General features: G+C 47.1%; 3 protein-coding genes across 9 annotated transcripts in view; 1 reads left to right on the forward strand and 2 right to left on the reverse strand.

The window, feature by feature from the left end:
• The window catches only part of LOC146355130 (uncharacterized), a 17,591-nt gene extending 16,658 nt beyond the window's left edge, over window positions 1–933 (forward strand). For all 5 annotated transcript variants that reach the window (XM_084840688.1, XM_084840686.1, XM_084840687.1 and 2 more), the window contains one exon: window positions 1–933. This exon is cut by the window's left edge. The gene's annotated coding sequence lies outside the window, so the exon portion shown is untranslated.
• A 12,192-nt stretch (window positions 934–13,125) lies between these two features.
• On the reverse strand, window positions 13,126–26,418 carry LOC146355131 (uncharacterized). Of its 3 annotated transcripts, none has more exons than XM_084840693.1 (2): window positions 26,283–26,418; window positions 13,126–17,742 (listed from the first exon to the last, which is right to left on the reverse strand). In XM_084840693.1, exon 2 carries the CDS (start codon window positions 17,729–17,731, stop codon window positions 16,145–16,147), a length of 1,587 nt encoding a protein of 528 aa, XP_084696819.1. In that variant the 5' UTR covers window positions 17,732–17,742; window positions 26,283–26,418; the 3' UTR covers window positions 13,126–16,144. The 3 variants fall into 3 exon arrangements, with proteins under 3 accessions (XP_084696819.1, XP_084696817.1, XP_084696818.1); XM_084840691.1 differs by having other exon boundaries at window positions 13,127–17,745; XM_084840692.1 differs by having other exon boundaries at window positions 15,382–17,745; window positions 26,107–26,418.
• Window positions 26,419–29,495: 3,077 nt separating this feature from the next.
• On the reverse strand, window positions 29,496–43,285 carry LOC146355132 (uncharacterized). The gene is made up of 5 exons (XM_084829845.1): window positions 43,262–43,285; window positions 41,313–41,439; window positions 38,553–38,666; window positions 30,589–31,825; window positions 29,496–29,676 (listed from the first exon to the last, which is right to left on the reverse strand). The coding sequence occupies exons 1-5, from the start codon at window positions 43,283–43,285 to the stop codon at window positions 29,496–29,498; spliced, it is 1,683 nt and encodes a 560-aa protein (XP_084685971.1).
• Window positions 43,286–71,437: the final 28,152 nt, after the last annotated feature.

The following is a 71,437-nucleotide window of genomic DNA, read 5'->3' on the forward strand; positions in this document are numbered from 1 at the left end:
TCCCAGCAATTGGCATACTGCACAAGTGGGGAACTGCAACAAAGTGTTCCAGTGCGTAGCACTCGTGTTCAGGATTCCAGCCATTCCACTCCACTTCCCCCACAACATTCCATCAGCATTCCATGGCTACTGAGCATGCTCAGTCCTCACTGGGCTGTTTTTGGGATTCTCTCCCACCCCATATTGGGGGCATTTTTTCTAAAGATTTTTTAATGCTTCTGGAAACCTTGGGGTTGCCCCCAAGCCTACAGATACCTCCCTCTTTTGCATGGCTGGTGCCATTTCACCTACATAAGCAATGGTACTCACAACCAGAACATCAAAAATAGAGGGAATTATTATGCATTAAGCTTTTCTCCATGCAATGCATTCATATCTCCCCTTTAGTTGTTTCGCCCCCGCCCATGGATGGGATTCCATCTGGAAGCCTCTTCAGTTCCTCTGTCACACTTCAGCTCTTGCCTATAATGACCAAATTAATGCTCTGTGGAAAAAGCCTTCCCCATATTGGCTCTTAACTATGCAAGGAGGGGTCCATCGGTAAATGTCTCTGTTTTTGCCTGTCTGGCCTGATGGATTTTCAGCTGATGGTGATTGCCATGTTGGCGCCAAATGAAAAAAGACAGTGAAGAAAAAGTCTACCATTTATTGGCCCAATAAGTAAATTCATGACTGGCACTTAAGCATGTGGGCTTTGGGGTTTCAAAGCCTTTTTTATTAGGCACAAATCTGATGGAATGAATCATTTCCTTAAAAGTTATACCTACCTACATAAGTTTGGTTCTGGCAGTATTAGATCCTGGAGCCTGAGTTTTGCAGGCAGCCAGAAGGCTTTACTGGACATTCTGTGGCCTCAAGTGACTCATTCTTCCTATAATGACAGCTGCTACCCAAACATTCCTTCTTATCTGGAAATGTGTGAATAAACAGATGTTTACAAAAGTTTTGTTAGTCTGTAGTGTTTCTTTCTCCAAAGTTAATGGATTCTGTCCAGAAAAGACTGAGCAGAGCCTCTCACCTCAAGGAAGGAAGGGGTAGAAAATACCCATCTTCCCTGAATGGTGACATGTGGAGCTAAATACGGTATTTCCTGAGAATCTATGCAGTACTTTTCAAAAGGGGTAGCTCCACAGAATCACTGCTCATGGCAATACCAGGCCCTCAAAGTAATTTAGTACTGGAGGCATATTGCCCCCCCCCCCAAAAAAAAAAAAAAAATGTTCAGGGTAATCTTGAGATGGAGAATGAAATTAGGCATCCAGAAGAGATCAGTTACCTCCATGTGGACTGGTTAAATGCACCCTGAAGTGAGATGTAAGTGCTGATGAACTAATTCATCTGAGTTGTTTGCACACAGTATATTGTGTTAGTGATAACTGGTACTTCACCTTTTGGGGATTTAGGTAGAGAAGGAAGGGCCATGTGATGCAAGAGGTAGCCGAGGTGGGGGTGGGAAGCAGGTTGAGAGAAAGGATGCAGGGGTCTTGAGGCCAAGAGTGAAGTGTGCACAGGATAAGAAGCAGTGCCTTGACTGGACCTTGGGAACAGGACTTGCTCACACCACATGCACAAGATCTCTCTCATGTGATATATATTCATTTAGCCAGAGCCACCATCACCCCCTGGACAACTGCCTATCCAATATACAATTGCTGGAGTAGGAAGCTCAACCGCAGCCAACAATTTATTTTTTGATAGGTTTTTATCCTGCCTTTCCTCCAACCCCATCATTTTATCCTCGCAATAGCCTGCAAGTTGTTAGGCTGTGAGACTGTGACAAGGTCACCATGTCAGCTTCACAAGCACAGATTTGAACCTGGGTCTTCCTGATCCAAGACCAACATTTTTAGCTATTCTAGCACACCTATTTAAATTATACAGTGAAAGATTGGAGAAAATATACACGTATATCACCTTGAAGGCAGGTATGACACAGTAGTTTGAGGGCAACTGAAATACGCCATTTCCAGAGAGGTATTTGTTGCAGCAAAGTCAACAGAGTCTTGTGGCACCTTAAAGACAAAATTATTACGGCATACGGTTTTGTGGACTGCAGCCCTGAGTTGTTGGGGGTTGTAAACAGTGAGGTCAGAGAGGAGTGGTATCTAGAAAGTACAGACAGTGATAATTATGTTATTACCAGTGGCCATTCACAAAAACAGTTGTTAGTGATAATACTGACATCTTGGCATCAATAAGCTTATCAACACATGTAGTGTGATAATGTTCTTTTTCTGGAATTTTCTGACAAAAGGGGGAAACAGAATGTAGGCATTGTTATTTGACTTGGGATCAGAAATAATATATCAACTTGAGCAATGGGCAAGCAGTTTTAGAAAAGGAAACATTTCATTTCAAGCAGTCTTTCATTTCAAAGGTCTTTCCTTGACATCCAGAGGACGCTAGTGTTGCTGCCGCATGAACCTGCCTGGAGAGAGTGGAATTGTGAAAGATTTTTCCCACAGTCTGGGCACTGATGTAGTTTCTCTATTTGTGTGGGTTATCTGATGTTTAATAAGGTTTGAGGGCCAGATGAACATTTTCCCACAATCAAGGCAGTTATAAGGTCTTTCTCCAGTGTGAATACTCTGACGGGCAATTAAATATTTACTCCAGCTGAAGCCTTTTCCACAGACAGGGAACTTGAAGGGTTTTTCGCCAGTGTGGACTCTTTGATGCCTAGTCAGGGTTGAGCCATCCCTGAACTTTTTTCCGCAGATGAGACAGTGATAAGGTTTTTCTCCTGTGTGGATCTTCTGACGCTTAGCGAGGGCCGAGCTCTACCTGCAACACTTCCCACAGTGGGTGCGCTTGTAGGGTTTCTCTCCTGTGGGAATTCTGTGGTGCAGGACACAGTCCAAGTGCTGGCCGAAGCTTTTCATGCATGTAGTGGGGTTTCTTGCAAAGTGCAAGTGCATACCAAAGATTTTCCTGCAGACAAGACATGTTGGGCTGCTCTCCTGCATACACCCCCTGACGTCTAGTAAGACCTGTGTCGTGATGGCTGACACTTCTGTCACTGCCAGAGCACAAATGAAGCTGGTCTCCCATGCAGTGCCCACAGGGGGGCTTCAGTTTCACCCACAGGGTAAGCGCCCAGTTCTTGTTGCTTCTTGATCTTCCTTACACTGACTCTCCATGCTCTTCCCTGGTCTGTTCCAGGGCAAATGTCCTGTGCAGCTTAGAAATAATAACAAGAATATAATATCAAGGTGGCTTAGAAATAATATCAGAAGACATTAATAAAATCACAGTAGACACTATTGAAATATAGCAGGTGATGAAGATGCTTCCCACAGGGCAACTGGGGGGTGGGGGGAGCAGGGAAGAGCCATACTGGAGCAGGCACTGATGTGTTTTTCATCTGCTTCCCTTCTTCTCCCTGAATCCTTCCCATAGGGCTGCTGGTGGGACAGCCCTGCCAGTGGAGGCGGGTGGCTCTGATGTCAGTGGGATGGTAAATCCGCTCCAGGTTTCAGTCAGAACCAGTCAGAACTCTAAAGGAGCAATCCAAGGTGCTTCTGCACCTCAGACAGCTCCTTTAGAGTTCTGACTGAATCCCGGAGCGGATCCACTGCCCCACTGACATTGGAGCCACCCGCCTCTCACTGGTCACAGGCACCATGTTCATAGATGCCTGTGAAAAGACTGCAGCAGTTATTCTCCAGCAGGGGAAGGGGCGGGATGCAGTAATCCTACAGACAGGGAGAATGGCTGTTTCTGAGCCACTGTAACTTACCAGGAATGGTGGACATGTCCACACTACAGACTTCAACTGGTTTCATACTCAGCCCCTCCTTCTTTGGGATTTGGGAATTTCAGGTCTGGAGGAGGGCCGCGAGGTACATAGAAGAGAATTAGCAGCACCGTTGTCACCAAACCACAATTCCTAGGATTCCCTGTGGGAAGCCATGACAATCAACCTGGTACAAAACCTTTGTGAGTTTGCAGTGCAGATATGCACAGCAATTCAAGGAAGGAACAGGAGTGCTTGTTGGGAGGATGTTGCATGGGTGAACCGGCGACGCCTTGCAGCACACCCAGCAGAAATCAAATACTTGGAAAGGACCACTCTAACTCTGGTTTCGGCTGCTCTCCACCAGACCACAATAATTCCTTGTGCTTTGACATAAACAGAACCTGGCAGTCATCCACACTCCAGACATCAGGGCCAGCCCTACCATTAGGCAAAGTGAAGCAGTTGCATAGCCCTGATAGTGCGGTCACTGAACTTGAGCCGGACATCCTAGAGAGTGAAGTCAAGTGGGCCTTAGGAAGCATTACTAACAACAAAGCTAGCGGAGATGACAGTCTTCCAGCTGAGCTATTTAAAATCCTAAAAGATGATGCTGTTAAAGTGCTGCATTCAATATGCCAACAAATTTGGAACACTCAGCAGTGGCCACAAGACTGGAAAAGGTCAGTTTACATTCCAATTCCAAAGAAGGGCAATGCCAAAGAGTGTTCAAACTACCATACAATTGTGCTCATTTCACATGCCAGCAAGGTTATGCTCCAAATCCTACAAGCTAGGCTTCAGCAGTATGCGAACCGAGAACTACCGGAAGTACAAGCTGGGTTTCAAAGAGGCAGAGGAACTAGAGATCAAATCGCCAACATTCGCTGCATCATGGAAAAAGCAAGAGAATTCCAGAAAAACGCCTATTTCTGCTTCATTGACTACGCTAAAGCCTTTGATTGTGTGGATCACAACAAACTGTGGCAAATTCTGAAAGAGATGGGGGTACCAGACCACCTTACCTGTCTCCTGAGAAACCTGTACGAGGGTCAAGAAGCAACAGTAAGAACCAGACAAGGAACAACTGATTGGTTAAAAATTGGGAAAGGAGTACGACAAGGCTGTATATTGTCGCCCTGCTTTTTTAACTTATATGCAGAGTACATCATGAGAAATGCCGGGTTGGATGAATCAGAGGTCGGAATTAAGATTGCCGGGAGAATGATCAACAACCTCAGATACGCAGATGATACCACCCTAATGGCAGAAAGCGAAGACGATCTCAAGAGCCTCTTGTTGAGGGTGAAAGAGGAGAGTGCAGAAGCTGGTTTGAAACTCAACATTAAAAAAACTAAGATCATGGCATCTGGCCCCATCACTTCCTGGCATGTAGAAGGGGAAGAAATGGAAGCAGTGACAGATTTTATTTTCTTGGGCTCCAAGATCACCACAGACAGTGACTGTAGCGATGAAATTAAAAGACGCTTGCTCCTTTGGAGGAAAGCTATGGCAAACCTAGACAGCATAGTAAGAAGCAGAGACATCACCTTGCCGACAAAGGTCCATCTAATCAAAGGTACGGTTTTCCCAGTAGCAACATATGGCTGTGAGAGCTGGACTATAAGGAAGGCTGAGCACCGAAGAATTGATGCTTTCGAACTGTGGTGCTGGAGAAGACTCTTATGAGTCCCCTGGACTGCAAGGAGTTCCAATCAGTCCATCCTAAAGGAAATCAACCCTGAGTGCTCATTGGAAGGACAGATACTGAAGGTGAAGCTCCAATATTTTGGCCACCTAATGCGAAGAGAAAACTCTCTGGAAAAGACCCTGATGCTGGGAAAGACTGAAGGCAAAAGGCAGAGGATGAGATGGCTAGATAGCATCACCGATGCAATGAATATGGACTTGAGCACGCTCCGGGAGAGAGTGCAGGACAGGAAGGCCTGGCGTGCTATGGTCCATGGGGTCACGAAGAGTCGGACACGACTGAACGACTGAACAACAACAACAAAGCTTCCAAATCATGTGAAGTATTAGATCCCCTCCACTCAGCACTGGTTCGGCCTCATCTGGAGTACTGTGTCCAGTTCTGGGCACCACACTTTAAGAAGGCTGTAGACAAACTGGAAAAGGTTCAGAGGAGGGCAACAAAGATGATCAGGGGACTGGAAACAAAGCCCTACGAGGAGAGACTGAAAGAACTGGGCATGTTTCGCCTAGGGAAGACTGAGGGGAGATATGATAGCACTGTTCAAGTACTGGAAAGGTTGCCACAGAGGGGAAGGCCAGGATCTCTTCTCAATCATCCCAGAGTGCAGGACATGGAATAATGGGCTCAAGTTACAGGAAGCCAGATTCTGGCTGAACATCAGGAAAAACTTCCTGACTTCTTAGAGCAATACGACAATGGAACCAATTACCTAGGGAGGTGGTGGGCTCTCCCACACTGGAGGCATTCAAGATGAAGCTGGACAGCCACTTGTCAGGGATGCTTTGACTTGGATTCCTGCACTGAGCAAGGGGTTGGACTTGATGGTTTTATATGCCCCTTCCAAACAGACTCTTCTATGATTCTGTTAACTGGCCCCAGCCAAACAACTGAATGAGCAATTCTCTCAAAGGGCTTTATCTGACCCTGGCCTTCAGCAGCAGGAGCTGGGTAGGACAATCTGGCATGTTGGATCCTCCTGGGAACAGGAAAGGGAACAAGGGTGACCTATAGGGCTATACTGGAAACTAACAGCCCTTACCACACAGTTGGTTCTTAGCCCAATATTTATTCATTTCTTTATCTTTTTTAATGCACAGTTCTCACATCTTCTCCTGAGGCTGTTGTACTTCTGTTGCAAAAACTTGTACAATTTGGAACCCTTGAGCTGCAACCGTAAAACACAGTTACAAGGGAATAAGCCCCATTGGACACAGTGGGGCTTCAGGCACATCCAAATGTGGTTTTTATCACACCATCACCTTGTTTCATTCATGAAATATGATGGCGGTGTCCAGATGCCATTGTCTTCCAGTTGTAACCCTCCGGTATTTTCCCACCACTTCCTCCATCTTTTTCCTTACTGCAGAAAACCCATTAAGGAAAAAGAGAGACAGAATTGCTGCACAATACCTTCCAAGCACTTGGAACCCTCTGTCTGGAAGCACCCCTACTTTCAGCTAAACATGCAAAGCGTTGCACTACTTCCTACTGCAAAAACATGAGACTTCTGTCACTCCGGGCATCAGTCGCTACTGTGGTTGCTGTGGGGAAAGCACGTGCGTGAGGAGCATCGGGGCAACTATCTATCTAAAAATATTTACAGGCTGCCGTTAAGGGTGGAACCCAATAGAGGCTGGTGGCTCTGATGTCCGTGGGGCAGTGAATCTACTCAGGTTTTCAGTCCTCCAAAGGAGTTATGCAAGGTGTGGAAGCACCTTGGATAGTTCCTTTAGAGTTCTGACTGGTTCTGACTGAAACCTGGAATGGATTTACTGCCCCACAGACATCGGAGCCACCAGCCTCCACTGGTGGACCCCTTACCAGGTATTGTCTGTGGTGCTAATGAAGATCCTTCCTCCCATCCACCCACCCACTAATGTGCAAAGGGGATCCTGATAAGATACTCCGCTGAGTCCTCTCCCTCCCTTTGCTCAGGGGTGCTCCCCCTGTGCTGGGTGCGCTGCAAGACCCCTGGCTATTTCTGATAATATGTGGCCCTCTGCCCTTCACATGCATGCACCAGAGGCCTCCGGCTCCTCTCCAAGTACATGATATTCCCCACACACACTTGGCCTACCCCCAAGCCACACATGTTGCCTCTGTGGGTGTAAGTGGATCAGAAGGGAAAGACTGCAAAATCCCAGAACAAGGAACAACCCAGATTCAATCAGGCCTCCTCTTGGGTGGAATCAGAAGGATCTGGGATTCAGAGCTTTCCCTGGACCACCTATTTGGTTTACCTAGAGGAGAGGCAGAAGCGGCTGATGGAAGGGAAAGGAAGTGAAGTCAGGTAGCAGCTGGCATGAGCAGAGGCAGGGAGAAGGAGCAATCTCCTTCTCCAGGGAGAGCCCTCTGGCGGTTGTGGAGAAATGGCATGGAATGCGACAGAGAATGTGCAGCGTTATTCTCTGTTTGCAGCAAAAAGGGCGCGCCTGTCTTGTTACAAACCTGCCCAGCTGTTAAGACCTGCAGGAGAGGCCCTCTTGAGGAAACCATTACCTGCAGAGGCCTGTTTGTTGGGTACGGGAGAAAGAGCTTTCTCCTGTGCCACTCCCAAGCTCTGGAATGCGCTTCCTCAAGAAGGATGAGTGGGCCCCACTCTCTTGGCTGCGACAAAGGGTGTGAAGACGCCTCTTTAATTTAATTTTGCCTTTTAAATTATGTTGTCATTTTAACGTTTTATGGTTTTTAATGTTGTTTTTATTCTGGGTTTTATTGTGTTAAATAGCCATTTGCTGCCTTATTGTGTTAAATAGCCGTTTGCTGCAAATAAGGTAGTATATAACAGTTAATAATAAAATAATAATAAAAATAAACACACACACAAAAGGAAAGGAGTTTGTTGGAACCTTTGAAAATGAACAGATTTATAGTGGCTTCAGCTTTTCTGAGCCAAAGGCTACTTCAGCAGATGCATGAAGTGTCATCCTGATTTGGACGTTTATATTTCACACATCCACACCCGAGTATGGGGTTGGGGGAGGGGGCATGGAGAGAACGTAAACCATGGGGCCAAAAGGCCATTAAATGCCAGAGATGCAAGCCCTCTTCAACCTACAACTGAACTGAATTTGCCTCAGCTTTCAGCCATCAACTTGTAACCTGTAAACAATGCAAAATCAGGACCTACCTAGCGATATTTGGGGTCAGGATGTAATTTTTTGCCTGGTCAGCTTGGCTTGTGATCCAAGAACAGAGACCGAAGGAGGGTATGGTTGCCTAGTCCTGATGTATTTTAGCTTATTTTGGTTGCACAAATCATCTGGTACTCAACTCCTATAAGCATCTCATATCAGGCACTTCCTTCTCTGCAGACAGCACATTTTGTTCCAGCTTATGCGGATTGATCTGGGAAGAGCTGGTGGATAGACAGTGCTTCTTCCTTGGGACAGAGGGTGGCCCATTGATCACTTCCAACTCTATGGTACATGAGGCTTCAAAGGACCTTTTCTATATGATCCTATTGATAAACTATATGTGTGTTTATCAATGGGACCTTCTCAAACTGGGGAGAGGTAACGAGTGGAGAACCGCAGGGCTCAGTCCTGGGCCCAGTGCTCTTCAACATTTTTATTAATGACTTGGAGGAGGTGGTGCAGGGAATGCTGATCAAATTTGCAGATGACACAAAATTGGGCGGGATAGCTAATACTTTGGAAGACAGAAACAAAATTCAAAGTGATCTGGATAGTCTGGAGCGCTGGGCAGAAAACAACAGAATGACATTTAATAGGGACAAATGCCAAGTTCTGCACCTAGGAAAAAGAAACCAAATGCACATTTACAAGATGAGGGATACTTGGCTCACCAATACTACAAGCAAGAAGGATCTTGGAATTGTTGTAGATCACAAGCTGAATATGAGCCAACAATGTGATGTGGCTGCAAAAAAGGCAAATGCTAGTTTGGGCTGCATTCATAGAAGCATTGCTTCCAAATCCCGGGAAGTACTAGTTCCCCTCTACTCAGCACTGGTTAGGCCTCATCTGGAGTACTGTGTCCAGTTCTGGGCACCACACTTGAAGAAGGATGCAGACACACTGGAGAGGGTTCAGAGGAGGGCAACAAAGATGATCAGGGGACTGGAAACAAAGCCCTATGAAGAGAGACTGAAAGCACTGGGCATGTTTAGCCTTGAGAAGAGAAGACTGAGGGGAGAGATGATAGCACTCTTCAAGTACTTGAAAGGTTGTCACAGAGAAGAAGGCCAGGATCTCTTCTTGATCATCCCAGAGTGCAGGACATGGAATAATGGGCTCAAGTGACAGGAAGCCAGATTCCGGCTGAACATCAGGAAAAACTTCCTGACTGTAAGAGCAATACGACAATGAAACCAATTACCTGGGGAGGTGGTGGGCTCTCCCACACTGGAGGCATTCAAGACGAGGCTGGACAGCCATCTATCAGGGATGCTCTGACTTGGATTCCTGCATTGAGCAGGGGGTTGGACTCGATGGCCTTGTAGGCCCCTTCCAACCCTACTATTCTATGATTCTATGATCCCAGCCTTCTTTGTAGCTCTCCTTCTCACCCAGCAGCTGGGCCTGGCCACATTCACTGCATTTGCACATAACACTAAGCTGCAGTTTCCCCTATTTATGGTTTGTTTCTCTTCCACCCACTTTGCCAACTTTCAGAGTGGTTTCATTTTCAGGCTGTTCTTACTGAGTGCCTCTATTTCAGGGTGGACAGCGGCTCAAACAAGCCAGGGATATGCTATGGTTCTGGGCTCAGTCATCACAACAAAACATGGCTTGTGTGTGGTTTGCAACTGGTTAACAAACCACGGTTTGTTTGCAGTGATGGGTTCGAGCATGACAAGCCAGATTTCAACAAATCACACCATGGCTTAGTGTTGTGAGATCCAATCCATTGTCTTTTCACTGTCAACAGCCCTACGAGATATGTCCAGTACAGACTTATTTGCCTTCTATTCTGAATAGGAGTTATCTGTGGACATCCCCAAACACACACCCTGACAGCACCCCCCCCCCCCACAAACAATGTATCATACTGAGCAGGATTGTGGAACTGATGGAATGCAAGATGTGGCCTGGGGAAAACCAGCTTCAAATTCTTGCTCAGTCACAAAACTTTTGTGATGAGAATGTCCCACGCAGCAGAAGGTTGAGAAACTTTATTTGCCTGGTGTGTGTGTGTGTGTGTGTAGGGGCAGGAGCGGAAGAGGGTGAAAAGAAAAAAAAGGCTGTGGCCCCGTTGTAAACCCCTCCTATTTTCTCATCTCCATTCTGCTATTAGCTGCCAGGCAACTGCTCCTTTTGGTGAAATTGCCCCCTGGCTTTTCTGCAAGTGTGGTATGTCAGCCTGGGGCAGGTCTAGATGACAGAGTTGCATCCGTTTCAAAATAAATTCACTGCAGTGTCTCCAGCATGCCACCCAAGGCACGCCCCACATGAGCAAAGGAAGGGCCATGGCTCAGTGTGCTAGAGCACCTGCTTTGCATGCAGAAGGTCCCTGGTTCGATCCCCAGCAGCTCCAGGTAAGGTTGAGAAAGACCCCTCCCTGGAGAGCCACTGCCAGTCAGTGTCAACAATACTGAGCACAGTGGATCCATGGCCTGACTTGGAGTAAGGCAGCTTCCTAGATGGTTGGGAAGCATCATTCTGTGAAGGGGCTGTGGAACTTCGCCATGAATTCACTGAACAGGTTTTTGGCAAAGTCTTAGCTCCCCCTCCTGCACAGAAAAGAACAAGGGTGATGGCATATCTCACAGGATGGCTACAAAGAGCAAGCAGGTGAAGGATCATGTGGTACTTTGTACAATGTTGTACCAGTTGCACATATGTGCTGGCCTCTTTCCTCCCTGTGCCAAAGCGGATGGAAAACCTCCTTGGAGAGGTGTTTTCACTCCAGTATGTATCCAAAGCATACAGATTTTGGGGGTTTTATGCAGTGGTGTTGTGGTACATTTAGAAGCACGGGTGCTCATTGGAACAGCCCCCATTGCCACGCCCTCAAGGAGAGTCCCAAAATTCAGGCAGCTGTGTCCCTATCAACAAACCATTCTAGCAGTTTTCACCTCCACCAGGGGCAGGTCTTTTGTGAAGTGAATGGACTTCAATTGCCCATTCTAGACCAAGCCACCCGAAAATACTCTGCATTGCAACGGAGAACAATACATCATGGCAGGGAAAATTAATATCCCTCCAACTACTGAGGATTGCAGCTGAAACAGGGAATTCTGGGGCGGGGGGCACGCGTAGCAGATGATGTCAGCATCCTTGCTAACCATAAAGTGCTGGTGCTGTGTTTTGGGGAGCTCTGGCTATACTGCACCACTGGTTTTATGGTGAAAAGCCCAGGTTCTTCTCAAGCAATAACAATCCTTACTTCAGTAAAGGATTGTTTACTTCAAGGATTGTGAAAGCACAAGGTGCAGTAACCTTGTTGAAGCTGGGCAGGTCAGGGTCTGATCAGTGCTGGTATGAGACCACCTGCGAACCTGTACACCACACTGAACTCCAGCAAAGAAAAAGCCAGGGTATAAATATTAGTTCAAGGGGCTCAGTAGTGCCCCTTTAGTTAAGGTGACTCACCAAGAAAGGAAGGAAGGAAGGAAGGAAGGAAGGAAGGAAGGTCAGTCTGCCATTACAAGCCTCAAAATACTATTGCTTATAAAAATGACAGCTGCTTAGCTTGAAACTTGGCATCCATGATCTACTTGAATAGGTCTACAAATTGCAATATTTCAAGCCGATCCAATAAAAATTGCCAGTTTAAAAGGTGCTGAAAACTGACACATTTGCTCTCCTTACTCCAATTTTCAGACAGATAGATAGATTTCAAAGTTTGGTGAAAACTATTTATGCACTTTATTCAGGCTTCTTGAGGGAGGCGATCCTTCATTGGTTTGGTGAGGTTCTGAGCAGTGGTTCTGAAGTTATTCAGGTTTTCCAGCCACTATTGCAGCAGCTGCTGGCAAAGTGATGTCATGCATGCTCAGTTTCATACTCCACTGTTTGCAGAGGGAACTGAGTGGAATCTATGTGCAATGCCATTTCTTTAGCTACGGAATGAGTCTTCTCAGGGGTAAACTACACGTTACTATACAGATTGGAACTCTAGCATGGGTGGATCGGAAGGCTTTAATCCTTTGCCCGCTGCAGGATGCCTGGAGCACAACCCTTTTTGGCCCTGAGGAGTTGCCACAGAAGATTCTAATGAGGAGTTTTTGTGAGGCAATTCTGGAGAGAGGAAAGAGACTAAGGGGATCACACAGAGAGAGAGTGTGTTCAATCAGCAGGGGAAACAACGCAGTGTTGGTTGTTTCCCATGCCCCTGCATGTGCCAGTCGCATGACTGGGATTACCCTAATTACCTGCGCGTTGTCCGAACCGAGCATGCCATGCGCTCATGGTGACTTTTCACCCACCCTACAACCCCTACTGCAAGCCATGGGTTTTAGGGTGGGCAAAAAGTAACCAGGGCCATGTGGTGACTTAACCAGCAGTTTTTTGTTTTTTTAAAAAATTGAATATAAAGATAACAGTGCTCAGTTAGAATTTATGCCACTAGGTCTTTTAAAACTTCATCTCCCACAATACTGATGGAATTCAGCAGTAATTTCAGCTTGGATGCAGTACTGTAAAAAGGAAATGTTCTACATTCCAAAACTGATTATGCATACAAAATATTAAAGACAGCCTTTCCTTCTAACCATAATCTTTTTATTTATTTATTACGTTCTCACCATTCAGAAACTCTGCCCTTCCATCAGCATTCTAAAAAAGAAAAAGAACACAGCACCTATCTACTGAAGAGATGTTAATGAGGGCATTTAACCCAGTCTTGTAATTTAACCACTCACTGGAGACCAGGAATTCCATGCAGGCGAGTGTGTGGAATTCCCTCCAGGCGAATGAGCAGGCTGGCAAAGAAGGGATAGAGCGATTTATATGGGTTTTGCTTCCTCTGCAGCCAATATAGAAAAAAAGTGGGCTGGCAAAGGAGAAACAGGGTGTTCTGTTTCTCCTTTGCCAGTCTACCATGTTCCCATGATGGCCATGGAGGAAGCAACGCTCCTTTCTCCGCAGCCAGCAGGGAAATGTAGCGGACTGGTAACAGAGTAACAGAGTGGTTGGCCTCTCCTTCACTGGCCCAGCATGCGTCTAGCCTGCAAATCTTTCCATGGGTCACTTTAAATTTTAATTCTATTTTCCCCCTCCCCACAACATGGAAATTTAAGCTCTGTGGCGAATGGTGCATGTACAAAGGGCAAAGCAAGCATCTTTGGGCCAATCTAAACATTAGGATAGGTGCTTCTCTTTTTCTAAAGGGTGCTCAAACTGCCCATTCTTATTTTGAAGAAGAGGCAGCAATAGGATCTGCCTCCTTGTCAGGATCGGGGGTGGAGTGGGGGGACATCTGGATGTTCTGCCTTTTCTTACTCTTACTCACTGCCACAAGTTATGACAGTGGTCACTGGCTCAGATAGGTTTAAAGAGGATTAGACAAAAACCACAGAAGTGAAGTCTTATCAACCACTCCTGGGCCATGTAAGCTGAATGGAATGTTCAGAGGCAGTTTCATCCTGTCCCTATATACCAGGGGTGTTGAACCATTTTCACCCCCAGGGCCAAATTCCATTTTGGAGAAGCTCTTGGGGGCCACATTCCAGTGGTGGGTGATGCCAAAGGCAAAGGGGATGGAGCTCAAACACAAAAAATACCAGTGTATTTTGGCTTACAGCTCTGTCGGTAGTTAAACCTTCAGAGAGGCATTGCAACCTTTTAGAATGGGGGGAAAATGTGCAAACGCCAGGAAACCACCAACTGACAGTTGGGGGGAAAGGGAGGGGCCAATGGAAGGGGGTGGGGCCTTCTGAGGAACTCTGGAGGGCCGAATTTGGCTGCAGTCCTGAGGTGCTGTACCCCTGGGGTATACAAAGAGCAAACACATTATCCAAGCATGGATCCTTATGTAGCTAAACAGCACTCTCCATGTACAAAGGGAGGTATAAGCAGGGCTTGGGGGAATCTCAACGTTTGCAGAAGCATGAACAATATTTAGGAAAAAACCCAAGAACAACCCAATGAGGACTGAATTTACTCTGTGGCCCATGGAATGCTGGCTGACGGGGGAGGGGGGAGGAGAACCAGAGAAATACGGGAGGTGGATGTTAGGAAGGAATGCAGTATACTGGAAGAGGGAATATCTGGCTGGCTGGTATCCTGAACTGTAATTCCAAATACTAGTTGCTGGGCATCACCAGTAAGGGGGGTGGAGTTAGTGGAGGCTGGTGGCTCCAAAGTCAGTGGGGCGGTGAATCTGCTCCAGGTTTGTCAGAACCTGTCAGAACTCTAAAGGACTACTGCTCTCATGTTTTGTTGATGGGCTTCCTAAAGCAATCTGATTGGCCACTGTTAGAAACAGGGCGCTGTTACAGAAAGGCCCTTGGCCTGATCCAGCAAGGCTCTCTCCTTACAGGAGGGATTGTAGCTCAGCGGTGGAGGATGTGCTTTGCATGCAGAAGGTTCAAGGTTATCTCCAGTTAAAGGGATTGGTAGAAAGACCCTCCTGCCTCAAACCCTGGAGAGCCAGTGCCAGTCACATTAGATAGTACCAGGCTAGATGGATGAATCATTTGACCTGGAAAAAGTCAGCTTCCTTCCCATGTTCTAAACCACCATCCTTTCCCCCAGTGAAGGCTGGTGGCTCTGATGTCAGTGAGGCGGTGAATCTACTCTGGGTTTCAGTCAGAACTCGAAGGATGCTGCCCAAGGTGCTGGACAGCTCCTTTAGAGTTCTGACTGGTTCTGTCTGAAACCTGGATTCACAACCCCACCAACATTGGAGCCACCAGCCTCCACTGCTTTCCCCACCACTGAAAGGCTCTCCCTCCCCCGATTTTATTTTCTCATTGAACATCTGGTTTGCACATCACATAAAACTTCCCAAAAGGCTCTGGATTAGTTTCCCTCCATTTCCATATTTTACTAGTTTTCCCAAGAGTTCAGCCATCCCTAAAAACATAAAGTGATAAAACAAGGCAGAATTTTGCTTCAAAGGAGGGAAAACATCCCCCTTACTACCTAAAAAAAAAAGAAAAAAAGAATTCAGATGAACGCCCAAGCTCACGTACATCTCCCTACACTAGACGTTTCGCTACAGACCAGGTTATTCTCCCTTTCCCCCGCAAAGGAGATTTTCGTCAGCACAGAAGACTCGCTCGCCCCATTTGTGAATGGCACTTGGCTTCAGTCCCGTGAAGCAGCTTGAGAAGTGGTTCGCGGGAACCCGCTCATTCAGGAGTCAAGTTGGTCCCTCTGCTGCAGAACTCTGCTGACCACTGGGGTCAGCCTGCTTTCACACACAGGCATTAGCCCTCAGATGCTGACGGCCCCTACGGTGGCCTGTGAGGCGGAGCAGGCATAAGCCCAACAGTGGGCCATCCTGTGCAGCTGGCCTTTGGGCTGAAGTCATCACTGCCGTCCAAGTAGCAAGGCCAGAAAGGATTCTTGGCACTAAGACTGCCTGCAACCAAATCAGCTTCGGGGGGGTTGTGTTTTCTTCTTCTTCTTTTGCTGTAAGAATCCATTTTGGGGGCTCAGTCTCTGAGATCAGATACAATCCTAGGGCTCGGAGACCTAAGAAAGACGGAACACAAGTGGTCGGGGACCAAGGTGTTTCTCTCCGGGAGGCCACCCGTAGCTCCAGGCTAGAGTTAGCCCCCTTCAGCAGTCTGCTCCCGAGTAGATCAACTGGGTCGGAACAGGCTCGGATGTAACGTCCGTCTCCTCGTCACCCCAGAAATAGGTGACTAAGTTGTCGGAATCCAGGATGGTGGCGGGCATACTGTTCGCTTTAACGGGGTTAAAGGGCACCCCGGGGTGTGCTTTGTGGTGATGCCTGGCCAGGTGGCTCCTCTGAACATAGCCCTTTTCACAGTGGGCACACATGTAGGGTCTCTCCGCCTGGTGGAGCATCTGGTGCCTGGTCAGCGTCGACTTGACGGCAAAGCTTTTCCCGCAGATCTCGCAGTGGTAGGGCTTGTCCACCATGTGGATCCGCTCGTGCCGGTAAAGCTTTGACATGGAGCAGAAGCCCTCCCCGCACACCACACACTTGTAAGGCCTTTCCCCCCGGTGCATCCTCAGGTGTCGATTGAGGCTCCCGCTGTGCGTAAAGGTCTCCCCGCAATCGGGGCACATGTAGGACCTCTCCTCCACCGGAGGCATCGGATAGGGGAAGGGGACCGGGCAGGCATATGGGAAGCTTTCCTCCCATAGGTCATTTCTATACGGGCTCTCCTCCTTGTGGCTTCGCTGGTGCCTGGTGACGCTGGTGCTACGGGTGAAGCTTTGCCCGCAGTCGGGGCACTTGTAGGGTTTCTCCCCCGTGTGGGTCATCTGGTGAGTGAGGAGATTCAGGTTGAGGCTGAAGCTCCGCCCGCAGTCGAGGCACGAGTAGGGCTTCTCCCCCGTGTGGGTCCGCCAGTGTCGCGTCAGGGTTGACTTCCGGTTGAAGATGCGCCCGCACTCAGTACAGGGGTACACCCTCCCTCCCGAGTAGAACTGCTGCTGGAAAGATGCCTCGAAGACGTCTCCCAGGCTGTCAATGGACGCGTCCCAGTCCTCTTTGGGATAGTCTGCCTGATACATCGCTGGCTTGAACGGGCTTTCCCAGATGGGATAGTCCTCCGGCCCCTGGGAAAGGCTTACTTCTTCAGGATCGTCAAAGATGGTGAAGTGAAGCTCCACCTGCTGATCAGAACTTTCCTGCTGGAGGGTCTCCCCTTTCCTCTCTCCGTCCAGCTTGTCCTCAGCTGGGGGAGAAACCTTGTCCGCGTCCAACGGCTGGCCGGGTTTCTCGCTCCAATGAACGGGCTCATTCCACAGGCGTTCTGGGTAGGCTACCTCCGGAGGGTCATCCAGTTTAATCTCACTCGCACAGAGCTTTCCTTCAGAAATGCCCCCTTCCGACTCCTCCAGGATAGTAAAATGCAGCTCGACCCGCTGCTCAGGACCTTGCTGAGGACACGCTTCCACCCGTCTCTTCCCGGCTCTGGCCTTGGGCTCTGGCAGTACCTCTCGTAGCTCCGGGGAGGGAGACCGTGATACGTCGGAGTAATCAGATTCATCGTCCAGTTCTGGCCGACAGGAGCTATCAGGCTGCAGCTCTGCATCAATTTCACAGTGCCAAAGTTTCCCCTGAGAGATGCCCCCTTCCGATTCTTCCAATATGGTGAAGTGCAATTCGACTTGGGGCTCGAAGTCCTCCCCCTCTTCCTCCTGTAGAGTCTTCCCTTTTGGGTCCTTCATTGTTCCATCACCTGCTGAGATAAGCAAGAGTGTCCAGAAGTCACTCAGGAACAAAACCACGTGCGCTGCCACCTAGCTGTCCTGCAAAGCGACCCCTTACTCCCATCACGTGCCATCTTGGTGCGCCCACCTTCTCACCGCCATCGTCACCAGCTGCCCTGGCTCCTCCTCCTCTCTCTCAGCACAGCTGCCACGTGCTTGCTTGACAGGCAGGGAGCCAGGGAGCAAGTAGGCAGCAGCATCTCCTCCTTCTCACCACCACCCTTGTCTGGGCCAGAGGGAGAGGCGGGGGAACAAGCAGGTTGCCATGGTGAAAAGGAGGAGCAGTTCCAGTCAGTGGGCCCCTGCTGGGGTGTGGGCCCTCAGCATGTGCCTGACTATGCCTACTCTTGACGCCAGCCCTGGGAGAGGAAAACAAGGGGAAGGATACTGGCAGGGCCATTTGGACTCCGTATGTCTCCAATCTCACCCAATATGTACATGCATACATTATAAACCCATCCTTGCTTATTGTCAGGGAGTGTTAATCTTCGCTGCTTTGACATACGGAGTCAGGCAGAACCTGGCACAGGATTCTAAGACTACTGCAAAACTCACAAAGCCTTATGGTTGTGCATAGAAGGTTTCCCAGGTAGCAAATCTGTATTTCAGTAAATGCCGGAGAAGGACCAGAGCATTCACAAGAACGATTCCCACAAAGAAGTGTTAAATCCTTGGAGGAGTTTCGCAATAAAGCCATTGTGTGAATTGGTCGCTGTTAAGAGGGTCGTGGCCTGGCCGCTGACACTGTATACGGTGGCTATCCAGAAGCAATCATATGTTTGCTCTGGCATACATAGGAACTGGATTCCAGTTCCTATAACAATCTGATCATCATCTTCATGTAGTTTGAACAATGGAGTCCTAAATCAGGGGAGGACAACTACAGAGGGTTCGGGGGCTGCACTGGACCCCCACAACTCTCCCGGGGCTGCACACATCTCCCAACACAGTGACTGCCGGAAGTGGCTGCGTGGCTGCATTCCTAGCGATTCTGCTGGGAAACAAGGAAACACGTGGGGAGCACTCACCTTGTAGCCCAGCAGGACTGTGCTCCCTCCAGCACACCAAAGAGCTATTTGGTGGACTGGGAAGACGGCAATTTGCAGAGAAACAGGGAGCGCAATCCTCGTGTGCCCCATTTCTTTGCAGAACCAGCAATTCTGCTGGGAAACAAGGTGCGCTGACTCCGCGTGTCTCGTTTCTCAGCAGAATTGCTGGGAATCTGCTGGCGCAGCCACAGCAGGGGGACCAGTCCATGGAGGCAGAAGAGTGTGGGCTGTAAAAATTGCCTTGATGCTGGAGGTATTTAAGGGGGCCAGTAGGGGGCGGCATGTAGCTTACCCCTGTCCTAAACTCAAGCCGATTTATGTAGATGCTGATTTGGTAATGCAAGAAAACCTAGCAGGAACTCAAGAGGCCTCGGGGTTTTTGTAGGGTCAGCTCTCGGATGAACTTGCACAAATTAGTAGTGTAAAAAAGACTAATTCTATATCAGGAATGATTAGGAAAGGGACCGAAAATAAAGCCACCAGCGTATCACCTTACGTAACTCAAGAGTGCTGCTGCGTTTAGAGTACGGCACACAGCTCTGACCACCCTATCTCAAAAAAGGAGAGCACAGAGCTGGAAAAGATGCAGGAAAGAGACTAAGGCTGCAATCCTACACATGATTTTTATTTACTTATTTCCTTACTTATTAAATTTATATCCCATCTTTCTGCCATTGGCTACCTGTGGTTCCCAGGTGGTCTCCCCTCCAAGCACTGATCAGACCCAGACCTGCTTAGCTTCAGCAAGATGGACGCCTCATGTGACTTCACACCATATCTTCCATCTTCCCACAGACCACTAGGGGAGGGGAACCTTTTTCAGGGTTCCCCATGTGTAACCTTCCTGGAACAGCATACCAGCAGTGGGTGTGGCCAAAGCAACATTCTGTCTTCCCTTCTCTTTCTTCACTTACTTCTGAGTACGCATGCATGGGGTCACACTGTACAATGATGAAGGGGTTGGAGCACCTCCCTTCCTTATCAGAAGAGCCATGCTAGGTCAAGCCAAGCGTCTACCTAGTCCAGCATTCTCTTCCCACAGTGGCCAACCTGATGCCCCACTGGAAGCCCACAAGTACGCTATAAGCACAACAGCGCCCTCCCAGGAAAGGACATCCAGAGGAATACTGCTTCTGATACAGGACTGATGCTTGCGCTCTACCACTGAGCCACTTTTCTTCCTTTATACTTCAGCAGTTTCACTGATGTCCGTGGTGCTACTTAAAAAGTCAACACATGTAGGCTGAGAGCCTAGGTCTCCCACACCGAGATATCATATGAAAACAGCTTAAATGACACATGTAAACTCCTCTTCAGACAAACAACAAACAAATCTGAAATGTAGATCCTCAGTTTGCAGTCCTAAGCTATGAATACAATTGGTTCAGAAAAAGATCGCGATTGATTCTTTTTTTCATTTTTCTTTATCGTACCCATTTTTCCTTTCAAAGCAAGACATCTGGTACTGGGATTGTTCTACATCTCATGCCAATCTCAGGTTATACTCCCATACAAAAGCACAAAGGGCCAATTGCACACTGAAACGTAACTTTTGATTAAGCAGGTATTTATCAGACAGCCCAACTTTTACAGAACTACAGTGGCGTTTTATGCAACTCACAGGCTGTCAAGAGGAAGCATGCAAGTTCAAAGCATGCCACAGTATGCCTGTTCAAAGTATCCGCAGTACTCTTTGCACACCTTTCTACTCTCCCCACCCACTCCCAAGGCATGCAGGTCTTCTGGGGTTCTTCCTACAAACAACAAACAGAATCAAGTATCAGGATCAAGATTTTGCATTTCTTAAAAAACTCAGCTTTTATTTCTAGAAGAGTCTCCAGGCACCATATTGTGGATACAGGGCTTTTCTACATGAGCCATTTATCATGCACTTGTCATTCCCTACTCATGGTTGCTTACGGGTTCTTTAAAAGATGTCATGACCCTCCTGTTTCACGTCTGTATTTAATGAGCATTTCTGGTGAGTTTTTTTAGAGCAGGGAAAATACGGCACTTAATTGTGAAAGTGAAAGAAAATGCAGTTTTCACTCGTGTATTTGTGCTACTCCTCTATCCCACGGCCCCTTCATGGATCACTGCCTTGTTGTGGCGAAGGGGCTTGTGTAACTCAGTGAAGCCATAAGCTATGCCGTGCAGGGCCACCCAAGACGGACAGGTCATGGCGGAGAGTTCTGACAAAATGTGGTCCACTGGAGAAGGAAATGGCAACCCACTCCAGCATCCTTGCCAAGAAAACCCCATGGAACGTATCACAAAGCTAAAAGATATGATGCTGGAAGATGAGCCCCTCAGGTCGGAAGGTGTCCAATATACTACTGGGGAAGAGCAGAGGGAATTTCCAAGTAGCGCCAGAAAGAGTGAAGCGGCTGGGCCAAAGCCGAAAGGACACTCAGCTGTGGATGTGTCTGGTGGTGAAAAGAAAGTCCAATGCTGTAAAGAACAATATCGTTTAGGAACCTGGAATGTAAGATCAATGAATCAAGGTAAGCTGGAGGTGGTCAAACATGAGATGGCAAGATTGAACATCGACATCTTGGGAATCAGCGAACTAAAATGGACAAACATGGGTGAATTTAATTCAGGTGACCATTATATCTACTACTGTGGGCAAGAATCTCTTAGAAGAAATGGAGTAGCACTCATAGTCAACAAAAGGGTGGGAAAAGCAGTACTGGGGTACAATCTCAAAAACAACAGAATGATCCCAGTACGAATCCAAGGCAAACCATTCAACATCACAGTAATTCAAGTCTATGCCCCAAACACTGAGGCTGAAGAAGCTGAGGTTGATCGGTTCTATGAAGACCTACAACACCTTCTAGAACTAATACCAAACAAAGATGTCCTCTTCATCATAGGGGATTGGAATGCTAAAGTAGGAAGTCAAGAAATCACTGGGATAACAGGCAAGCATGGCCTTGGTGTACAAAATGCAGCAGGACAAAGGCTAATAGAATTTTGCCAAGAGAACACGCTGATCATAGCAAACACTCTTTTCCAACAGCACAAGAGATGACTCTACACATGGACATCACCAGATGGTCAATATCGAAATCAGATTGATTATGTCCTTTGCAGCCAAAGATGGAGAAGCTCTATACAGTCAGTAAAAACAAGACCAGGAGCTGACTGTGGCTCAGATCATGAGCTTCTTATTGCAAAATTTTGGCTGAAATTGAAGAACGTAGGGAAAACCACTAAACCATTCAAGTATGACCTAAATCATATCCCTTCTGAATATACAGTGGAGGTGAGGAATAGATTTCAGGGATTAGCCCTGATAGACAGAGTGCCTGAGGAACTATGGACGGAGGTCCGTAACATTGTTCAGGAGGCAGCAACTCAATCCATCCCAAAGAAAAAGAAATGCAAGAAAGCAGAGTGGCTGTCTGATGAGGCTTTACAAGTAGCTGAGGAAGGAATGGAAGCGAAAAGCAAGGGAGAAAGGGGAAGATATATCCAACTGAATGCGGATATCCAGAGGATAGCAAGGAGAGACAAGAAGGCCTTCTTAAATGAACAATGCAAAGAAATCGAGGAAAACAACAGAATGGGAAAGACTAGAGATCTCTTCAAGAAAATCGGAGCTCTCAAGGGAATGTTTTGTGCAAAGACGGGCATGATAAAGGACAAAGAAGGCAGGGACCTAACAGAAGCAGATGAGATTAAGAAGAGGTGGAAAGAATACACAGAAGAACTATACAGGAAAGATCTGAATGTCCCTGATAGCCATGATAGTGCGGTCACTGAACTTGAGCCGGACATCCTCGAGAGTGAAGTCAAGTGGGCCTTAGGAAGCATTACTAACAACAAAGCTAGTGGAGACGACAGTATTCCAGCTGAGCTATTTAAGATCCTAAAAGATGATGCTTTTAAAGTGCTGCACTCAATATGCCAACAAATTTGGAACACTCAACAGTGGCCACAAGACTGGAAAAGGTCAGTTTACATTCCAATTCCAAAGAAGGGCAATGCCAAAGAGTGTTCAAACTACCGTACAATTGCGCTCATTTCACATGCCAGCAAGGTTATGCTCAAAATCCTACAAGCTAGGCTTCAGCAGTATGTGAACCGAGAACTACTGGAAGTACAAGCTGGGTTTAGAAGAGGCAGAGGAACTAGAGATCAAATCGCCAACATTCACTGGATCATGGAGAAAGCAAGAGAATTCCAGAAAAACGTCTATTTCTGCTTCATTGACTACGCTAAAGCCTTTGATTGTGTGGATCACAACAAACTGTGGCAAATTCTGAAAGAGATGGGGGTACCAGACCACCTTACCTGTCTCCTGAGAAACCTGTACGAGGGTCAAGAAGCAACAGTAAGAACCAGACAAGGAACAACTGATTGGTTAAAAATTGGGAAAGGAGTACGACAAGGCTGTATATTGTCGCCCTGCTTTTTTAACTTATATGCAGAGTACATCATGAGAAATGCCGGGTTGGATGAATCAGAGGTCGGAATTAAGATTGCCGGGAGAATGATCAACAACCTCAGATACGCAGATGATACCACCCTAATGGCAGAAAGCGAAGACGATCTCAAGAGCCTCTTGTTGAGGGTGAAAGAGGAGAGTGCAGAAGCTGGTTTGAAACTCAACATTAAAAAAACTAAGATCATGGCATCTGGCCCCATCACTTCCTGGCATATAGAAGGGGAAGAAATGGAAGCAGTGACAGATTTCATTTTCTTGGGCTCCAAGATCACCGCAGACGGTGACTGTAGCCATGAAATTGAAAGACGCTTGCTCCTTGGGGGGAAAGCTATGGCAAACCTAGACAGCATAGTAAGAAGCAGAGACATCACCTTGCCGACAAACGTTTGTATAATCAGAGCTATGGTTTTCCCAGTAGCAACGTATGGCTGTGAGAGCTGGACTATAAGGAAGGCTGAGCACCGAAGAATCGATGCTTTCGAACTGTGGTGCTGGAGAAGACTCTTAGGAGTCCCCTGGACTGCAAGGAGGTCAAATCAGTCCATCCTAAAGGAAATCAACCCTGACTGCTCATTGGAAGGACAGATAGTGAAGCTGAAGTTCAAATATTTTGGCCACCTAATGCGAAGAGAAAACTCCCTGGAAAAGACCCTGATGCTGGGAAAGATTGAAGGCAAAAGGAGAAGGGGACGGCAGAGGATGAGATGGCTAGATACCATCACCGATGCAATGAATATGGACTTGAGCACACTCCGGGAGAGAGTGCAGGACAGGAAGGCCTGGTGTGCTATGGTCCATGGGGTCACGAAGAGTCGGACACGACTGAACGACTGAACAACAACAACACTATCCCACGGTGCCACCTAGAAGTTATGTAGCAGAAAAGGAAACACTCTTTGTGCAGTGCTAGGATCTCAATTCTTCAATAAAACCAAAAGTAGATACAGTGGATTAGCGGCTGATTAACAGCATTGTGTAGAAAAGCTCATCTATATACGCATTTGAAAAATGTGCAGGCAAAATCCATTGTCCCTCCCTCCTCAGCTTTTAACAAGATCATCCACAGACATTTCAGAGCCAAGGCATATTTTTAAGCTACCTACTTCCTTGCCTGTGAGACTGTACCACAAGCCTCCTTGCATGGCTGTACCACATCTTCTTACATGGCTGAATCAGTTCCAAGCCCTCTTCCCTTAAGAGTCTCAGCCCGACTTAAACCCCCTCTCTGCATCCCTTCTATCCAGAGGATGGGGCCTCATTAATGCATCATACTCTGTGCATCCCACACAGGATCAACTTGCAGACTGCAGCAAGACAGATGGTGGGGGGAGCCAAGATTACCTGCCTAAGGTGCATTGATAGACCTGGAAGAAACACCACTTCCTAACTGCGTACACATAATTGCTATGACAGACAAGAAACCCCCTGTCACATAAGCATAGGTTGAAGAGGCGGTAGTACGTGGGAAACGCACACCATTTGTTAACACTCTTCATCTGCTAGCTCTCAACACAACCGGCTGGTTAGACTGGGTTACGAGGAAACCTAATATGTATAGAGTAATTCTCGGCAACATGTCCTGTGCTGTCGCTAATGGTCATCGCCATTTTTTTTTGCCAAAGATTCTAGTGGTACAATAGCACAGGAGTGGGAGCATTAAGAAGTTCTCCAGATATTTTTGAACTTCAACTCCCATCAGCCTCAGAAGCATGGCCAATGGTCAGGAGAGCTGGGAGCTGAAATCCCAAAACCTGGCATTCTATTTCCTGCCCACCCCTGCGATAGAATACAGCCATGGATGTTACTTTGGACAGCACTTATAATCGCAGAGTTGAAAGTGACCTCTGAGATCATCTAGTCCAACCCTCTGCTCAATGTAGGTTCTGCATCCCTGCTGCAGCTACAGCATCCCTGACAGATGGTTGTCCAGCTGCTTAAATACCTCCAGCATAATGTTAAGTACTTTCTAAATAAAACATGATTAATGATCCTCCAAACATTTGCTCTTCCACCAGTCTGACATCCTATCAGCCCCCCCCCCCCCGAGAACCATTTCCCCTTGACACATGTTTCCCTGGGCCCCAGAGAAAGCAGCACCAGGAAAGATTAGGTCCAATGCAGGTCGCTACAATGGAAATCCAACCTGGCTCTCCAGCAAACAGCCTCTCAAGGGAAGGAAGTCTGTGTGCCTTTCTGGAATCCTTGGAGATGCAACTCCCCAGGAACTCTCCCTCTGCTGCTTATGCCCTCCTGGGAGATGAAGGTAGCACTCCATCAAGAGGAAGTCCATTCCCCTAGACCAGCTTTCCCAACTCAGTGCCCTCCAGATGTTTGGGACTACAACTCCTAGCATTCCTAACCATTGGCCATGCTGGCTGAGGCTGATGGGAGTTGAAGTCCCAAACGTCTGGAGGGCACCAGGTTGGGGAAGACTACCCTAGACCCTGTTCGAGTGTCCATTATTCTTGCAACTGAGACCCAGTCTCCTTTTCCAGATTTCTCCTCCTCCTCCCCCTCCCCCTCCCCCCTTTTGAATTCCACGGAAAGGGCGGGCGCGGGGGGGGGGGGGAAGGAGGCATCCTCTGTGCCAGGCTTGGAAAACAGCTCCGGCAAGAGAACCGCTGTGTGTGCGTGGGTGGGTGGGGTGGTGGTGGAAAGAGGTGGTTCTGGTTTAGCAATCCCCCCCCCCAAAAAAAAACAAGGGAGGGAAGCAGGAAAATGGTTCCTCCGAACCGGCTCCTCTACTGGGACTCGAGAAGGAATCTGCGGCAGGGAATGTGGGGGCTGGGCGCCCAGGGGATCCCTCTCCGCCGATTCTCTTTGAATACCTGCACCCTCCCTTTTCCCGGCCCCCCTTCTTCTCCCTCCCCGCCACGACTAGCGGCCATCGCGTCTTCCTCCATCCCCCGGGGGCGTCTGGCTTGGCCAGGAGGCGGCGGCGGCGGCGTAGCTGCTGATCCTGGGCGTCGCCCCTCTGAGCGCCGCGGCCGGAGGGAGTCCCCACCTCGGTCGAGCGGAGCGGGGGAGCGCCAGGGAGGGCTCGCGGGCCTGGCTCTCGCCTCCCCTGGCGGCACAGCTCCCAGGTCGCGGGGAGCAGCTGCCGCTGCCGCTCCCGCTCTCTGTGCGAGCTCACTCCCGCTGATCCGGATGCAGCAAGCGCCTGATACAGGAAACTCATCCCGACGAACGCGGGGCGCGCAGAGACAAAGAGAGCGCGCAGCCTCCCGGCCCTCTGCAGTGGCCAGGGCCCTCTGGCGGCGGCAAAGCAAGGCTGGGGCTGGCGGCGGCGGGACACACAGCCAGCCGCCGCCTCCGGGCAAACTGCTAGCCGCCCTGCGCGCTCCGCTCAGAAGCCAGCCCGGCGGGAGCCTTGCGCCCGCCCCAGGTAAGCAAGGCTGCAGCCTGAGCAGCTCTCCGGGACGCGGAGGCGCCTACGCGAGCCTCTTTTATGCATCTCCAGAGGGGCGGACGTCTCTCGCCGCGAAAACGACGAAGAGTCTTGCGGCACCTTGAAGCCTAACACAGTTATAACGGCGTGAGCTTTCATGGCGTCTTGTGGCGCCTCAAAGACTAACACAGTTATGGCATACGCTTTTGTGCACAGGAAATCCGGCGGACTGGACAAGTGTCCCCAAAAGCTTACGCCCTAATGAATGTGTTAATGCGCCGCAAGACTCTTGCTGGATTTTATTTATTGGGGTAGGATTGCATCCTTAAACCCAAGTTAATTACTATTATGCTTTTATTTGTTTTAATAACATTTTTATCCCACCCGTTCTCCAAGTAGCACAAGGTAGTGCACTTGGTTCGCTCTCCCCCCTCCTCCCCGCATTTTATCACAGCAATCCTGGGAGGTAGACTAGCCTATTAGTGGCTTGGTTTGCATGTCACAATAACCCGGGGGGGGGGGCACAATTCTGGGAACAGTTCCAGGGATGCTGCTGTGTGCATAATACTTAAAAAAGAAGAAGAAAAGATCTGGATTATTGTGGTATGCAAACTGGGCCAGTGATTGGCACAAGTTCACTCAGAGTTTTGGGGCTGAGTAGGAGTCTCCCCATTCCTAGTCCAAAATGCTAACCACTACGCCAACACTAACCACTACATCACTCTGGCTCTTAAACCTCACTAGTTGCACCCAACAAGCTTGAATTACTCTTTTTGTATTCACAATAGCCCTGTGCAGACATTTAATCTGTGTACAGGTATGTGTGTATTTATTTATTCATCCTATCATGATTTCAGGACGATGTATGGTCAATTATATTACAAAACAATAAAACAGCAGATAAAATCCTTAATATAACAATAAAACCATAAGACAGCAAAAAAAAAAAAAATCCTCAAAAGGTAAAATCCTTAACAATTAAAACATTTCCAACCAATTACAAGGCATGGGCAAATTAAGATTTTTTTTCTGCCACCAAAAAGATTGCAATGTAAGTGCCAGGCGAACCTCTTTAGGAAGGGCATCCCACAGTTGGGGCACCACTGCCAAGAAAGCTCATGTTTTTATGTGACACATTTACCTCCAATACAGGAAGCAGCTGGAATAGGGCCTCTGCAGAAGATTTTAAATCATGGGCAGGTTGATAATGGGAAGAAGTTTCTGTTTGCAGGTTGTAAAAAATTAGTTTATTTTATCTGAATACACAAAACTGTACAAACCACAATCCTCTACATGTCAACTCAGAAGTAAGTCCCACTGAGTTCAATGGGGCTTACTCCCAGGTAAATAGGATTGCATATAGGATTGCAGTCTTAAGTTAACGAGCCAAGATAACAAAGCAGGATCAAACTGTGGCTTGATATCCTGGCATAACTAAATGTGGTTTACACAAATCACAGTTCCCCTTATTCCACTGAAACAGGATATCATGAAATCTTTAAGCTTCCCCCCCTCATGTGCAAGGGACAGAGTAGGGGAAGCATGCAAGTCCAAGGCTTGTTTGTGCTTGCCTGTTTTCCCACAACAGCAAACCAGGAAATGTATCCCAACCCCAAACCAAGAAGATATAAATCAATTGGGATAAGTAAACTGTTGAAAATGAACAATATCCCCAAACCTTGATAACGTAACTTTATCTCTACGGGCTAAAAACATACAGTCACCATATAATACAAGAAGACAACATCAAGGTGTACAGTCATGTCATCCAGTGCCATCTGAACAGTATTGTGACATCTGAATATAGCCACTCTAACTTCATTTTGGAAACTTTCAAAACATTTTTTTTTAGCTGTGTGTCTGAAACAACCACTTCTGGTCCAGCTGCTTTGGGGGGTGCTGTATGTTGTTTGCTTCTTATATTTCTAAATCACCCAATAGCCAAAGCTTCCTTGGCAGTTCTTCTGGGATGGTTTTTGTTTTATCAAGGAGCAGGGAGCAGCTTAGTGCTGGAGAGGCTGGCAAGAGCATTAGTCTGAATCCAAGCTAACTCTCCTGCTCCTGTCCAGATTTGCCACACGTTCCCATCACCATCTGTGCTGCAGAATAGCCACCTGTGGGTTAAAGCGATAGGTGCTTGCAGTGACGTCCTTTGTTCAGGCATGAAATTATACGAGGGGGAAAATGGTTTGGAGAGCATGGCATCATTCATTTCAGTGGCTGCATCATCTTTCTGTAAAAGAAGCAAACAAACAAAAAAGGCGGTGCGGGGGGGGGGAGGAGCCCTCTTGGCTGCAGGTGTTGCGCTCCCAGCTGTGACAGGGGGAAGATCTCAGCGAGAGGAAGAGCAAAGCTGCTTCTCTCACTGGCCAGAGCACAGGGCCCAAGAACATAAGAAAAGCCCTGCTGGATTGGACCAAGGGGGCGCCTGGTCCAGCATTCTGCTCACACAGTGGCCAACCAGCTGCCTGTGGGGCCAAAGGAGCAGCACAGGCCACCATTGTGTTTTGGTCCCAAGCAGCAGGCCATTTTGTCCAGTTGAGGGAGGAAGCGGGGGCTGCCTAGCAACTGCAAGCCATCCTTCGCAACTGCTCTCAGGTCACCATGGAAGTGAAACCCTCTTCAGGCATGTAGTAAAGTGTATAGGCCAGGGATGGGGAACCAGTGGCTTTCCAAATATTGTTGGACTGCACCTTCTTTCACCTTGCAAATAATGAAGGATGATGAGAGGTCCAGTCGGGCAACATCTGGAGGGCCATGTGTTCCTCATCCCTGGTGTAGGCTCCAGAGGTGAGGTGGGAGAGCAGGGATGAGGGCACTAGCCCTGCTTTACTCCATCACTGCCTTCATCACCCTCCATGTGTAGAGCGCAACTGTCTGCAGTGGGAAACATCTCCTCTGTCCGCAGAAGCTCTCCATGTCATTTAGAACCTGGATTTTCCAGGGCTCTAGAGTGTACAGAGAGCTTCCACGGACAGAGGAGGTGTTCCCCGCTGCAGACAGTCGTCCTCTATATACGGAGGGCATGAAGGACACATGGGAGGGGGTGGCCTCTTTCCACACGAGCAAGACGATGAGTGCAGGTTCAAGGGCTCCAGCGGCAGGGAAAGGAACAGGCTCTGGGAAGGACCAGCTAGGGGGGCCATTTCTCTATTGCTCAAAAAGAGGTTGTGCTTCACCACACACAAAAAAGAGGGCAGTGATTTGCATAGAGTTTGCATATGTTTGTATGGATGGATGACGATTTAGAACTTATTACTGAAATTTAAATAGAAATGCAATACATGTCACCACGACCAGGTGACCTGTGTGCCTGCTCAGTGTCTTGTCCATGCACTCTGATGGTTGTTGATGGGCAACTTCAAGGCCCCTGCTGGCTCTCTCCTTAGAGTTCTTTAAACTGGACTTGGACCGAACAGCCCTTCAAACGGAGGAGGCTTTCAAATACAGGGCTGTCCTCTGCAGTGATGTAGTGGAGCCAGGACTTGCAGGGACCCAGTGCCAGCACTTTTTTTTTATTAGCAGGGATGTTGATCTGCCACCCCCTTCAGAATTTCCAACTCCCTCTGAGCTTAGCTGCGGGGGGGGGGGGGGATGCCTATTCCCAATAGCAATATATTGTGCCCTATTGCAGTGCAAAGTATCTAGATGTGGCTTGTTCCTGAAGGGGCAATTAAGACCCATTAGCTTCACAAAAGAGCTTCTCCTGGGGGAGAGGACACCTGGCCACCCTAGGACTGCCACAGGCTAAGGTGGCCTCTGTGTAGGGCAGCCACATTCTCCAGGCTAATCCTGGAAAAGACAGAGGTTTCTCTTGACAGCAGGCACGTTGCTGCAAAGGAAGATTGAACTGGGTAGACAGAACAGTGACCGGAGGCGGCTCTTACCTCTGAGGCGAGATCGGAAGTGGCTGCCTGCTTACTGGCTGGTTGTGTGCTTCTTCTGGTCGTGCCTCTTCAGGTGGCTCTTCTGAATGTAGCTTTTGTCACAGTGGAGGCATTTGAAGGGCCGCTCTGCCCAGTGCAGCATCTGGTGCCTGAGCATGGTTGACCTCACGGTGAACCGTTTCCCACAGTCAGCACAGGAAAAGGGCTTCTCAACAGGCGCTCGGTCATTAGGAGGCTCTGGAGCCAGGGAGGTGATTTGCCCACCTGTGCCGCTCAGAGTCGGAGAGCTTTGGTCATGGAGGTGGCTTGGTTTTCTGGCGCCACTGGGGCACTGCGTGGGTTTCGTCTGGTGGTTCAGGCCTAGGCCAGAGCTTCTGTCTTGCCCAAAATTCGGAGAGGAGTTTTCTTTCCTGTGAAGCCTTTGGTGCCTGGGGATGCTCGATCGGTGGCTGAAGCCTTTCCCGCAATCGGGGCATGTAAAGGGCTTCTCTACCCTGCCACCAATCTGATTAGGAAGGGGGCCAAGGCTAAGCTGGCTGAAGAGTCCCTCCCACCCATCCACGGGGTCAATCTGGTGTCCAGCAACACTTCCTGCACTGCAACTGATGTGGTGGCCACAATCAGGGCATTGGAAGGGCTTCTCTTTGAAGGGGGCCAGCTGATGGGTGAAGGGGTTTCGGTTCAGACTAAGTTTCCCACAGTTGGGACAGGAAGTGGGTGCTTCACTAGTGAGAGTTCCCTTATGAATCCAAAAAGACAGTGGCTCATGCAGACTTTCCCCAATGCCGCTACTAGGGTGACTTCCCACACCTGCATGGTCCTGCGTGGGCAAAGTTTCCCCAGTACCATGATTGCAGCAATGCCCATCCTTTCTTGAATTGTTTCCTGGAAGTGGGTCAGATCTGATGACATCCTGGGTACTGCTTGGCTCAGATCCCCGGGGAACAATCCCTTCCTTTTGTTCCACCACTGTAAAGCATATCGCCATTGGCTGCAGAGAGCCTTCCTCCTGCAGAACTGCTCCATCTACATCTCCCATCAGCCCTTCCCCATCTGGATGATCTTTGGGTGACCCAGGAGACATATTGAGGTTTCTCCTCATGGAGACAGACTCATAGTTCCTTGTCTGCAGATCAGTCAAGCGTCCGGAGAGTTTTCTCTGGAGGACGCCTCCTTCGGGTTCTGGCATGAAATTATACTGCAGTCGCACCGGTGGCATAGCACTGCCTTGCCACAGGGGCTCAAACTGTTCCGTTTCCGTTGCCCCATCACCTGCTTGGAAAACAAAGTGAATGCAGGCATGAGTCATGGCCCAGTTCTGAAAGTGGAGCTACAATTCAGCCTTTGGCATGAATCATGCACAAGGACAGATTTAACTATCAGACACATTTTATTTTAAAACTAACAAACGGACCCAGCTTTGCATAGGTTGAAATAACCCTTAGCTTGATACAGTGAAGCCTTCGAGCAAACTCACACAGCAGTCAGAACTGGACACATTGTGCCTGCCCACCTGAGTGGAGTTGGCAGGCCCTTCCTTTAGGGGGTCGTAGGGGTGCATCACAGCAGGGGCCTGCGGGCACCCCTAGCACAGCTCCTGCTGTGGTGCACCCCCGCAGCCCCCTAAAGGAGGGGTCTGTGCAGCCCAATCCTCGGGGGGGGGGGGGCTGCCCCACGGCAGGGGCCAGGCATATAACTCTGCCTCCCGGCCTGCTAATCTCCCCTGGCTTCAAGCCATATGGACTGCAAGGCTAGGTACTGGTTAGGGAAGTCTGCCCCTAATGGCTGAAGGTGTTACTGCAGGTTTCAACCATATAGACCCGTTAAAATAAATGCCTTTAAAAAACCAAATATCCCTGAGGTGTACGCCCATAGGGTCCCCTTAGAATGCATGCCAAGCTTCAGGTGTCTGGATTTCACGGCCTTGGCCCTATGGTGCTTCGGGGCAGGCAGACACAGATTTTCTCTTACTGTTACAGAAATTGTTTTTAAAGGTTTGAGATTTACGGTTGCATGGAGCACAAGCAGTTGTATGGAATGTGTGTGCTCCTTTCCATAATGGCTATGGCATCATCATACATAATGCAGAAACCCAAGAATCCTTGTCTTATTTTAGGATTTCAGAATGGTAAAAGGTGGAAGAGACCATAAGGGCAACTTTGGACATTACATGCAGGAGTGGAGAGAGGAAGCAATACCTCTCGTGCCCATTTGTGTGTAACATGCAAAGCAGCCCTAAGATCCAGCTAATCCAAGCCCCACTCCATCTCCTGATGAAGATGCACTGGCCAGCATGTTCTCCAAAAGCCCCCAAAGGCGGTGACATTATCATCTCCTTGGGCAAATTCTGCCACAGATGATCACCTATCCTTATAAATAAAAGAAGGTTCTAAAAATATGGAACAGTACAATAATAGTAATGTAACAGCAGCATTTATACAATAATACTGGTCCATTTGGAGGCATCTTCTGTTTCCCGCCTCCTAGCTGAGCAGAGCAGAGGAAGCTGCTCCAGCTGGTCTAGGGGCTATATAAGCAAGCAAGCTCTCAGAGTGAGAGAGAGTGGTCAGAGCGTGCGAACAGGGAGAGCTAACAGGGGTTTGGCAGGGGAGGTCAAGGGGGAGGCCCCTAACATTTTTTTTAATTTCCTTTTCTTGTAACATACACTTCCATACCAGTGGGACTGTTTTTAACCTCCAGTGAATAGAGGACAAAGCACAGGCTATTCTAGTACAATCAGAAAGCTAGAAACAAAAAGGGAATAGAAACTATGGAAGGAAAAGACTCTCCAGTGGTGATGACCTGCAAGGTGTGTGCAATGTTTGTCTGAGATCAACATGGCCTACACGTGCAACAAGTGCAAGTTGATCACGCTGCTGGAAGAAAAAGTAAGAGGACTGGAGCGGCGAGTGTCGACCCTCCAGGGAAGAAGAGAACACGAAGAGTTCTTGGACAGAACGGTGGAACTGCAGCAGTAAGGGGAAGAACAGAAGCTAGAAGAACAGCAGCAAGCTGAGGCAGAAGAGGAAAATGCTGAGGTGAGGAAAAATGAAGTAAGAGGATACCCCTTGGAAAAGGGTGACAGGAGCAGAAGAACTAGAAGCCACTCGGCACCAGTGGAGGTAGTGGAGCTGTGGAACCATTTCCAGGTAATTGAGGATGAGACTGGAGGACAGCCTGCAGAGGAAGAATCAGAGGGGAACCTGCATAACAGCAAGCAAGAGGGTCAGCCAAGCAGAGGCGATGAAACCAAGGCCTACAACAACAGGAAGAGTAGTAGTAGTGGGAGACTCCTTGCTGCGTGGGATCAAAACCCAAGTATGTTGTGACGACCCGTGGACTCGCCAGGTATGCTGTCTCCCAGGAGGATGGATTAAAGACATGATTGAAGGGTTGCCTACACTCATAAAGCCCACTGACAGGTATCCCTTTCTTCTCATCCATGTGGGAACAACTGATACCACCAAGTGGAACTATGAAGAAATTGTGTCAGACTTTGAAGCTTTGGGAAGGAAACTCAAGAACTTTGGGGCCCAGGTAGTTTTCTCATCCATCCTGCCAGTAGTTAGAAGAGGGATAGAAAGGGAAAGAAAAATACTCCGGGTGAATGACTGGCTATGAAGGTGGTGCCGACGAGAGAGATTTGATTATTATTATTATTATTATTATTATTATTATTAACAACAACAATATTTATATACCGCTCCTCATCAGAAGATTTCGGAGTGGTGAACAACATGATAAGAATAAAACAATGGTTAAAAGAGTGTAAAAAGTTAAAACATTTTCTAAAAAAGACAAATCCCAATGAAGTGGAGTTCAACAAACCACGGCTGGTCATGCAAGGAAGGCCTCTTGAAAGAACAACATCTTCAGGAGGCACCGGAAAGAACACAATGTTGGCGCCTGCCTGACCTCTAAAGGCAGGGAATTCCACAGGAAGGGGGCCACCACACTGAAGGCTGTTCTCCTGGTGGACTCCAACCTGGCCATAGGTCCATGTGGAACCACCAGGAACATGCCCTCTGATGACCTCAGTGACTGGGCAGGTTGGTAAGGAAGGAGGCACTCTCTCAGGTATCCTGGTGCCAAGTTGTTTAGGGCTTTGTACACTAGTACCAATACCTTAAACCTGGCCCAGTAGCGAATAGGCAGCCAGGATTCTGGGACCACAGGCTATACTTCCTGGAAGATGGACTGTTGGCAAGGGACGGGTTGTACCTCACAAAGGCCAGGAAGAATGTGTTTGGCCACAGCATGAAGAAGTTTATCAGCAGGGCTTTAAACTGAATCCTCCGGGGAAAGGAGATGTAAAGTTGGGGATAACAATGGATGAAGGCTCATGCACCGCAACAGAGAGAGCAGCAATAATAGCACCCAATAATAGTCTTCAGAAACATGTAGGAAGAAAGCCAGACTATGAAGCACATGGTCTTCGATGTCTATATACTAATGCCCAGAGTATGGGAAACAAACAGAACGAACTTGAACTCTTAATACAGGAGGGAAATTATGACTTGATAGGTGTAACTGAAACTTGGTGCGATAAGTCCCATGGCTGGAATACAGCAATTGACGGATATAACTTGTACAAAAAGAACAGGAGGAACAGAAAGGGAGGTGGAGTTGCACTATATGTAAAAAAAAATACATATCTCTGCACAGAAATACAGGAGGATGAGCTTGGTAGTCCCATCGAGAGAATCGGGGTTAAAATAAATGGAGCAAAGAATAAAAGGAACCTGGTGGTCAGAGTCTACTACCAGCCACCCAATCAAGGAGAAGACGATGATGAAACTTTTGAAAAGCAAATAGCCAATGTTTCAAGGAAGCATGATGCAGTAGTAATGGAGGACTTCAATTTCCCCGATATTTGTTGGGAGACAGATTCTGCAAAACATGGCCCCTCCAGGAAATTCCTGACTTGTGTGGCAGATAACTTCCTCCTACAGAAAGTAGAGGAAGGAACTAGAGGATTGGTTATCGTTGACTTGATCCTAACCAATAGAGATGACTTAGTGGATAAAGTAGCAGTTATAGGAACTCTGGGGGAAAGCGAACATGTTGTACTTGACTTCTTGGTTCTAAGGGAAGCAAAAGCTGAGAGTAGCCAAACGTGTACCGTGGATTTTAGGAAAGCCAATTTTAATAAACCCAGAACAATGATAAGTAAGGTCCCATGGCAAGCGACTCTAATGAGAAAAGGAGTCCAAGATAGGTGAGAGTCTTTAAAAAAGGAAATTCTCAAGGCACAATTACAAACAATTCCAACAAGAAAAAAAGGTGGAAGACAACAGAAGAAGCCAATGTGGCTTCACAAAAAGCTTAGACTTGACCTGAAAACAAAAAAGCACACATATAGGAAGTGGAAGGAAGGCCAAGCAACAAAGGAAGAGTACAGGCAGGTAGCACAGAACTGCATGGATGGCATTAGGAAAGCTAAGGCTGAGAATGAGCTGAGGTTAGTGAGGGATGCTAAAAGGAACAAAAAGGCTTTCTTCAGATATGTCCATAGTAAAAGACAGAGGAAAGAAATGGTGGTTCAACTATTAAATAAGGATGGCAAAATGATAACATATGACAAAGAAAAGGCAGAAGTGCTCAGTTCTTACTTTGGCTCAGTCTTTTCCCGAAAGAGGGCCTATGATCCCCCTGGCAAAAACGAACTATAGGCTGAAGGGGCAGGATTGCAGCTTGAGATCAATAGGCATATGGTCAAGGAACACCTAATGAATGAGTTCAAATCTCCAGGGCCAGATAAACTGCATCCTAGAGTAATAAAGGAACTGGCAGAAGAACTCTCAGAACCACTGTCTATTATCTTTGAGAAATCATGGAGGACAGGGGAAGTGCCAGATGACTGGAGGAGGGCTAATGATGTCCCTATCTTCAAAAAGGGCAAAAAAGATGAACCTGGGAATTACAGACCAGTCAGTCTGACATCAATCCCTGGGAAAATTCTGGAGCAGATGATAAAGCAATCCATCTGGAAGCACCTTGAAAACAATGCCGTGATTACTCGAAGCCAACATGGATTTGTCAAGTACAAATCCTGCCAGACAAATCTGATCTCATTTTTGGATCAGGTAACCTCCCTTGTGGACTGTGGGAATGCTGTGGGCATAATATACCTTGACTTCAGCAAAGCTTTCAACAAAGTGCCCCATGATATCCTGATGAGCAAACTAGCTCAACATGGGCTAGATGAAACAACTCTCAGGTGGATCCACAGTTGGCTACAAAATTGGACTCAAAGATAACTTATCAGTGGGATCTTCTCAAACTGGGGAGAGGTAATGAGCAGGGTACTGCAGGGCCCAGTGCTCTTCAACATTTTTATTAATGATTTGGAGGAGGAGGTGCAGGGAATGCTGATCATATTTGCAGATGATACAAAATTTGGTGGGATAGCTAATACCCTGGAAGACAGAAACAGAATTCAAAGTGATCTGGATAGGCTGGAGCGCTGGGCAGAAAACAACAGAATGAAATTTAATAGGGACAAATGCCAAGTTCTGCACCTAGGAAAAAGAAACCAAATGCACATTTACAAGATGAGGGATACTTGGCTCACCAATACTAGAAGCAAGAAGGATCTTGGAATTGTTGTAGATCACAAGCTGAATATGAGCCAACAATGTGATGTGGCTGCAAAAAAGGCAAATGCTGTTTTGGGCTGCATTAATAGAAGTATAGCTTCCAAATCACGTGAAGAACTAGTTCCCCTCTACTCAGCACTGGTTAGGCCTAATCTAGAGTACTGTGTCCAGTTCTGGGCACTACACTTTAAGAAGGATGCAGACAAACTGGAGAGGGTTCAGAGGAGTACAACAAAGATGATCAGGGGACTGGAAACAAAGCCCTGTGAAGAGAGACTGAAGGAATTTGGCATGTTTAGCCTTGAGAAGAGAAGACTGAGGGGAAATAGGATAGCGCTCCTCAAGTCCTTGAAAGGTTGTCAGAGAGAGGAAGGCCAGCATCTCTTCTCGATCATCCCAGAATGCAGGACATGTAATAATGGGCTCAAGTTACAGGAAGCCAGATTCCAGCTGAACATCAGGAAAAATGTCCTGACTGTTAGACCAATACAACAATGGAACCAATTACCTAGGGAGATGGTGGGCTCTCCCACACTGGAGGCATTCAAGATGAGGCTGGACAGCCATCTGTCAGGGATGCTCTGACGTGGACTCCTGCATTGAGCAGGGGGTTGGACTCAATGGTCTTATAGGCCCCTTCCAACCCTACTATTCTGTGATTCTAGAAAACAGCATTAAAATCACTGACACGGTTCTTAGAAATGGGAAAAAAATTACAATGATGAACTTTCAGATAGGGCATGGTACATTTAAAAATACCTCCAAGGGATTATGTGGGTGATGGTAGCTGTACCTCAAACCTTTTACTTGATCGGGGTCAAGTTGGATGAGTGAGTGGCCTAAGGGAACCCACTCATGGTCTGACCTCCAACTTGTGGCATGGGTTCAAATCCCACTACTCACACACTATTTGGGAAAGGATAACAGATCAGAGGTGCAGCTCACGCTTTCTATGCAGGATAGAGTTTCTATGCACTCGTTGCAGGTCCTGACATCTCCCGTTAAAGGAATCACATGTAACAGGGCCCTTCTCTCCCTGAGAACCTGAAGAGGTTCTCAGTCAGGGTAGGCAGAAGTGGCTAGATGGACCGATGGTCCACCTGAATATAGAACAGCTCTGTACGTCATCAGGGAAATGGGCTCACGCATCCCCCTGACTTGCTGTCTTTCCAGGTGCAGGGATTTCTCAGGATGAGAAAAAATTCAAATATGCAACACCAAGATATTCTGAAGTAATTAAGTACTGGGAGGACAGATTTTCTGACCATGTGAACTGGCTCTCAGCAAGCAGAGGTAAGCATCCTCATCTTCTCACATCCTGCTTATCCTCGCCTGTAAAATGGGGCTGCCAATGACCTCCTTTGTTGGCTTGCATTGAGGATGAATGTGCAAATTCTCACCTGGGTATGAGCATGGCAAAACCTCAAATTCCTCGGCAACCTGGACCAACGAGAGTGGCATCGTGAAGCCTTGTTCTGTCTCCAAGAACATTTCAGGCTTGGGATTCTGCAATTCTGTTCATCCAGAGAGCAAAAGAGGGAAAAAAACCTTAAAGGAAGGCAAGCTCACAGCCCACTGAAGGGCTTCATAGCTCAGTGGTAGAGCATACACTTTGCAGGCAGAAGGAAGAGTTCAATCCCCAGCAACCCCCGGTTAAGCCAGCCTTCTCTGACCTGGCCCCCAAGATGTGTTGGATTACAAGCCCCATCATCTACAGCCAGCAGGTCAATGGCCATGCTGGCTGTGGGTGACACGAGTTGTAATCCAACACATCTGGACAGGACACCAGGTTGGGGAAGGCTGATTTTGGGCACAATCCTATGCATGTTCAGACAGAAGAAACATCCTACAACTCCCAGCATGGCTGGCTGGGGTGTGCTGGGAGTTGTAGGGCATTTTTCTGTCTAAACATGCATAGGGTTGTGCCCTTCAGCAGTTAGGCAATTGGTGATGGGAAAGTCCCTTCTCTGTCTGAGACCCAGGAGAGATGTTGCGAGTCAGAGCAGAGCAGCTGGGTAGCGGTCTGACCCACTGGAAGGGCAGCTTCTTATGGCCAGCAAGCCAATTTATAGAATCTCTCAAGGAGAAATGAACGACTACAGCAAATTTACCCAGGCCCACAGGCCCTTGGGGTCATTCCCAGGGCCACAACTGCCTGTCTACCAGGTATGGTTTTCCTGTAAAAGGATTCTCCATTTTGGGTGCTACATACAGTTACAGGGCAGCCATTTTGAAGGCCAAGGCAATACCCTGTGACTGCTTTCCCACTACAGCTCCAGCCTACACAGGTGAATGCTGGGCCAAAACAAATGTGAGGCAGGAAATCCGAGACTGGATCTCCTGTCTTCAAAGTGTGTATGTGTGCGTGGAGGCTGTTTAATCCTCTCTCCACCAAGGTTTCCCCAGGTTGTCTATTGAACCTCAGATACTGAACTGAAGCTCCACGCTTCTGTTGAGGACTTAAGGGCACAATCCCATGGCCGCTAGACAGTGGCTAGACAGCCATAGGATTGGCCAGTTCCTGGAGAACTGCCCCCCCACTGCCTCCTAGGCAGCGCGGAATGGCCCCCCGCTCCCTGCTCGGAAGAGTAGCGCAGAACGGGGAAAATGGGGTGTTCCTGGGGGCAGGGAGGTTGGAAGTGCTGGTGCGACACTTCCTATGTGTCCTCTGGCCTCCCCCGCCCTCCCATGCTCTGAGGTCCCGCGGCTAGACAGCTAGAATCGGCTGTCTAGCCGCAACTGCAGGACAGCTGGAGCCCAGAGATGTGCTCCTCACCACTCCTCCCACCCCGCAGTGGATAGGGCTCTGAGCTCAGAGGCGGCCATCTCCCCCCATAGGATTGCTCTCTAAGTGGTTTATTAGCAGGTCCTGTGCATCTCCCTGGCAGGGTTTCTAATGCAGGCCTGCAGCAGGATTTCTCCTAGGCCAGGGGAACAGAGGGGAAGGCTGTGCTTAAGGCATGGGTGGGGAAGCTGCCACCCTCCATATGCTGCTAGCTGCCACCTCTCATCATTCCTCATGGCCTGTGGCTTGTGGGCTTCCCAGAGGCACCTGACTGGCCATGGTGGGAAACAGGATGCTGGATTAGATAGGCCAGGGGTGGGGAACATGCGGTCCTCCAGATGACTGAAGCTCCCAACATCCCTGACCATGGGCCAAGTTGGCTGGGGTTGATGAGAGTTGGAGGACATCCATTTGTATAAAATTTGCACATGGTAATTTATATGTATAGACGCAAGTTTAGAAATTAATTATTACTATAGTTTAAATAGAAATATAGTACATCTCTCCATTGTGTAGAAGACTGTGACCTGTGGGTCTTGCTCACTCTGCTGTCCAGGTACTGTGGATGGGCAACTTCGAGCCCTCCCCCCGGAAGGTTCTTTATCTTTACATCAGATTTGGACTGGACAGATCTTCAAATAGAGGACACCTTCAAAATAGAGGACAGTCCTCTGGCAGCCCTTCAAATGGAGGACTGGCCTCTGCAAAAAAAGGGCATATGGCCACCCTAACCACCCCTGAGATAGACTGTTGATTTGATCCAGATGGGCTCTTCCTCCTATGTAATGGTGTAGTCAGCAAGGTTACCAGAAAATAACTCCATCTTTCTACCTCCATAATGCCTTGGGAAAGAAGATGCTTCTGTGCAGCTCGTTATCAGTTCTACCTGGATGTGTTGATTTGGATTCTACACACCTTTGTTCGAAGTGAGTGGCTATGACTGCAATCCTATGTAGATTTACCAGGAAGCGAGATGTATTTATCTCAAAAGGTCCTACTTTTGAATAAGCATGCATAGAATTGGACTACACACCTATTTTTTGTGGCTTCTTTTACTTTATTGCAGTGTGGAAGGTCCTCTCCCTTCCTAGGATCCCACTCATATCCTCCCAGTTATTCCACACCTCCCAGTAGCCCCTCCTCCCCCAGCCCATTTGAGAACATCAGGACTAGATGAGTGTGAACTCTGGATGTTTAAAAAGCCAGGTCCAAATCCCTGCTCAGCTGTGAAGCTTACTGGGCAGCTGTGAGCAAAGCGATGACCTCTCAGCTTAACCTACTTCAGAGGGGCGGTGTAACACACACAACATTGTTTTGGCTGGACAGAAGACAGGACAAAGATTTGATAAAGAGCATGAGGAGACTCAAGCCTTACCTAACCAGGAGAGCATGGTGCAATACTGCTGGATGTTATTCCCATTGAGGGCGAATAGGTAAGGGTCCAAAGCAAACTCTTTTTCCTCGGTGAGACACACAGACACCTCTTCAAAGGTCGTTGGCTCCTAAAGCAGCAAGAATGAGCCCATTCCCCCAAATCAGCAAGTGCTCAGACTCAGAAGAAAAAAGGTGTGTGTGTCGGGGGAGAATGCCCATAGCCCAGGTCTGTCTTTCACAGTTTTGACATTTGCCCTGCACATACAGCTGTACACATCGGGGCTCTGTTTAAGAGTTTAGGTGTACCATTCAAGGTCAGAGGTTGCCATTTCCCCTCACAACGCATGTTAGAATAGCAGTAGTAGTGGAATACTAGCGCTAGGGCTGGAAGGGGCCTACAAGGCCATCGCGTCCAGCCCCCTGCTCAGTGCAGGAATCCAAGTCAGAGCATCCCTGACAGCTGGCTGTCCAGCCTCATCTTGGACGCCTCCAGTGTGGGAGAGCCCACCGCCTCCCTAGGTCATTGGTTCCATTAACCAATTTCATTTTACCCAGAATGGAAAAGGATGCAAAATGGAGCCTCTGCATGTACAACTTGGCTGGAGGGGGGGTGGGCTTTGAAGAGCCAGATCAGGGTCCCTGTGTCTACTCTAAGAGTAAAAAAGGAAAAGATGAAACAGCTGCAAACCACATTTAAAATAATATCTGCTTGGGCCCTCTGTACACGTGATCAGAAACTTGTCTTTTGAGGGGTTTCCGATTATGCAGAGAGGCTTCATGCATACAACTACCTGTCTGGTTGCCTTCCCCAATACAGACCTGTGCAATCATTAAGATAATCAGGGGAGGCCTTGGTGGTGCCCACCACATGGAGTACCCCCCACCTTGGTATTTGCGAAGCGCAAACTGCAGCATGTTTTAGGTGCTAATTAAAGACCCATCTCTTTACCCAGGCCTTCCTTCCCTGAGCGAGTGTGCTGTCCAGTTTGCTTGTTAATTATGCATGGTATATAACTAATGTGATTGATATTAATTAATGTAATTAATTATAATGGTGAGTATTGGTTTTAATGTTTTTATCAATGTTTTATGTGCATTTTAGCAATTATGTATTTTAATTTTATATCACGATGCATTTGCATTTAATGTATTTAATCTTTAATCTTCCTGAGGAGAAATATGTTTTTAAATATAGTACGCCGTATATAAATCTGTTACATAATAAAATAATAAATAACTATATGTGCTAGATCTCCAGATAAACACATGGCAGTCAGGAGCAGGGACAGTGGGCATAATTGTGACTGACACACACACACACGCACGCAGGCTCATTGAACATTTGATAAATGCTCTTGAAGACCAACTCCTGGATTCGTGAGGGACTCACTCCGGTTTGTCTTGCAATGCAACTCCCATTGAATTCAGTGGGTCTTACTCCAAAGGAGGTCCAGGTATTTTGGACTACAGCTCACAGAATCATTATCCATTGGCCATGCTGCCTGGGGCTTATGGGAGTTGTAGTCCAGAACATCTAAAGGGCACCAGGTGGCTGACCTCTGATGGACAGGATTATGCTGCAACCCGATATGCCCTCTTCCCTGGGAGTAAGTTCCACTGAATTCCATAGGGGCTGTGCAGCAAGACAGACTGCAGGAGTCCTTTATTCAGGAGTGAGTGCTTTATTCAGGGGGCTTCACAGGAGGGTACTGTAAGCCTCCACTGGTTGTGTTGGCGCAGCTTCCGTGACAGCTAGAAGATAACACATCCCTGGGGCAATCCTCAACCTCCAGACTGCAGGTATATGAAACCAGATGAAGGTCAGATAAGCAAATCACCTTCACTGGGGAGTCTGCCCTGCCCTGCCCCTCCTTCCTGTTCCCACAATACACAAAAGACAAAAGTATTGGCCCTTTCCACCCCCACCCCGCATCCCACCTTCCGCCTTACCTGAAGGTACTGTTCAGCAGCCATGTCCACTCTTCCTCCTCCTCTTGGAGGCTGGGCTTAATCAAAGATTATATTCTACACCCTAGATTCAGCATTAAAAATGTGGAGATACCAGATCATTGATTGATTGATTGATTTTATTTGTTGCATTTTTAAAACTGCCTAGTACCCAAAGTTCCCTGGGCAGTGTACAATACAACATATACGAAGTAGCAATAAAACAAGTCAAATAAAACCAAACTAAGCAACTGAGATCTTCACTACTTCCTTCCTTTTTAACCACTCCCCCACCTGAGTTTTTGTTTAAGTTTGTGAATTTGGAAGAGTTTCTAATAGGAGGGAGTAGTACAGAAAGCTTCTAAAAAGTTAACTTAATTAACAACGGGGGCCAGGGTTGTCCAAAATAATTTTGCTAAGGGTTCCTTATTTCCAGACCACAGCTTCTGAAGATGTCAGGGATGGGCACCTCAGCTCCATTATTGAATACCTTATTATGCATATGGTGCCATCAATGTACTTGGCATTTTACCAGATAACATTGCAATCCTATACACAGCTACACAGAAGTAAGTCCCAGTGTGTTCAATGGGACTTACTCCCAGGCAAATGTGAATGGGATTGCTGCCTAAATAATGAAAAAAGAAAACATTCCTTCAGCAAGGAGCTTACGGAGCAATCCTATACATGTCTACCCAGAAGTAAGTCCCATGGAGGCCAATGCGGCTCACTCCCAGTCCAGGTAAGTGGGCATGGGGCTGCAGCCTTACAACTTACATTGCTACTGTAAGGGAGGGAAAGACAGAAGTAGTATCAGCACAATCCTATGCATGTCTATTCAGAAGTAAGACCCATTGAGTTCAGTGTGATCCTAGACCTACTTTCCTGGGAGTCAGAGCCATTGAACTCAATGGGTCTTACTTCTGAGTAGGTGTGCATAGGATTGCATTGGTAGCGTATTCATTATCCAGACTAGGTAAAGCAGACCCAGCAGTACTCTACAGATCAATGCATCTTCAAGAACTACGGCTGGAGTGACTATCTAAGGTTGTGTGCTCAAGAGCACTGCCAGTTCGGAAGCATGGCTCTACTTCTTCATGCATTTCGGCATGGGAAAAGATGTAAATGATAAAACACGCATTTTTAATGAGAGAGCGAGAACTTCCCAGTAGCAAAATGGGTAACAAATATAGGTAACAAATGTAATTGTGAATCATCCACCCCACCAGGTTCCATTAAGATGTTTCTGTTTTTTAGAAAATTGGATTTGAGAGCCCCCACCCTATGCTCCAGCTACATGGAGCCCCCAAAACAGGCTGAGTGATGATCCGCTGGTGCACGCCATCAATTTGCAATGGACTTCCATAGTTTTTTAAGTCGGATTATTATTTCCGAGCATTGGGGGAAGGTTGTGGAACCTGGCAGGGTCATCTGGATGCTAAAGTCAACAACAGGATTCAGTCTTCCCAAGCAAGACTCCTGCTTTCTGTCCAATTTCAACCTCTTCCCACGCCTTTATCCCCGTGAGACTTTCCGAAGGTCAAAAAAGGAGTCTTCTGGCACCTTAACGGCAACACATTTATTATTGTTGCTGTTCAGTCGTGTCTGACTCTTCGTGACCCCATGGACCATAGCGCGGCCAAAATATTTGAGCTTCAGCTTCAGTATCTGTCCTTCCAATGAGCACTCAGGGTTGATTTCCTTTAGGACGGACTGATTTGACCTCCTTGCAGTCCAGGGGACTCGTAAGAGTCTTCTCCAGCACCACAGTTCGAAAGCATCAATTCTTCGGCGCTCAGCCTTCCTTATAGTCCAGCTCTCACAGCCACATTTATTATAGCATACTCTTTTCCTGGACTAGAGCGCACTTTATCAGATGCACCAAGAGTAATCTTAAATTGGCAGTCATAGATATGAGTTGGATCCGGATTTAGACATATGTAAGAGCAGACCCACTAAAATCAGGGCTAATTGAAGTTGCATGGATTTCAGTGCATCCGCTCCAAGTATGACTAAATCTGGATTCAACCCTGTATATATATGCTTAGAAATTAAGAACATATGGTGCATCTGATGAAGTGGGCTGCAGTCCACCAAAGCTTAATATGCCATAATCAACGTGTTAAGTCTTTAAGGTGTCACAAGACTCTTCCTTGTGTTTGTTACAACAGACTAACACGGCTAACCCCTCGGTACAGCGAGGTAAATTTAGACCCGGGACTTAATGGTCTTATGGGCTCCACTTTAGACGGCCATGTATATTGCTTCAGTTGTGAGGCAGACAACTAACATTTCTCTTCCCCGCTCCATGCTTTACAACTGCTTCTACATTCCTGATACGTTAGAACAGCAGAAAGACTGTTTTTCCAGCTCCGATTACAAAAAAGTGCCCTGAGCACGCGCAGCGTTGCATTTAAAACTCCCTGAAGTCACACCACCGTCATGACTACCGGAATAAACGGAGCTTTGTCACCCCTGCCGCTCTCTGGGTGGCCGCTTATTTGGGATGGCCTGGGCTTTGCCCCCAAGTTCCAGCCCCGGCTGCTGAAGGTCAGACATCGGGGACGTAGCAAAGAACTAGGGCTGCCGCGGCTTCTCCTCTGGTCAGATCTTTCGCCTGGAAACCTCCCCAGTGCGCCCAACGCTAGGGAACGGGTCTCTCCTCGCTGCCCTTTCCCCGCCACCCCCAGGGCGTCCCAGTCACCTGGCCAGGACTTCAGCTCAGCAGCGCACGGCGCGGGCTGCCTCCGCGAAGTCTTCACTTGGGCCGGACGAAGAGGAAGTTGGCGTCTAGCACAGACCATCTCTCCAACAGGCGATCGATAAAGTGGCTGGTTGAGTTGCCCGGCATCCCCTCCCCTCCAACACGAAACAAAAAGAAAAGCCGGAGGGCGAAGCAACAGCCGGCTGTATCATCGCCACCTCCAGTGACTTAAGGGGCGGGGGAGGAACCATGGAGGGAGGCTGAACTCGGTTCCTAGTCCTCATGAACGCAGGAGGAGAAAAATAAGCACAGGTCCCGCCTGCCTTAACCTGTGAGCAGGGAGCCGCCCTGGGTGGCCGCTGTAGCCCTGGATCATGAAACCAGGCAGAAGGCATTTTAACAATGGGAGAAAAGGATCGGGGCGGGGGGGGGGGAACGTACCAAGGACCTCCCCAATCTATTTAGGACGCAATCCTATACATTTTTAGACAGAAAAAATCCTACAACTCCCAGCATTCCCCAGCCAGCCTGCTTAGGACTGCGCCCTTAGAAGTACATTGCATATGGGAAGCCTGCCATGCCAATAAAGAAAAATTAACAGCCCTCCCCCACCCCAAACAACGATCCAGAATATTTTGCAAGGGAACAACCCCCCCCCCCCATGTTTGACTTTTTGCTTTCATCTGTCACACACTGCACGGCCCCCAAACCGGGTCGGTTCTTTATTACTCAAAATAATGTGATCAGGATTTAATCTCAGTCTGGGCTGGCTTTGAGATCTCGTGTGAGGTCATGTTAAAGTGTTTCTCCAAGTATGTTCCCTCAGTTCTGAATTCGGAAGTACGGAGAGACCTGTGAGGTTAAGCTGCATCCTTGACCATGCCTCCTCCTTTTCAGAAATTGAAGATTAATATAGTTCCTGCAGCTTGATCCTTTCCCACATTTGAGGGCGTGGGGGAGAATAAACCCAAACAAACCTATTTCACTTTTTAGTAAAGGTAATGAAGTAGACTAGACAGCAAATCCAACGGTCAAGCCCCGTCAGTGTAGTCTATCCCACCAAGGAATTTTTGAAATCTGCAAAAACATTTCCCAGCATCATAGAAAAATAGATGATCAAATGTAGCGTTGTTTTTTTTTACATGTGTTTCGTTTTCATGCTGTGAAAATCTTCACTTGTTAAATTCAAGCTTCTGTTAAAGGCACACTACACCAGGCTGGGTTTGTTTTTTTCCCCCTTTTTCTGATCAGTTGGCAACTCCACTGCGTGCAGGCGTAACACCTTTCTTTCTGGAAGAATTTCTGAGTGTGGAACTTGTGTGAGGCAGAAATTCAGCAGGTGAAGCCTTTTCATCCACTCAGTTTGCATGTTGGGGAAAACTTCACCTCCTGAACTTCTGCTCATCATGCAGGCGATAAAGACACTGGCGCCTTGGTAGAAAAAGTTAGCAATCCTTGTGGGAGGGTGGAGACCCCTAGATCGGGGATGGGCAGAGGGCGGATTGGAATCTCCTAGACAGGAAAGGGCTTCTGGAACCCAATTGTTTAACAGGAGCAAGAACAAAATAACGTTCCCATCTAAATGAGGCTTCCGAAATGAAGAAAGCTTGGGGTAAATAGAAGCAGACTTTTGTTTCATAGGACTATGAACTCCGCTCAGTTCTGGTACTGGAAATAAATTCCTAGGCTCAAAATATGCTCAAGCACCCTGTTCTTTAATGCTAGATATACGCCTTTGGGGCTCTGATTGGTGGATCTAGTCAAAAAATCAAAACTAAAGTAGATCCAACAAGCCTGAAGTCTACCTATCGAAATAGATAGGTCATAGGTAGTGGTTATTTCTTTAAGTGACGGCAGGGGGAGCCATTACCTCTGATTAAAAGGCTTTGGCTAAAGGAATGGCCAGGTTTAGCTAAGCAAACTCTCCAAGGGTTGAGAAAAATAATAATATGCAGGTTGGGTTTGACCTTGACAGGGAAGGCTGGCATAAGACAGTGTTCACAGAGTGGGACTCTGCTATTGGAGACTATACAGAGCAGACTGTATTAATTCAGAGAGAGCCAGCATGGTGCAGTGGCAAGAGTGTTGGACTGGGAGCTGGGAGATCCGGGTTCTAGACCCCACTCGGCCACGGAAGCTCACTGGGTGACTTTGGGCCAGTCACACACTCTCAGCCCAGCCTACCTCACAGGGTTGTTGTTGTGAGGATAAAATGGAGAGGAGGAGGATAATGTAAGCCGCCTTGGGTTCCTTGCAAGAGGAATAAAGGCGGGATATAAATGCAATAATAAAATAAATAATAATAAAATAAAATAATTCATCCATCCATATTTCATTGGATTCTAGCCTGGCTTGGGGTTGCCAACAGAGGTTCTGTGCTATGTGACAGGCAGGGTGCATCTTTCCCTACATAGGGATGAAGTGTTGAATAAAGTTGCACCCACTGTAATCCATACCTGCCTGGCAGCTGTCCGTCTGTAGAGAAGACAGCCATGAGCCTGTCTCATCCCTTGGTCTCCATAGATTGTCATACCTGACTCCAAGTCCCACCCCACAGCCCATTTTAAAAAAGGGAATAAGCTGGAAGCATTTCACCAATTAGAAGCAAACAAAACAAAGGCAGCTGTGTTAGCCATAAGAAAAATTTCCAAATCCATATAGTGTAATACCTTTACTAGGCCAATACATAGATCACAGACAATATGCAAGTTTTCAACATCTCCAGATTTCTTCATCAGGGAAGATGTTATAAAAAGCAGTGACCCGACTACAACATCCAGTCAACCTTCCACCATACTGCCACCCAACCTGCTTTTTTTAAATAACATCTTGTGTGATTAAGAGATCTGGAGATCTCAAAAGCTTGCACATTTTTGTGATCTTTGAGTTGGCCTAATGGATTTGGAACCAATTAAAAGGTTAACTGTAGTTCCCTCCCTCTCCTGCCCCTTGTAATCAAATTAGACTTGCCAAATGACCCAGAAAAAAACCCAGCCTGGCAGCTTTACAGGGTTTTGCTATGCAGAAATCAGGAGTGAAGCTTTTCATTGCCTGGAGTGAAACATTATCACCTGCTAATTGCTGTAAATCATACTGCTGTTAAAGGGACAATTCAAAAGTTGACCCTTTTAAACCCAATGAAAAAATTATTTCAATACTTCTAGAAAAAATGTTTATGAAGAATATACCCACGTTTATTTAAACATGATTTAAGAGAGACATTGTCCCTGCTAAATCAGCCAGAATTATATATGCATATGTTAAATTGCATACATCTCTACAAAATCATGAAACAACTGCATAGTTATTATACAATTGCTCTGGTAATATGGTGTACAATTAGGGTGCCTATTATAGAGTCCTTGCTTCAAGATGAGTTAGATTGTGAGCTTCCATCCAAAATGTTATCCATAAAGACACATTTGAATAAAATATGCCCATTCTCTTTAGGTTTACTCCTCTAATTCAAAGAGATAAAACACAACTATTTCTTTGCTGCATGTTGTAACAACTTATTTTGCCATTCATATACCTACGGGAGACTGCTTTTCTTCCATTAGCCAGCTATTAATATATAAGCAGTAATTAACATCTCTTTAATCAACTCCTAAGGCTTTCTGCTCACAACCCCTTTTATGTAACCAAGCCAAACTATGAGTAAAAGAATGTAGTGTCTAGTTATCTTTTGAAGGTCACATATAGGCTTTCCCCCCGCAAACCAGTTGGACTCGATGGTCTTGTAGGCCCTTTCCAATCCTATGATCCTATGAACATTCCCACTAAATATAAAATAAGTCCATCTTATTACATTTGCATCTTGCCAAGGAGCTGAATGCAGGACTATTTTCCCTTTCCCGTTTTATCCTCATTTCATCCTACCTATGAGGTAGCTTAGACTGGCCCAAGATCACCTCAGAGACTTCATGGGAATTTGAACCCACATCTCTCCAATTTTAGTCTTGAGACTTTCACCACTATACCGTGCTGGCGTGTCAAAAGTTGCAACTTTAGCCTCCTCAAATTATAAGTCCCTATTTTTAATTTTTCATCAGTTCAATTTAGCTTCACAAGCATTGGTTGCTGTTGGTGTAGCATTTGGATCGAACAACAACTATAAATTCAATAAACAAATAAATAAAAATGATTCACCTGACTTGGGCATCTGCATTTCTTTGGCTTTTTAGCTTTGAAAAAAGGCAAGTAAGGTGGGGATGGAGAAATGCTCAAGGTGTACAAAATTATGCATGGTGTGGAGAAAGTGGATAGGGAGGAATTCCCCCCCCCCCATAATACTAGAACCTGGGATTATCCCATGAAGCTGAAAAGGTGGGAGACTGAGAATAGAACAAAGGAAGTACTTCTTCACACAGCACATAGTTTTATGGAATTCACTACCAGAAGATATAGTGATGGCCTCAGACTCAGACAGCTTTAAAGCAAAAAGATTAGACACATTCATGGAGGATAAGGCTGCCATGGCTATTAGTCATGATGGCTATATATCACCTCTAGTATCAGAGGCAGTATGCATATGTATGCTGGTTGTGGTCCCGGTCGACACCTGGTTGGCCACTGTGTGAACAGAATGCTGGACTAGATGGACCCTTGGTCTGATCCAGCAGGGCTCTTCTTATGTTCTTATGAACATGAGTGAGAAGGTGCTGTTGCATTCATGTCCTGTTCATGGGCATCCCATGGTACATCTCGTTGGCCACTGTGTGAACGGAATGGTGGACTAGATAAGCCTTTGGTCTGATGCAGCACGACTCTTCTTACGTTCTTATGATTTCGTGCTGAGCCAAGCCTGTGATGGCTGTGAGGACAAAGGAGATGAGGATTTTCAAGCCTTGCATGTACTGAGAAGTGTTCTAAAAAACAGTCAAGAATCCTAACCAAAACATGGATGCAGTGTGGGTGTCGGTAAAAATAACCTCATTACCTTATTTGGATGGCCAAATTAAACAACACTGAACAGCATGAGTAGAACATAATTAATACACTAGGATGCTATTGTTGTTATTATTTCATGATTTGAATATCAGTACCTTTAAAGCCTTTGATGGGCTGAAAGTTGGGGTATAAGTATACCAAAGTGGGGGGGGGGAGGGTGGCGTTTTGGTTGGAACCCTTTTGATCCTGCACTACCTAGAGCTAAATTGCTTAAGGCTGGAAACAGCAAAGAGGAAACTTGCTTGTTGCTTGGCCTAGATAGTCAGCGAAGTGGATGACTTTCTTTTGAGCTGTGATATTCAAAGGAAGATTTAGACAGGGCTGCATTCCATCCCATTGTCCCAGATTCCTGGGACTGTTGTTTTCTTTTTCTCCTTCCCAATCAATATGGTCTCACTATTTTGCATTTATATAGCATTTGAAAAGCTTTCAAAGCAGTTCACATACACTGAGGGAGGGAGGGGGACACAGGATGGACATAGGATGGACATGAGAGCACTCTTCAAACCCCTGAAGGGCTGTCATATAAAAGACTTGTCCACTGTTTCTCCAACGGGCAGGACTACATCTAATGGTCTTAAGTTATAGAAGGGTAGATTGCGGTTGAATATTAGGAGAAACTTCTTAACAGTAACAGAGGGGTAGCCATGTTAGTCTGTTGCAGGAAAAACAACAAAGAGTAATGTGTGGCGACTTGAAGACTGGAGCAGGTGGGCATAAAGTTTTGCGGACACTGTTCAGTACCTGTGCATTTTCCAATGCAATATATGCCATCATTTGCCTGTTTGTCCTATGCAGTTTATATAGAGCAAACAGGCCCATCTCTATGCAAAAGAATAAATGGACAGAAATCTGATATCAAGGAAGGCAATGTTCGAAACCAGTGGAGGAATATTTCAGCCTCAGAGGATACACTGTCAATGACCTTAGGGGGCCATTCTTGAACAACAGAATTTCAAAGACAGATATCAGTGAGAAACTGCTGGAGTACAATTCATCAAGAGATTCAACTCTATTTCTTGTGGTTTGAATAAGGACAACTTTTTTTAAAAAATCATACTACATATGATAATTTACTCACAATTGTAATATATGTGTTATCACCAAACAATGTTTTGTAAATGACAACCATTAAGGTAATCATCTCTGTAGTTTTTGCATTTCAGTTCTCTCTGACAACACAATTTAATCCCCCCCCCCCGCCTCCCCCCCAATTTCTCCAGTCACAAGCAGGGGGGAAAGTTTGAAACGTGAATTACTTTTTTACTTTGGTCTGGTCTAAGCCAGCCGGAAAGCTGGGCACAGATCACACACAGCAGCTAAGGATTCAAAAATTAATTGGATAATATAGAGGGGGAAATGGCTTCTTAACACACGCACACAGCACAGAAAGGCATTTTTCAACATTTGTGTATTAAGGTAGCCTACCAACAAAGAGGGAACTGTCCCCGCTTCCCCCAATGAGGCATCCCATAAATAATTTTCAGCACAATCCTATGCATTGGCAGACCCACCAAAGCATGCACATGTAAACACACACACACAGCCCCACTGCAAGCAGATATGGGCCTGAAAAATCCTAAACCCCACAACCACCACACTGGTAGGAAATGCCCCACAAATACCAGAAAAGGGTCAAAGAAGTTAACTTCCCCACAACCACCATATCTTGCTCAGAAAAAAATGCAATCTCCCACAGCAATAACAGGTCCCCCCCCCCACCCCATGAGTCCAAATAAAAGGAAGAAAATAAGTTCACATATAGTTCTTGCCAGCTCCTAACAGCTGGCCAAAGGTAGAAGAAAAACAACTTTCCTAACAATAAGGACACGCACGCACACCTTCGCTCACTCACACACATATTCCAAAATTAATCCGGGAAGACAAGCAGCAACCAATCTTAGCATGAACCGAGCAAATGGGAAAGAAACAAGGCCTGATCCCTGAAAGAAAAGAAGCCACCCAGCCAATCCCACTGCAAACTTTATTCGCTGCCTCCCTGGACTACCCCCCATCCACAGCAATTCTAAATGGCCCGTGCGGCCTTCCTGCTGCCCATTCCGCACACACACGCACACACACACACACGCACTGCTAGGCCTTGCAGATTATCCATTATTTTGCAAACTTCCTTCCATATCAGGAGGAGCGCCCAGTAAGGTGAGGAGCGCCCTCCATTTTTTCATTGGCGCCTGGATACTTAGCAGCAGGCAGCAGCTGAAGGAGGAGGAGAGAATTCGCTGGTGCTGCGCAGAGCAAGGGGGCATCCGACAGCTTGCCCCCTGCCCTGAGATTCCAGACCCCACCGCTGGGCCATCCATAGAAAGGAAACTCCAGACGGACTGCAGGTCCGTGGAGAACCACCAGGAGTGCCACATCTCATGACCCCAGGGACCAGGCAAGCTGGTAAGGGAGAAGGTGTTGGGGGCAGGGAGATATCCTGGCCCCAAGTTGTTTAGGGCTTTATACACCAATCAGAAAACCTTAAACCTGGCCTGGTAGTGGATAGGCAGCTGGTGCAGTTCCCTCAGTAGAGGTGTTACTTGCTGAAAAGCGGCAGCTCCCGGCCACAGCCAGGCTGCTGCGTTCTGCATTAGCCGCAGTTTCCGGAGCAGCGCCACATAGAGCGCATTGCAGTAATCCAGTCTTGAGGTTACCAGTGCCTGCACCACTGTGGCCAAGCTATCCTTGTCCAGAAGAGGCCGTAGCTGGCCAACCAGCCAAAGCTGGTAGAAGGCACTCTAAGCTGCTGTGGCTACTTGGGTCTCCAGTGACGAAGATTGGAGGAGTACCCCCACTCTGAATATCTGATCTTTCAGAGGGAGTGCAACCCCATCTAGAGCAGGCCATAAGCCTGCCTCCTGGACTTAGGAACCACTAGCCCACAGGGCCTCTGTCTTTTCAGGACCCCAGTTTATTGGCCCTCATCCAGCCCAGCACTGAGTCTACGCACTGGCCCAGGACTTGCACAGCCTCACCTGATTCAAATGTCACAGGGAGATAGGACTGTGTGTCATCAGCATACTGACAGCACTTTGCTCCAAATCCTCCTCATGACTCCTCCCAGGAGCTTCATATACACGCTAAACAAGACTGGAGACAAGGTGGTATCCTGTGGAACCCTGTAGCTCAGCTGCCAAGGGGCTGAGGAATAGTCTCCCAGTGTTACCCTCTGAGATCGAACCTGCAGGTAGGACCAGCACCACTGTAACCCAGTGCCTCCAATGCCCAGCCCATGGAGCCGATCCAGCAGGATGCCATGATCGATGGTATCAAAAGCCAATGAAAGATTGAATAGAATTAACAGGGTCGCACAATCCCTGTCCCTCTCTCGATAAAGGTCATCCATCAGGGTGGCTAAGGTTGATTTGGTCCTGTAACCAGTCCAAAATCCAAACTGAAATGGGTCTAGATAATCAGCAACTCTAAGAGTGCTTGCAGTTGGCCTGCCGCACAACAACCTTGTGAGGTAGGTTAGGCTGAGAGGTAGCGACTGGCCTAAATGCCACCCAGTGAGCTTCTTGGCCGTGTGGGGATTTGAACTTGGGTCTTGCCAGTTCAAGTCCAGCACTCTAACCATTATGCCGTGTCAATACATGTGCACAAAAACCCTAAGGCACTGTTCAACGTACAGCATCCCATGTCACACCCTGAAGCTGCCAAGGTATCACTTGAAAGACTGACAACTTATTTTACGGCAATTATATTGTTGTTGTTGATTTTAGCGTCTCTCTCTTCAAAAGAACAAACACCCACTTGGCTTTTAAATTTGTGAGAGGCAGGTGATTGCAAAAGACAAGATATGAACACAACAAACAGGAGTAAAGCTTTCCGCAATGTAAAATAATGACAGGTGGAGCTCAGGTTGTGATTCTTGGGTGTTGCAAGCACTGCCCTAGTTGTGTGAAATGTTCTAGAGGTACACTTCAAAGTCTATGAAGCTGTAGTCCAGGGTGGTTAACCTACAATTTGTTATTGGGTTAACTCTGCGTAGTAGAGTAGAATTAACAGGGTCACACAATCCCTGGCCCTCTCTCGATAAAGGTAATCAGGGTGACTAGGACTGATATCGTCCCGTAACCAGTCCAAAACCTAAATTGAAATGGGTCTAGATAATCAGTAACCTCCAAGAGTGCTTGCAGTTGCCCTGCCACACAACAACCCAGTGAGGTTGTTGTGTGGCATGAACAACCCAGAGTGCCCAGGTTCGGACATGCAGGTGACCTCTAGGGCCTCCCCTCCTCCTGCAATGAGGAAGGACCCCTCAGAGTCAGGCATTTTGGCGCAGCTCTCTGAAAAGCTGCATCAGCTGCTTTTCTGGCCAACACAGCTCTGCAGAGAGTGGGGTAGAGGGGGTAGGGATTGGGGGAGGAGAGAGGCAGTCTGGGTGGGTAGGTGGGGAAAGAGGAGGGAGACAGTCAGGGCAGGGGGGTAGAGGGGAGGGAGACAGACACAGTAGGTAGGTAGGTGAAGGGGCGGGGAGGAGAGAGACAGATGCGGCGGGTTGGGGGAAGAGAGACCGATGCAGGGGAGGGAAGGAAGCGGGCGGTGGTGGTGGCGGCTGATGGCAGTGCATGTGCTTTCCCACCTCAGGCGGCGGGAGAGTTCGTGCCAGTGCGCACACTCCTCACCACTCCGCAAATCGTTGGTTAATTAACCATGACGTGCACGCTGCCCCGTAGAGAGAGAGGCTTGGATGAGGAGGTGGCAAATATAGATCTGTTGTTTTCCTAACCTGGATCACTGTCTTCTCTGGGAAATAACCTGTCGGGCCGAACTGCTGGAGTAGGCCACGAAGCTACATAACATTCTTTTGGCACTCAAGACAGAAACTCCCTTAAGTGCCTCTCTCCATCCTTGGCAGTAAAAATATGATAATGAGAAATTAAAATAATAACTAGATGCTGCCGTTTTGTGACACCTAAAATCAGCTGCCTGAGGCGGCCTCCTCACTCTACCTAATGGCAAGGCCGGCCTGAACTGTAACGCAGAGCCTCTAACCACTGTGTGGTGCAGTGGCTAGAGCAGGGGCAGGCAGAAGGTAGATCGCCAGATAGTTGGGACTTCAACTCCCAGAAGTCCCTGTCAGCAGGAATGCTGGGATCTGAAGTCCAAAACATCTGGAGATCTACTTTCTGCCCACCCCGGGCTAGAACGTCAGACTACAATTCTAATCTTTTTATGTTCTTATGCATCTCCTCTAACAGGAAAGGGTATCATGTTTGGGGGCTGCTTAGATTAGAAAAAATTAGAGTAAGAAGGGACACAATAGACCTGCATACAATGGATAGAGAGATGTTTTTCTCCCTCTCTCAATACTAGAACCTGGGGTCACCCCATGAAACTGAATGGTGGGAGATTCAGGACAGACAAAAGGAAGTACTTTTTCACACAGTGTATAGTTAAAAGTATAGAATTCACTACCACAAGAAGCAGTGATGGCTGCCAACTTTTGTTGTTGTTTATTCGTTCAGTTGCTTCCGACTCTTCGTGACTTAGAATCATAGAATCATAGAATAGTAGGGTTGGAAGGGGCCTACAAGGCCATCAAGTCCAACCCCCTGCGCAATGCAGGAATCCAAGTCAGAGCATCCCTGACAGATGGCTGTCCAGCCTCGTCTTGAATGCCTCCAGTGTGGGAGAGCCCACCACCTCCCTAGGTAATTGGTTCCATTGTCATACTGCTCTAACAGTCAGGAAGTTTTTCCTGATGTTCAGCTGGAATCTGGCTTCCTGTCACTTGAGCCCATTATTCCGTGTCCTGCACTCTGGGATGATCAAGAAGAGATCCTGGCCTTCTTCTCTGTGACAACCTTTCAAGTACTTGAAGAGCGCTATCCTATCTCCCCTCAATCTTCTCTTCCCAAGGCTAAACATGCCCAGTTCTTTCAGTCTCTCCTCATAGGGCTTTGTTTCCAGACCTCTGATCACCTTTGTTGCCCTCCTCTGAACCCTCTCCAGTTTGTCTGCATCCTTCTTGGTGCCCAGAACTGGACACATTACTCCAGATGAGGCCTAACCAGTGCTGAGTAGAGGAGAACTAGTACTTCCCGGGATTTGGAAGCTATGCTTCTATTAATGCAGCCCAAAATAGCATATGCCTTTTTTGCAGTCACATCACATTGTTGGCTCATATTCAGCTTGTGATCAAATACACTTCATGGACCAGCCCATGCCAGAGCTTCCTGTCAGCCATTGCCACCCCCAGCTCCCCCAAAGTCGAGTCCGTCCCCTCCAGAATATCACCCATCCATCTTGCCTTTGGTCGGCCCCTCTTCCTTTGGCCTTCCACTTTCCCTAGCATCAGCATCTTCTCCAGGGTATCCTGTCTTCTCATTATGTGGCCAAAGTACTTCAGTTTTGCCTTTAATATCCTTCCCTCAAGTGAGCAGTCTGGCTTTATTTCCTGGAGGATGGACTGGTTTGATCTTCTTGCAGTCCAAGGCACTCTCAGCATTTTCCTCCAGCACCACAGTTCAAAAGCATCTATCTTCCTTCGCTCAGCCTTCCTTATGGTCCAGCTCTCGCAGCCATAGGTTACTAGGGGGAATACCATTGCTTTAACTATGCGGACCTTTGTTGTCAGTGTGATGTCTCTGCTCTTAACTATTTTATCAAGATTTGTCATTGCTCTCCTCCCAGGAAGTAAACGTCTTCTGATTTCCTGGCTGCAGTCAGCGTCTGCAGTAATCTCTGCGCCTAGAAAGACAAAGTCTGTCACTGCCTCCATGTTTTCTCCCTCTATTTTCCAGTTATCAATCCAGCTGGTTGCCATAATCTTGGTTTTTTTGAGGTTTAACTGCAACCCAGCTTTTGCACTTTCTTCTTTCACCTTCATCATGAGGTTCCTCAGCTCCTCCTCGCTTTCAGCCATCAAAGTGGTATCATCTGCTTATCGGAGATTGTTAATGTTTCTTCCAGCGATTTTAACTCCAGCCTTGGCTTCATCAAGCCCAGCATGTCGCATGATGTGTTTTGCGTACAGGTTGAATAGGTAGGGTGAGAGTATACAACCCTGCCGTACTCCTTTCCCAATCTTAAACCAGTCTGTTGATCCGTGTTCTGTTCTTACCGTTGCTACTTGGTCGTTATACAGATTCCTCAGGAGGCAGACAAGATGACTTGGTATCCCCATCCCACCAAGAACTTGCCACAATTTGTGATGATCCACACAGTCAAAGGCTTTAGAATAGTCAATAAAACAGAAATAGATGTTTTTCTGAAACTCCCTGGCTTTCTCCATTATCCAGCAGATATTGGCAATTTGGTCTCTAGTTCCTCTGCCTTTTCGAAACCCAGCTTGTACATCTGGCAATTCTCGTTCCATGAATTGCTGGAGTCTACCTTGCAAGATCCTGAGCATTACCTTACTGGCATGTGAAATAAGTGCCACTGTTCGATAGTTTGAACATTCTTTGGTGCTTCCCTTTTTTGGTATGGGGATATAAATTGATCTTTCCCAATCTGTTGGCCATTCTTGCGTTTTCCAAATTTGCTGGCATATGGCATGCATCACCTTGACAGCATCATCTTGCAAGATTTTAAACAGTTCAGCTGGGATACCGTCATCTCCTGCTGCCTTGTTATTAGCAATGCTTCTTAAGGCCCATTCAACCTCACTCTTCAGGATGTCTGGCTCTAGCTCACTGACCACACCGTCAGATCTATCCCCGATATTATTACCCTTCCTATACAGATCTTCTGTATATTCTTGCCACCTTTTCTTGCTGTCTTCTGCTTCTGTTAGGTCCTTGCCATCTTTGTTTTTGATCATACCCATTTTTGCCTGGAATTTACCTCCGATGTTTCTAATTTTCTGGAAGAGGTCTCTTGTCCTTCCTGTTCTATTATCTTCTTCCGCTTCCGCACATTGCTTGTTTAAAAATAATTCCTTATCTCTTCTGGCTAACCTCTGGAATTTTGCATTGAATTGGGCATCTCTCCCCCTATAACTGTTGCCTTTTGCTTTTCTTCTTTCTTGGGCTGCTTCCGATGTCTCAGCAGACAGCCATCTTGCCTTCTTGGTTTTCTTTTTCTTTGGGACGTTTTTTGTTGCCGCCTCCTGAACAATGTTGCGAACTTCTGTCTATAGTTCTTCTGGGACCCTATCTACTACATCTAGTCCCTTAAATCTATTCTTCACCTCCACTGCATATTCATTAGGAATATTAGTGAGCTGATATCTAACCGATCTGTGGGTCTTCCCTATTCTCTTTAGTCTGATTCTAAATTGTGCAATAAGAAGTTGGTGATCTGAACTACAATCAGCTCCAGGTCTTGTTTTTACCGACTGCATAGATGTCCGCCACCTTTGGCTACAAAGGATGTAGTCAATCTGATTTCGGTGTCGACCGTCTGGTGAAGTCCATGTATAAAGTCGTCTCTTAGGTTGCTGGAAGAGAGTGTTTGTTATGCACAGTGAGTTGTCTTGGCAAAATTCTATCAGCCTATGTCCTGCTTCATTTTGTTCTCCCAGACCATGCTTGCCTGTAATTCCAGGTGTGGTTTGACTACCCACCTTAGCATTCCAGTCTCCTGTAATGAAAATAACATCTTTTTTTGGCGTACTATCCAGTAGATACTGCAGATCCTCATAGAACTGATCTACTTCTGCTTTTTCAGCATCTGTGGTTGGGGTGTATAAAAGGGGGTTAGACAAATACAGAACATCTCAGACGAAGAGTGAGATAATAAATAAATAAATACATACATACATAAATACATACTTATTTGTGTGGCATCTGATACTTTGTCACTTATTTTTGATTCTGGGGTTATCAGCCCTAGGTCCTGACACTACTAAGAATTGCACCGCAGGCAGAATTTCACCAGGTGCAGCTTTTCCCAGTGCAGTTGACCTGCAACATCTTCCGAAATGCATGCAGGAGCACCACCCTTTCTCTCCTTTCCCCAGCAATACAGGCAGAAAAACCACCAGATGCAACTTTTCCCCACATACAGATGATGATGGGAAAAGGTCATCTGTTAATTGATGCAGCTTTTAAAGGCAGAGGAGCTTGGCTAGAAGAAAAAGGTGGCAACCATAATTATATCCCAAAGGAATAAACAAACTATATGATACAGAAGCCGTAATCGCAACTCTTTTAAGGCAGCAAAGGCAGTAAGGGCCAAGTTAATCACTGTTGATAGAAAGCATTTCTTGCTTCTAGCTGCTGTTTACATAATGCCTCTGGCCTTTGGCTGCATCCGTTCCTTTGGGGCAGTCTGGTTGTCTCTTATATTATACTTGGCAAGAAGCTAATGAAAGGCATTAGCTTCTGTCCTTTAAAACCGGAGTCAGGATGTTGTGGTCTCAGGATGTTGCCGTTTTGGCGAGGGTTGCCACTTGCCAGTCCTTTGTGGGAGGATGTCCATTATCCCATTTGTCAATGCAAGGAGGCCTGGGGGCCTGCTGTAATGTTTTGCGAGGGGCATCACTCATGCCCAGCTGAGATTTCTCAGACATTTATCACACAGGCGGTACTTGAGCCTTGGGTAAAGGAGAGTCACTGTAGGGAAGCAAAAGAGGAGGGAACAGGAGTGGAAGTAAATATGCGTAGGCTTGGGCTATAAAAACATACACACATTTCTTTAGTATCCTTTTATCCTGCCTTGACTCCAAGGAGTTGAGGGTGGTGTATATGGTTCCTCCCTGTCCCCAGTTTAGACTCACAACATCACCTCTGTGAGGTACGATAGGGCTGAGAAACGGTGACTGCCCTAGCTCATCCAGTAAGCTTTGTGGTTGAGCAAGATTTTGAAATTAGGACTCTGTGGGCATCATCTGACACTAACCTTATTCCGGCATTCCACATTTTTCTTACCTAATGATGCGAGTGGAGAATGAGTAGCCCTACCCCTGACATCAGACATGTTACGTAAGCCCCCATGGTGTTCATAGCGTGGCTGTGTGTCCTATTTTACAAAGGACAGTCCTCTATTTGAAGCCATCCATCTGGGTGAAGGGCTGTCCACTCCTGGTCCAGTTCAAAGGAGAGGGAACGGAGGAGCAGCAGGGTCATTGAAGTGGCCCATCAGCAGTTTGCCCCTGCACAGCAGGGGCATAACTCACCCGATCATGGTGACATGCATTGCACTGCTATTTAAATTACAGTAATAATTTCTAAATTGTCATCTACACACATAAATTAACTCATGAAAATCACTGTCCCCTTTTTGGGGATGCGTATCCTCTTCTTTGGCGATGTGGAAGTGGCCGTTCTAGGTGTTCGTGCAAATGTCTTTCAAAGGGAGGCCTACACATGTGCAACTGTGTGAGCGTGGGCCTCCTCGCAATCTGGAACTTCAACAGCACGGGGTTCCGGCTCACATGGAGGCTGGCAGCTGTATGTAGGGTCACCTCCCTACAGACATTCATGCTGTATGTGCAGGCATGAAGGGCAGACTACGTAATATGCGTCAGTCAGAGGCAGGAACTGCTTGGCATGGCCCCACTCTTTGCTTGCACCCATGACTTTTCCAGTCTTAATAACATATGAATAGGGCTACTCTAACTGCTACACCACACTGAACCATTGCAAGCTTTGGCACTGTTTGTTCATCTGGTGATATTTCATTTTCTGTTTGTTTGGGGGGGGGGTTACATTTTCCCCTGGCACTTTTAAAATCTGAGTATTTCCCCCTAAAATTACTTTCCGTTGTCACTAGAACATCAGAGGACTAATAGTTACCAAAGGACTATTGAAAACCGTTCAAAGCATTTTACGTTGCTTTTTAAATACACAACAGTCTGTGTTGAAGGGTTCACTTGGGTTATATTTTTAATGTATTTTCAGGGCACTTCAATAACTGTTCTTGTGCCACACCCTTCCTCAGTCATGTATGATGACATATTACCTGGGACAGGTTCTTCTCTCCCTTGTTATCCTGTGATTTAGCTTTTCAGTAGATATTATTATTTTTATTATTAATAATAATAATATTATCCATCCTTCCTCTAGCGAGCTCAGAGTGATGTACACTGGCCCTGCACTTTTGTCCTCACAACAACCTTGTGAAGAAGGGCAAGCTGAGAAATGGCTCAGCAGGGATTTGAACCCTGGCTTTGCCTCATCTAATCCTGGCAGTCTTGCCACTGCACCACCCACCACTATCAACTAAAATGGGGAGTCCATCAAGGGTGGGCATAGAGAAGGAGGAGCAGTGCTCAAAGTGGGTCTCTCTGATGCCCTACAGCCTCACTACAGGGAAGGGCCGTGGCTCAGTGGCAGAGCAGCTGCTTTGCATGCAGAAGATCAATCAATCCCTGGCACCTCCAGGTAGGGCTAGGAAAGGATCCTGCCTGAGACCCTGGAGGGCTGCTGCCACCAGTCAGTATTGTTGACAATACTGGGCTAGATGGTCCAATGATCTGACCCACTATAAGGCAGCTTCCTGTGCTCCTATATAGTGGGTAGGGGTAGCAGCTGTGCATATTTCATTACAACATCCACTTTCACAGCCAACAACACCACATGTTACAGGATTGTACAACCCTCATTAACCCACTTGTGGTTTGATGATCAATAACATGTGTGCATCCGTAGGTTCGGCAGGCATCTGAGGGCTTACACAAGCACTGAAGAGTCTAGTAGTTACTAAACAAGATGCAGTCTCCATAACCTTTACAATAGTCATCCTGACAATAACCCTGCAAGGTAGGTCCATATTGTTATCTCCATTTGGCAGAGGGGAGCTGAGACTGAGAGAGAACGGATTCCCTAAGGCCACCTAATAATACATTTATGTTACTCTGAAGTCAAAGAGCTCCATTTCAATACTCCTGTTTCTGTGCTGCTAGTACGATTGCCAACTTTTCTTTTCTTTTACTAGCCCTGCTCCTGTGCCTTTAGCAACAGCTGGACACACATAAGTGTAGGCAAGAAAACTTTCCCCACCACTAATCTTCACACCAGGAAAAGCTTCACTTGCTAAATCTCTGTCACATATTAGGCCGCTATGAAAGACACAGGAGCAGGGCCATTAAAAAATAAAAAGGGGCAACCTTAGATGTTGTTAGTCAACATTTCCAGGACTCAGCTCCCGCATCTGTTCAATGGAGACACTAAGGCTGAATGGGACCAAACCGTCGATCTGAACCCACAACCTTCCACATTAAGAACATTGCAAATGATCCATAAGAGAGCTCCTACTCCAAGACAAAGGGATGCCCTTCTTAACACATTACAGCACCTAGGAAAAGATGACGGTTGGGCATGCAGATCGGAAAGGCAGTCTTGCAGTTAAAGAGTAAGTGGAGGATAAAAGGAAAAGGCTAGTCATCCAATTAATAATTGAGAATCAGCATTTTGCTGGGTCTTCTGCTCCGGAGGCTTCCAAATGCTTTCGGAAACACTGCAGTGACACCAGGACGCGCCTGCCCAGCTTCTAGGAAAACCAAACAGGCGCCTCAGAGGGCTGCCACAACCATAAAATAAACATGAAAAGAACGGCTCCTCCAGAGTCTCCCCCTGGAGGACTGAGCAGGGCTTCCAGAACTGTTGGACTTTCCCCCCTTGCCTCTCTTTTTCTGGTTTTATTTTATGGCAAGTTGTTCTTGTCAACACCCGGGTCTGGTTCTGGTGCAAGGCTATATCAAGAGGTGGGGCGGGGGGGGGGAACAGGGTGTGGGAAGGTTGTTTGGAAATAATGAAAGTTGCCAACTTTGCCTCCGTGAGCGCTTTCGTGACTTCAACTGTGGCATGATGGACAGACATTTACCATGAGGACTTCCTTCACACGGCACCGAATTGTCTTATGGGATTCACTAACACAAGACGTTGTGATGGCCGTTGGCATAGATGGCTTTAACCTTTAATTGTTTTAAAGTGAATCTTAAATTATATTAAATGTGGATATTCAAACTTTGATATGTACGTATGAATTAGAAGGTTGATATGTATGTTTTCAACAACAACAGTAATAATCTTGCATGTTAAGCAGAATTAGAGTGAACAGAGGGGCCCCTGTGAGGAGAGAGGATTGTTTGAAGGATGAGGCTGTCATTGGCTTTACTCACATCTGTGGCTCAGTGGTGGAGCACCTGCTTTGCGTGCAAAGGTCCCCCAGCTCAATCCCTGGCATCTCCAGGTAGGGCTGGAAATATTCCTGCCTGAAATCCTGGTGATCCACTGCTGCCAGTCAGTGTCAACAGTACTGGGCTAGATGGGCCTGTCTATACCGATGGACTCAGTATAAGGCAACTTCCTATGTTCCTATGGCTGTCCAATACCTCCAGCATCGGAGGCTGTATGCCTCTTAATACCAGTTGCTGGGGAACATGGACGGGAGTGTGCTGTTGCACTCATGTCCTGCTTGTAGGTTTCCCATAGGCATCTGGTTGGCCACTGTGAGAACAGGGCGCTAGACTAGAGAGGCCTTTAGTCTGACCCAGCAGGGTTGCTTTTATATTCTGATGTTCCATTGCGGGTCTCTTGCCCACAGAAACCTGGTACCAGAGTTGCCCAACAGTACTGAGAAACTGATTACCAGAAGATTCAGGATGGACAGACAAAAGAAAATACTTCTCTGCAACAACACCTAATTAGTTTATGGAATTTGCAGCCTGCCACAAGATGTGGGGCCAGCATGATCAAACAACCCACTGTGAGTTAAACACCCCACAGTGGCTGTGGTGTGTGCTGGCCATCATTTTGCATATTCAACCCCTGACTGGGGGTCGTTGTGGCCTGTGAGCCCAGCCACTGTGGGTTATCCGAGGGTTAAACAACCTTCCAACAGACCATATGCAAAATGGCAGCCGGCACATGTCACGGCTCACGGTGGCTTGAACCACCCATGGTGGGCTGTTTGATCACCTGAACCAGGCTGTGGTGTTGGCCACTTGTTTAGAGTTGCAGCGCAATACATGCATGTCTGCTCAGAAGCAGTTCACACGGAGTTCAATGGGACTTACTCCCAGGTAGGTTTTTTGCAGGATTGCAGCCTTGGATAGCTTTAAGAGGAGATTAGACAAATTCACCAGAGAAGAGGTCTATCAATTGGGATGAGCCATGGTGGCCAGATGGTACTTCCATGCCTGGGGGCAATATGCCACTGAAAACGAATTGCTGAGGAGCAACACCTTATTCTTGCCCTGCCTGTTGTTGGGTGGCCATGTGTCCTCTTTTACAGAGGACAGTCCTCTTTTTGAAAGGCTGCCAGAGGACTGTCCTCTATTTGAAGGCATCCTCTGTTTGAAGGGCTGCCCAGTCCAAGTCCGGTTTAAAGATAAGGAACCTCTAGAAGGAAGAGCTGGGCCTTGAAGTTGCCGATCTGCAGCACTTGGACAGCAGACTGAACAGGCAGGCACACAGGTCACCTGGTCACATTCTTCCATGCTATGCAGAGAGATACTGTATTTCTATTTAAATTATAATAAATATTTCTAATTTGTATCTGCACAATATATTAGCATATGCAATTTTTATGCAAATCGGTGCCATCTTTTTAGTGACGCATTGCCTTTGGGGGGGGGCAATTCATAAGTGGTCACTCTAGCCTGTCATTGGCTATTGACATTATTATTATGAGAAGGGCTGTGTGTATTCCACCTAACTGCAAGATTGGATATTGAATACAGAATCCGGGTGCAACTTAAACCATCTCAGTACCCAGTGGGGCATTTGAATGCAGCTCCCTCCCACTTTCCATCTTAAGATGTAAAAAATGCAGACTCCAAGGCTTCAGCATCAGCCACTCCCGGACCCCTGCCCTTTGGTGGGGGTAGTGGGGGCTTAGTTTGCCATTTTCACTGATAAAGAGTTCTGGAGAACTTGAACGTTTTCACAGTATTTTGTGACCTTTGGGTTGGCTTAATAAAGGCATTATGGTGATAGAATTTCAGGGGTTTCTGCTTTTTTCCAGCACTACCTTTGCTTTTGGGGGCCTTCCAGAAATCCCAACGTCCAGTTTAAAAGAGGCAGTTTCCCAGTATGTGGCTGGAAGTCTCAAATTTAAACAAACCAAGTGCCTTCCCTACATCTCTCCTTTTTAGAGAGGAAAAAAATGCCCTGTGAGCGGGACATGACTGCAGGAGGGCAGAGAAATTCCTGGGCAGCCTAGCTTAGTACCTCTGCATGCATTATAACAAGCCCTAAATGACAAGGAAGCACTTGGGTATCTGGGAGAGAGTTACACAAGAAACAAGTACCGGATAGGATATGCATTCATGAATTGGATCCCAGAATTCAAAACATGAATGAGGTGCTTAGGCCCTAATGACTGCAGCAGTTAGGCCAAGAAGCAGGAAGCTCTTGACGGGGCTGTGATGTCAAGGGGAGGATCATTACTTTTCATGTCTGGAGTCTTCAGCCCCAGGGGGGCTGGAAATTGCCCATCTCCCAAAGATAGCCATTGAAGTGTATGGAGTGGAGAGGCGCCTAATTATCTGCTGATGGAGTGGGGCTGGGGACTAGTACGGCAGGCAAAGTGGCTGTTGTGCAGCAGTACACAATACTGGACATGAACACCTTTGTTCCTAAAAAGAGGAGAAAATAGCTGATGACGCGGAACGGCCAGCGGTGGTGTGAAGGAACAGCCTCGCTTTCCTTTATGGTTTATTAATTTGTGGCTATTGAGGGTGTCGCACCCCCTACCTAACATTCAGATAAAAATAACGCGACAGTTTCCAGAGCAACCATGACTCTTGCTGGAGGATTCTCGTGCGTGGAGACCTGGAGGAGCAGAGTCCAGGTGGAGCCAATGCTGTGGGAGTCGGGAGCAGATGGTGTGTGCAGGACTAGCAGGAAACCAAAGGAGACAGAAATTTCCTTGGAGGCAGTGTGCATGCGTAAGAGTCACACACACACACACACACACACACACACACACACAGAGAGAGCTTTGAGGACACAGAACTGCTTAGGAACAGCACTTTAGGGACCCCAGAGCAAGGACGCCGGCTGATTGGTGTTCGCCTTCCCTTGAGAAGTTACAAAGTACACAATCTTGTCACTGACTGGATTTCTTTTTGCAGAAATGGAGAGAGACCTCATTTGGGCAAACAGGGAAGGCTGTGTGGTGAGACAGATCCATCTGTAGGCAGGAACAGGACTGGGCCACTTATGATGCACCATTGCCTTTCAAGGGGCAAGGGCAACTTCTCCTATCATCCCACTGCCAGCTCTGGGAATCAAATTGCACATCATCAAGTCAGGAAAAGGACAGGATTTGTTCCTTTTTCTTTCTTTCTTTCTTTTCCAGCTTGCGCTGTGCTCACCAGTATAATGAGCAGGGTACACAGGGCTTAGTCCTGGGCCCAGTGCTCTTCAACATTTTTATTAATGACTTGGATGAGGAGGTGTGGGGAATGCTTATCAGATTTGCAGATGACACAAAATTGGGTGGGATAGCTAATACCCTGGAAGACAGTAACAAAATTCCAAGTGATCTTGATAGGCTGGAGCTCTGGGCAGAGAACAACAGAATAAGTTGCAGAATCTTTTGCACGTAGGAAAAAGAAACCAAACGCACAGTTACAAGATGGGGGATACTTGGCTCCACAACACTAAAAGCGAGAAGGATCTTGGAATTGTTGTAGATCACAAGCTGAATATGAGCCAACAATGTGATGTGGCTGCAAAAAAAGGCAAATGCTGTATTGGACTGCATTAATAGAAGTATTAATTGTGCTCATTTCACATGCCAGCAAGGTTATGCTCAAAATCCTACAAGCTAGGCTTCAGCAGCATGTGAACCGAGAACTACCGGAAGTACAAGCGGGGTTTCGAAGAGGCAGAGGAACTAGAGATCAAATCGCCAACTTTCGCTGGATCATGGAGAAAGCAAGAGAATTCCAGAAAAACGCCTATTTCTGCTTCATTGACTACGCTAAAGCCTTTGATTGTGTGGATCACAACAAACTGTGGCAAATTCTGAAAGAGATGGGGGTACCAGACCACCTTACCTGTCTCCTGAGAAACCTTTACGAGGGTCAAGAAGCAATAGTAAGAACCGGACATGGAACAACCGATTGCTTCAAAATTGGGAAAGGAGTACGACAAGGCTGCATATTGTCGCCCTGCTTATTTAATTTATATGCAGAGTACATCATGAGAAATGCCGGGTTGGATGAATCACAGGTCGGAATTAAGATTGCTGGGAGAATGATCAACAACCTCAGATACGCAGACGATACCACCCTAATGGCAGAAAGTGAAGAGGATCTAAAGAGCCTCTTGTTGAGGGTGAAAGTCGAGAGTGCAAAAGCTGGTTTGAAACTCAACATTCAAAAAACTAAGATCATGGCATCTGGCCCCATCACTTCCTGGCATATAGAAGGGGAAGAAATGGAAGCAGTGACAGATGTTACTTTTTTGGGCTCCAAGATCACCGCAGACGGTGACTACAGCCATGAAATTAAAAGACGCTTGCTCCTTGGGAGGAAAGCTACGGCAAACCTAGACAGCATAGTAAGAAGCAGAGACATCACCTTGCCGACAAAGGTTCGTATAATCAAAGCTATGGTTTTCCCAGTAGAAGCAAACTGGTGAGACTCAAAGAAAAGTAACTTGCCGAAGAAGCTAAGTACAAGGCAAAGATGGAGGCTGAGTTCCAAACCACAAAACAATTCTTTTGAACCAAAGAAAGATAGTGCTAGAGGGCAGCATACTGCTTTGCAACATCCAGCATCCCAGCTAAAGAAAATAATTAATTAAAAAATCTTCAGAAGCAAAATTAAAATCAAGAGGGGAAGGGAGCCTGCTGGGTGCCAAGAGAAGAGCCTGTGAGCTTATGGGTGCCCGTGGGTGTCACGTTGTAGACGCCAGCCCCATGGGGTCAGACCTCCAGAAGCCATGATCTCATTCTTTATGGCCCACCTTATTTGGGCCTAGGGCTGTATCGCTTTGCATGCCATCAGTGGGGACCTGGAGGCTGGCGTGACCCTGCCTGAGGGAGAAGCTGAGAGTCACAGAACAGCCTTGACAGCAGGTGAAACAATGGTGCGCTCTGTGTGAGGCGTGCATTTGTGTGTGTGCATCTCGCCTGCCTGTTTTCGCTTCAGCAAGCCCATCTCTGCACGCCCTGTGGCACTGTGTCTGTCACCATCTCTACCCAGGCAGCCTGACATGGCAGGCAGGGGCCTTCCACTGTGGAGTGCCCCAGGCAGGCCTCTCGCCAAGCCCTGGTGCGTGTGCATGCCCCTCGCCTGGTGCTGGGGAGGATGTGTCACAGCCATGCTGGAGAACGGCTTTGTTTCTCTAAGGAGGTCCAGGGGAGCATGCCCTTCAGTGTGCCTGAGACCCGAGGGTGGGAAGAGATGCAGCACTTGCGGTGTTTGTCATGGGCTGGGATTGCATGCTGCTACGGACTAACATGGTGAGCCCCTGTGGAAATTCCCAAAACCAATTGTCCTGGCTTGGATTTGCTAGCAGAAACTCATATATACAGTGTCCTATTCCCCCCCACCCCAGCGTCACTAAATATCTGCAGCCCCCTCCCATTTTCCTTTTTAAGATTACAGAAAACAAAGCGTCATCCAGGATGGAAAGAGTTTTGAATTAAGAGCTGGATTTTATATTTTCAGGAATGAAGGATCAACAGTGGTCTGCTACTTTCTTCTTCCCAGTGGTCCTAGGGGGCAATGGAACCTGAAATGTGGTATAGTCCAACGGAGATGTCTGTAAACCCTCTTCCTCTGCCATATTGTCTTAAGACTTTGACTATGCAGGCATCCTGCCTACAGCATCCAGTCAGCCTCCCCACACCTGCCAACCTGGTTTTTGTAACATCTTGCCTGATGAAGAGATCTCTGGAGATCTCAAAAGCTTGCACATTTTTGTGGCCATTGAGTTGGCCTAATACAGATATTACACTACATGCATCATAAGTCTGTAACCAAATGCACACTCCATGATTTCAACATCAGCCACTTTTTTCCTATCCCAACCCCTGCTCCCTTTACCTTTGTTTATCATCTTGCCTGATGAAGAGTTCTAGAGAAATTGAAAGCTTGCAGAGTATGTTGTTTTCCTCTGAGTGGGCCTAATATTGATATTAAGACAATATGGATTTTATCATTTTCCTTTTGGCCAACACAACTACCGTTGCTTTTTGCATCACCAATTATGAATACTTTTGGACTTAAAAGATGTTTAGGGGGTAATAAAGCATTGAATTTCGCCAGTTATAGTACTTTGCTCATTTGAAAGGTTTTTATTTTTTTTATTTCTTACACAATTCTTCAGCTGAAAAGACTCCTGGAGCAGCTTACAGATCAACAACCAGTGTAGTGTAGTGGTGAGAGTGACGGACTGGGAGCCGGGAGATCCGGGTTCTAGTCCCCACTTGGCCATGGAAGCTCACTGGGTGACTTTGGGCCAGTCACAGACTCTCAGCCCAACCTACCTCACAGGGTTGTTGTTGTGAGGATACAACGGTGAGGAGGAGGATAATGTAAGCCGCCTTGAGTTCCTTGCGAGAGGGAGAAAGGCGGGGTATAAATGCAATAAATAAATAAATAAATAAACAACAACAATAAAAAAGACAGTCCATGCCTTCAGGCTTATTATATCTAAAAGACATGACACAAAAGGAAAAAGGGATGAGGCGGGACGAGGAGCATTTATCAAGCACATTTCAAGTATTCTGATACAGTGTCTCAGTCATCCTTACAACAACCTTGCATAGTATTGAGCTGATTATTGAGATGATAATGCAGATGACTTATTAGCCTCATGTTGTGGATGGTGCTATATGTATGTCTTGGGATGGGGAGAGGCTGAGGCTCAGAGTACCAGCTTGTGTAAGGCCATATGTGAGCTTATGGCTGAGGTGACATTTGAACCTTGAATTCAATAGCTCACACTCTTACACATTATACTGCACCCACTCTTATTGCCTTAACATTGATCACAAACGTTACTTTTTTAAAATGACTTGGCAACATATTTCAAAAGTTTGACATTTGAGAAGCTTTGAAACCCTAAAATTAAAATTCTGACAATTTACCAAAGCTCTGGTCAGTCACGCCTATTCTGTGAGTTCATAGTGCAAAAATCCATATTTTGCACAGGATTTAGCTACCAGACGAAATCAACTTGCAAAAAGTTTCTAGTCCTTATGGTTCTGAAAAACAGCTTGAAAGCACGTTTGCAGTATGTGATGACATTTCAGAAGCCATTGGAGATATTGACAGGGCTTTTCTATAGTCAGGGCTCTGGACTTCAGCACCTGCCCAGTTCCATATCCCCCCTGCGCAGTTACTGTTCCCTGCCACAACAGGATACCTAACCCCAGTCTCCACACTATTACATCCATCCATGCCCCTGCACTTTGCACACAAAAAGTAAAAATTCTTTGAAATCCCGAGCCTTCAGAGCCCAATAAATTATGCCAATTAAGCAAACATATATAATTGTGCATGGTTTGCACGTTTCATTCTGATGATGCCAGAATTTGGCTCTTTTTTGTTTGGCACACGCATACAGCCTGGAACGCTGTCTGCTACTTAAGTAAATGTGTGTCCAACATTGTAGTGTACAACTGGTACCTGCAACAAAATGTTGTAGCATGGAGGGCTCCTG

The sequence above is a fragment of the Heloderma suspectum genome, chromosome 2, assembly GCF_057233095.1.
Source record: "Heloderma suspectum isolate Gila_16-S chromosome 2, 16-S_ref, whole genome shotgun sequence".
NCBI lineage: Eukaryota > Metazoa > Chordata > Lepidosauria > Squamata > Helodermatidae > Heloderma > Heloderma suspectum.

Excerpts from the sequence above, each read along its gene's own strand:
- LOC146355131 (XM_084840693.1), bottom strand. The coding sequence starts at position 17,731 with ATGAAGGACCCAAAAGGGAAGACTCTACAGGAGGAAGAGGGGGAGGAC.
- LOC146355132 (XM_084829845.1), bottom strand. The coding sequence starts at position 43,285 with ATGGCTGCTGAACAGTACCTTCAG. Across the intron at positions 41,440-43,261 it reads CTGCTGAACAGTACCTTCAG|GAGCCAACGACCTTTGAAGA; the intron begins GTAAGGCGGAAG and ends TTGCTGCTTTAG. Across the intron at positions 31,826-38,552 it reads TTTGCCATGCTCATACCCAG|GTGATGGGGCAACGGAAACG; the intron begins GTGAGAATTTGC and ends TTTTCCAAGCAG.